Here is a 72,089-nt window from a genome sequence, read left to right on the forward strand (position 1 = left end):
TAACCTGTACCTTTGTAGGATTTCTGGCTCAGTTAGCTGGAATAGGGTGATCCTCTGCCTGTACACCTGCTCCTCCCTTCTCCAGACCCTCTCTCCTTCTGCCTGTAGCCGTAGCCGCCTCGCAATCACATAGAATGCCGCCATTCTGGTGAAACTGTTGCATTTTGGGCCCGTTTTTATAGCCTGCACCTGGTTACCACCTGATTTCAATCCATGGTAAATACCGACTCTTAAATACCGAATTTCATGCAAATTCGGTATTTAAGAGGTTACCTACATCTCAATAGTCATTTTGACCATTTCTTAATATACGATTCGGTAAATGTACCGATTCGGTAAATTTACCGAATCGGAAACTTCACATATTCGGTAAGTTTACCGATTCGGAAACTTTACAGATTCGGAAATGTTACCGATTCGGTAAATTTACTGATTCGGAATATTTACTGATTCGGAAACTTTACCGATTCCGTAAATTTACCGATTCCGTAAATTTACTGATTCGGATGTTTTTGTGTCCCCTACATCTCACAAGCCAAATACAGGTCGGTAACGGTCGAAATTCGGTATTTGCGGCCTTTACCGACCGGTATTTGGTTACCTACATCTGGCCCAAAGTGCATTTTAGAAAGGCTTCTTAAAGACTCATCAGGGTGTATTGACTTTAAAGCGTTCCAAACATCAATTTTATTTATTTATTTAATGCGATTTTCTATAGCGCGAACATTACCTGAAGGTGTCAGAGCGCTTTACAAAAGAACCAGTTGCGGTACATAAGGATTTAGGAGTACAAGAGTTACATAAAAGATACAAACAGGAAAAAAAATTGCAAATGTACAAGTTGTAAAATCACACAGGGAAGAGATACAAGTAGAAACAATTGCAAATGTACAAGTTGTAAAGTCACTCAAGGAAGAGATACAAATGGATAAACTCCAAGAATCACATAGGAATGGTAGTGAGTACAAAGGTCTACTACATATACTAGTGGTTAGAGTTACCTCTATATACATATATATATATTCACTGAAAAAACCATAGGTTATAGACCATATATAGTTAGGAATTTGCATTTACAAAACTGAAAATTCACTGAAAAAACCATAGGTTAGAGACCATATATAGTTAGCTGGACATTTTATTGATATAAAACCAATGAAATTCCATATATAGTTAGTTGCACTAACTATATATTTTGCGCATCCGCAATCTAATGCTGATGATGTCACATATTACATCATTCATGACATGGTCAGTGACATCACTGATGACATCACTGATGACATCTCAAATGACATCACTGATGACATCACTGATGACATCTCAAATGACATCACTGATGACATCACTGATGACATCTCAATTGACATCACTGATCACATCACTGATGACATCTCAAATGACATCACTGATGACATCTCAAATGACATCACTGATGACATCACTGATGACATCATCTAGTGTCTGTGTGTTTTTGTAAAGTTTAAATATGTTTTACATATTGAAGAATGAGTGGATGTATGGAAGACTGAGTGTGTGTGTGACTGGCTGGGAGGTGTGTATAAGAGAGTAAGGGCCCGATGTAGGTAAACGGGATTTTCCGATTTCAAAATACCGAGGCGGGCCGAATCGGTATTCTGAAATCGGAAAACGAGATGTAGGAAAAAAATACCGAATGAAAACCGATTCGGTCTGCATCGGTAATGAGATTCGGTACGTTCCGATTCAGCTCGGTCCGAATCGGAAATTACCGATTCGGCCAACAACGAATCGGAAAACACCGAATCGGCTACCACCGAATCGGATATTTCCGATTCGGCGAATACCGATTCGGTAAAAGCCGATTCGGTAAAAACCGAATCGGCAATCATAGACCCATGGCGAAAAAGCCCATAGGAATGCATTGCATGAACCGATTCGGCTTTTACCGAATCGGATAATACCGATTCGGTAAAATCCGATTCGGCAATAGGCGATTCAGCCAATGAGGTGGCTCCCCCTCCCCCACCCAAACAGGGAGTGGCAACCCTGGCAGGTGCAGCCAATTAAGAAGTTTCTAGAAGTTTCTGGAAAGCCTGCCTGAGCCCAACACACAGTTAGCAGCAGTGGGAGAAGGAGGTTGCAGACTGAGCAGGAGCAGGAGAAAATGGCAGATCAGGCAGGAAGCCAGAAGTCCTCCCAAAAGAGGAAGCCCAAATTCACCACCACAGAACTTCAGGTGCTGGTTGAGGAGGTGGTGAGGGTGCACCGCCAGCTCTTTGGCAAGCTGTCCCTCAACGTGCCAGACAGCACCAAGAGGAGATTGTGGGCCGACATCGCCCAGAAGGTCAATGCTGCTGGAGTCACCCCCAGGTCCATTGATGAACTTAAGAAAAGGTTTTACGACCTCCGCAGCCTCACCAAGAGGAAGCTGGCCGACCTCCAAAGGCAGGCTGGACACACCGGAGGAGGCAAGAACCCGGCGCCACCCCTCACCGAGCTGGAGGAAATTGTCTCCAGCACCATCGAGAGGGAGAGCATCGTAGGGATCGGGACCCTGGACAGCACTGCGATGGCCACAGCTACAGGTAAGAAGCATGCGCATCATGACACACCCTACCAGACACCTCCCCATTAGACACAATGCATAGGCAAACACCAGCACTGTACTGTCACCAACATACAAGAGACAAGCATCATGGTACATGTAGTCAGCAGAAGTTAGCCAAATATGTCAGTGCAGAATCACAAGACAGGAAACAGTGTGACACGGTGTAAGGAGATGCAAGGACATGTGGAATGCCATAATTGTACTGACTGTAATACATCGGCACTCAGTTTACAAATGCTTCTTTGTACCTAGGGGCACCATCAGGCGGCACCACTGTGGCAGCAGAGGGAGCTTCAACATCAAATACTGCAGTGGCAGGGCCGAGCACCAGCCAGCCTGGCCAGGAGGAGGAGGATGAGGATGAGGAAGGAGACACCCCAGGGCTTGGAATGGAGGGAGTCCTGGTGATTGATTACCAAGCAGTGCACTCCCCTGTACTGGCCAGCACACCCCCCTTGCAATTTTCACCTGATAACTCCCCTACAAGGCAGACCATTCCGCCGACAACAGCACCTGCCACAACCGTGGCCTTGCCACCCGTCCTACCTGTCCTGGGAGCAGGGGCTCCGGGACCGGCCAGCACCACACCCCCACCAGTGGCACCCATGCCCACTCAGCAGGCCGGAGGCAGCAGTGCCAGACGCCGTGCCACCACCACCACCACCACCACTGCTGCACCAGCACGGGAGGGCAGTGTGTTCCTGGGCCTGGAGGGCCAGATGGTCAAAATCCAGCGCCAACAGGCCAGATCCACCATGGCCTGCCAACGCCAGCTCCTGCAGCACAACCTGCAGATGGGGGAGTTGGTGAAGGGTTTCCAGGCTGTTGTGGACAGCAACAAGGAGGTGGCAGCAGGGTTGGGCAGGCTGACCACTGCCATCACCCACTCCTCTGCCAGGCAGGAGGAGCATGAGGTTGCGCGCAGGAGGGATGCCCGGGTGCTCAACCGGGCCATGGCCCGCCTTGCAGCGGCGACCGCACAGCTGTGCCATCGAAGCTCAAATCAGGAGTCGGTGCTCAGTCAGCATACGGCTGAGCTGACCAGGGGGATGGCCAGGATCACCACGGCCATGGAGGCCATGTTAATATCAAACGCCGCCTCCAATCCTGCCCTGGACCTGGGTGATGCTGGAGACAGCAGCAGCCGCAGCAGCCCGGCCAGCGCTGCATCCGAGCCAAGGAGGAGCACCAGGCGATCCGCTGATGCTGCAGGCCATTCGGAGGGGGCCGAGGGACACCCCAGTGGGTCTGGAAAGCGGGCCAAAAAATAGGCTGGCAAGGGGGGATGAGCAGACCAGAACCCTGGACTTTATTTGTTTTTACAGACTCCATTTTTTGATGCACTTCAGTGATGTAACTGTGGTGCATCACTATTAAAAATTTCATTTTCCAAGCAACATTTAGCTGTCTTTGCATCTGTACTCAGTCAGAAATAGTTCTCAGTGATCTCCTCACGTCTGTATCTGCCATCACATGGCGTACACACCCCAGCTGGCTGTGTCAGTGGCACAGCTTCGTCGTCGTCATAGTCCTCGTAGTCAGACAACTCCACCTCAGTGCCCTTCTTGACCGCAAGGTTGTGTAACATTGCACATACAGCTATGATCTTGCAGCAGGTGATGGAGGTATACTGCCTTGCACCTCCACTCTTGTGCAGGCATCTGAATCTACTTTTCCAGATGCCAAAGGTCCGTTCAACAACATTCCTGGTGCGTATGTGGGCCCGGTTATACCTCCTTTGGCTGGGTGTGGAGGGGTTGAGGTAGGGGGTGAGTATGAATGAGCGGAGGGCATATGCACTGTCGCCTGGAAGAGAAAGGGGTCACATTAGACACATGCATACATGTATTACACCTACCTACTATGTGTTATGGGGGTCTGATGATGTGGCTCACCTAGGAGGTATCCTTCTCCAAAATCGCCAGCCATCAGCCGTGCATATATGCCGCTCTGTTGGAATATATAGGAGTCATGGGTACTCCCTGGAAATTTTGCTACCAGGTCTGTGATGGTGCACTTGGCATTGCAGATCACCTGCACGTTGATGGTGTGTGTCGATTTCCGATTGCGGTATATGTATTCGGTGTCCGCTGGTGGGCAAATCGGAATATGCGTGCCATCTATGCAACCGATGATTTGGGGAAACTGCGCCATCTGGTAGAAGTCTGCTTTGGTTTGTAGCAGTTCTGCGTGGGTTGCAGGGAATGAGATGTATTGCTCCATCCTGTCTATCATGGCGTCAAGGAATATGTGGAAGAACCTTGACAGGCTGCTCTGGCTCACCCCTCCTGCTGCTGCTGCTCCACTTTGATAGCTACCAGACGCTACCAGGTGTAGGCTGCATAGCACCTGGACGTGCGCAGGGATGGCGTGTGCCCTTGGGGTGTGGTGGTCCAAGTATGGCTTAAGGTCCCTGATGAGCTCAAGTATGGTGTCAGAGTCCAGCCTGTATCTCTGTAGGATCTCAGCCTCAGTGAGCATGAACAGGGTTATCCTCTGTCTGTAGATCTGTTCATTTCGTAGCCATTCCCTCTGTTCTTCCTGCTGTAGCCGTAGCCGCCTCGCAATGACATAGAAAGCTGCCATCCTGCAAGTTGCAATGCATTTTGGGACTGTTTATATGGGTTGGAGTTGGTTACCACCTGATTGCAATCCATGGTAAATACCGAGTGAATTCTACCGATTTTGAGCCGATTTCGGTGTTTCTGTGCCTCCCTACATCTCCCCAACTGTCGGAATCGGGGAATTTCCCGATCGGAGATTCATACGAATCGGCATGTTTTCCGATTCGGATCATGTCCGAATCGGTATTTTTTCCGATTCGGTACATGGGCCGAATCGGTGATTTTCCGATTCGGTGTCACTTACGAATCGGTTCTTGGACCGAATCGGTGATTTTCCGATTCGGTGTCACTAACGAATCGGTACAAGGACCGATTCGGTGATTTTCCGATTCGGTGTCACTAACGAATCGGTACAAGGACCGATTCGGTGATTTTCCGATTCGGTGTCACTAACGAATCGGTACAAGGACCGATTCGGTCTTTGTAACCGATTCGGTGTTTTTCCGATTCGTTACATATCCGATTTTCGGTATGTACGTATCGGATTCTTTCCCATTCGGTACTCATTCCGAATCGGTTTTCTATCCGATTCGTTCTGTTTTTGGTTCCCTACATCTCGATGGCTGTTTACCGATCGGTAAGGGCCAAAAATCGGTATTTTCGGCCAATACCGATCGGTAAAGCCCTACCTACATCGGGCCCTTTGTGTGTTAGTATATGTGTGAAAAAATATGGGGTTCTGTGTTTAACTGTATAGATGAGGAAATCGAAGTGTGATTGATTCTTTACAGGACTGACTAGGTGTGTGAGTAACTCCATGGATGAGTGGCAGTGTGTGAGTGTCTGCATAGGTGTATGAGTGCATATGATAGTGTTGTAATGATGAGTGACTGTATGTACGAGTGATTGTATGGGTGAATGAGTGAATGTGTGTGTAGACGTAGGAATCAGTGAGTGCGTATGTAGTAAATGTTATTCGTGTGTCAATGGTTTCAAAAATGATACTCTGTATTTTACACTAGGTGTAACAGAGGTTATTTTAGAGTGTAAGGAGGTGCATTGTATTATCACATGAAGTATATCATCAGTGGTGTGATCATTGATGTTAAATGAGATGTCATCAGTGATGTCATCAGTGATGTCATTTGAGATGTCATCAGTGATGTCATCAGTGATGTCACTGACCATCTCATGAATGATGTAATATGTGACATCATCAGCATTGGATTGCGGATGCGCGAAATATATAGTTAGTGCAACCAACTATATATGGAATTTCATTGGTTTTATATCAATAAAATGTCCAGCTAACTATATATGGTCTCTAACCTATGGTTTTTTCAGTGAATTTTCAAGGTTTTGTAAATGCGAATTCCTAACTATATATGGTCTATAACCTATGGTTTTTTCAGTGAATTTCATTGGTTTTTTAAAAGCTAATATCTATAGCTGTAAAATATATTCTTTATTACGTGACGTATCACGTAGCCACGTGAGACGCCTCATGACGCGTCGCATAACCGTGACATATCGGCTCTGCAGCGCAAACAAAACCCGTAACGTAAGCGCGCCGGAGCAGGCTTACAGATATATATATTTTTTTTACCTTAATTAGACAAAATCCACACGTGCACATATCTTGAGGCCTTGCAAAGGCACATCAAACAAACAGTCCCTACAATTTTGCCAAGTTTGGTGGAAATCTATTCCCTTAAATTTAATTTTACTGTTTCTCTTGGTTTTCCCCTTGTTACGCTTACCGGAATGCTACCCGGTACGCGAACCGGACGCTCCAAAAACACAAGATGGCAGACTCCTGTTACGCTGGCGGTTAGCTGCCCGGTTTGCGTACCAGGAAGCGCCTCTACCGCGAAAAATCGCAACATTTTTTTTTTTGTTGCCCCGCAGGGCACTTTAATAGCCCCCTCATCAATTCTAGGGGGTCAGGAGGGGTCTACCTTACCCCTTACCTTCATTTACACCTTTTTTTCCCACCTCTTGTCTCTCGATCCTACCGAGAGACAAGATGGCTGCCGCTCCGGACTGTTTACAATGTTGACAGCCAATCAGCTTCTCCACAGACTCCCGTTACGCTGCCGGTTAGCTGCCCGGTTAGCTGCCCGGTTTGCGTACCGGGAAGCGCCTCTACCGCGAAAAATCACAAAATTTTTTTTTTGTTGCCCCGCGGGGCACTTTAACAGCCCCCTCATCAATCCTAGGGGGACAGGAGGGGTCTACCTTGCCCCCTGTCCTTCATTTCCCCCTTTGTTTTTCACCACCTCTTGTCTCTCGATCCTACCGAGAGACAAGATGGCGGCCGCCCCGGCTGTTTAGAATGTTGACAGACACCGGAGAGCCAATCAGCTTCGCTTCGCGAAGTTCCGTTACGCTTCCGGTACGCGAACCGGGGCGCTAACCGGAGCGCTGTCACAGATATATATATTTTTTAAAACGTTAATTTCTCAAAATCCACTGGAGCACATATATTGAGACATAGCAAAGGCACGTCGGGCAAACCATATCTACAATTTTGCCAAGTTTCGTGTAAATCCATTCAGCCGTTCGAGCTAAAAGTGAGACCAACCGCCCTATGGAAAAATGAATGGGAAAAACGCGTTTTGGGACCCCCCTTTTTTCTCGGCCCCCCCCTTGACGAAACCCCCCCAAATTTCCAGGGGCTGCTCAGAAACAAAATGTGCCATTTTCCTGAAATTTTCAGCCAATTCCGTCCACAAACGCCAAAGTTATTCGACATAGAATTTTCAGAAATCCCATAGGAAAAAAATCCTAACTATATATACCTACTGGCTATCGCCAGTAGGTAATATACAAATAGTAGATTTTCTCAGGATTCTATTTTACCAGCGATTCTGCTTGGACAAGTATATATCACATATTTACAGAGTGAAAAGAGAAATAAAAATTAAAATAAAAAGGGGTAGAGAGCGGTATGTGGGGGAGAAGAGTTGGAGGCTGACATTGGTGAGAGGAGAGAGGGGGACCTGAGGAGAGAAAGAGATAAGGCAGTCCAGCCTAAGTGAAATGTCTGAAGGTCAGCAGGATGGAATCCAAGGGACCAAAGGAAAGGAAAAGAATCCACAAAATGGCAGACCCGGGTCGTGGGCATCGATGGAAACCATTTCAACATGGCAAGATGCACCCAGGGCAAGAGCTACAACAGGAGAGGGTCCCAAAATGGTGGGGCACACACGAGTTCCAGTCCAAAAGTTACGAGGGCCAAGTCCAAAGAAAACCAGGGAGCCGACCCAACGGAGGAAGAACAAGAGGGGAAAAGGAGCCAGACAGTCAAAAGGAGGAGCATCTTCAGTATTTGCACCTCCTTTCACCACTGGTGCACACACATGATCCCTGGTCTAAATGCTCCCTTGATCCTGTACTTCTCCCACCCCTGTGCCAAACCAAGAATGAACACATCAAGAGCATTATATTTGCCCCCCAGCGTCCTGTGCAGGCAAAGTCACTCTGAGTCCTCTCTCTCTTTCCCTCGCCCACTGTTCCCGGACCACATACCAAGGACTCCAGCAATTCCCTTAATCCTCTCCCTATGCAGCCCAGATCCTATTCCCCTCCCAATATTCCTGACCCCAGGATACAACTCCTCCTTATGGATGCCACACCCACCAGTGCAAGGCACCGCAACCCAAAGCCTCCCCTGAAAGCTGTAAATCGACTCTGTCCCATCACCGAAATGCACCCCTTGAATCCCCCAGCACCCCCCCTCATATGCAGCCCCCTTTGTGCGCTCTTCCACTTTCCATTTAGCAGCCTCAATTATTTAAATCCACAAACCCTGTGTTTGCTTCGAACCCTTTCCTCGGCTGACATAGCAATAATAGGCAGGCATTTCAGAATCACAGAGACCCATCTTCTTCTGCTCTGAAGTAACAACCTGTTCCTAATCACCTCACTTCCCAGACGGCACATTAGTTCAGATATCTTTACCCACTGCTTTCCTAGTAACACCTTTCTCATATCCCCCCCACCCTCCTCCTCCTCATTTTCCCAACATGGCCACCACTCGAGTTAAGGCTGGAATTAATTGCTACAAAATAATATATCCTCCCGACCAGACTAAAGCTTCAGTAAAACGATTGAAGCATAACACTATTGAACGTTTCCCTGATTCCCTTTTTGTTGATCAATTTTACAATGGTCGTTTTGGGAGGCTCAAAAACTATTTCATTTTCTTCACTCATGACACCCCTTCTTGGTCCACCTGCTTATATAATTCCTTTAACGTCACCTCCTCCTCCTCTATCCCTCATGGGAAACAACAAAAAATGTCCCCCTCTCCATGTTTCAATGGCTCCCTCACTATCTCACTGTTAGAAGGGCGATCTCAGGGGAGGGCAGATTTTACACCTGACCACCCTGGCACCCACCTCTCCTAGGAACACAGCCGAGCACTGGTGGGAGACCCTCAGGGTGAGGATCCCGAATCTAGACTTGTACGCGCTGTACTAGCACCACTCAACAAAGAGACACCACACCGGAGTTTAAGAGAACGTATTCTTTATCTCTTCAAGTAAAAATGGATCTTTATGATCCGCAGTTTCTCAAGTACAGGCGAGCAAGGGCTCAAAGAGTCTTGGTAGGGGTAGGGTAGCGGGACAGTCTCAAAGGTTAAAATATCCGGCGCACAGCTCTCAATCCTTGAGCTGGGGGATACGGGGTGATCTTGGGTCCTACTGGACCAGAATAGTCTTCGAGCCGCCATCGAATCAGCAGGGCTCGAGCAAGGAGGTCGTAGTCTTACGGTCTTGGAGAGCCGCAATCAGATCAGCAGGGCTCAAGAATTCTCAAGGTAACAGGGGAGCCGCGACAGCTTCAGCAGGGCTCGGTGATCTTCTCGGTTGCAGAGGAGCCGCAACAGCGTCAGCAGGGCTCAGATCTTCTCGGTTGCAGAGGAGCTGCGAAAGCGTGAGCAGGGCTCAGATAATTCTTCAGATTGTAGGAGAGCCGCGACGAAGTCAGCAGGGCTCATTAGTCTCTTCGGTTGCAAAGGAGCCGTGACAAGGTCAGCAGGGCTCTCGTAGTCCAGGATACAATTGTCTGATCGTTCCAGAGCCACCCTTGATATAGGACTCCCTTCCTTTGATGTCCGGAGTCCTCGCAGGCGGAGGTCTTAGCACCTGGGGGCTGGTTGTTGGAGGTTCCGCCTCGGCGGCTCCTTTCATCCTTTCAAGTTGGGTTTGGAGGGATACCAGACACTCACAAGGTCCTGGAGCCAGCCCTCAGCGAGGCCGGATGGGTGATCGAAACTCATCTCTCGAGGGGAGGTGGAAGGTGTGACTAAGCTACTCCTCCCTCTCTCGCTCACAGGGAGCACTCTACCCCCTGGCTGGGGATGGCGCCGTCGGCCGAGGTCGGGCTGGAGCCGGGGCAGCCATCTTAGGTGCAGGGACATGGGCCTCAGCTTTGGTTACCAGGAAAATGGGGGACGAGGACGGGAAGCCCAGTGTCGGGGATGTATGTCATGGCGGTAAGGGTCGGGTGGTTCAGGGTCTTGGGGAGCTGCCTGGGTCAGGGGTGACCACGCCACGAGGCCGGGTCCAACATGCGTCCCCCCAGCTGAAGGTCGGGGAGATCTACCCATCCTCTTGAGGATTCTCCTCGCTGAGGCAGAAGAACCTGGAGAGGCCGTCAGCGTTGGCGTGGTCGGTACCAGGGCGGTGCTCTACTGTGAAGTCCATCCCCTGGAGGGAGATTGACCATCGCAGTACTTTGGGGTTCTCCCCTCTCATCTGCATGAGCCACCGTAAGGGTCGATGATCTGTCTGCACTCGGAAGTGGGTTCCGAATATGTAGGGTCGGAGTTTCTTGAGGGCCCAGACTACTGCGAACGCTTCTCGTTCGATGGTGCTCCATCTCTGTTCACGGGGCAGTAGCCTTCTGCTGATGAATGCTACGGGCTGATCTATGCCTTCCTCATTGAGCTGGGATAGTACGGCCCGATGCCATGTTCGTAGGCGTCGGTCTGGACCACAAACTCTTTGGAGTGGTCCGGGGCTCGGAGTATGGGGGCAGTACACAATGCGGTCTTCAAGGCGTCGAACGCCTTTTGGCAGGAGGGGGTCCAGTGCACGCGCTTGGGCTGCCTTTTGGATGTCAATTCTGTGAGGTGACCCAGTAGGCTGCCGTAATACTTTATGAACCTCCGGTAGTAGCCGGTGAGGCCCAGGAAGGCTCGGACCTCGGTTTGGGTGGTGGTTGGTTCCCAGGCCAAGATGGCATCGATCTTCGGTTGAAGAGGGGCGACCTGCCCGCTTCCGTCCTGGTGGCCTAGGTAGGTCACTGACCCCTGCCCAATCTGGCACTTGCTGGCTTTCACCGTCAAGCCCGCCTGGCGCAGGGCTAGCAACACCCTCCGGAGGTGCCGGAGGTGGTCACTCCATTGGGAACTGAACACCGCAATATCGTCCAGATATGCGGCGCTGAACTCTTCCAGCCCGGCCAGGACTCGGTTCACCAGTCTATGAAAGGTGGCCGGGGCGTTTTTCATCCCGAACGGCATCACTCGGAAGCGATAGTGCCCGTCCGGGGTGGAGAAGGCGGGCCGCTCCTTGGCTCCCTCTGTGAGCGCAATTTGCCAGTAGCCGCAGGTCAGGTCGAAGGTACTTAGGTAGCGAGCAGACCCCAGGCGGTCAATGAGCTCGTCCGCACGGGGAATGGGGTGGGCGTCTGCTCGGGTGACTGCGTTGAGCCCCCGGTAGTCCACGCAGAACCGAAGTTCGGGGACAGCTCCAGAGGCCGCGGCTTTCTGGACCAGCACCACGGGGCTGGCCCAGGGACTGTCGGAGGGCTCGACCACTCCTAGGGTGAGCATTTTTGAGACTTCGGCCTGGATGCAGGTCCGGACTCGGTCAGGTACTCGGTAGGCTCGGTGTACCACCGGCGGGCTGTCTCCGGAGTCCACGTCGTGGACACACCAGTCGGTGATTCTGGGAACTAAGGAGAACAAATCCGAGAACTGCCCCAAGAGCTGGCGGCAGTCCTCACGCTGCTGAGGAGTGAGGGAGGGAGAGAGGTTCACTCCGTTTTCGGAGCCATCTTTCTCTTTGGCACACAGGAGGTCAGGCAGAGGCTCCGTTTCCTCTTCTGCTCCGTCGTCGGTGGCCAAGAGCCAGCTCAACTCCGTCCGCACGAAGTGAGGCTTGAGGCGGTTTACGTGGAGGACCCGAAGGGGGTTCCGAGGGGACTGGACGTCCACCAAGTAGGTCACTTGGCTCTTCCTCTCCACAACCTTAAAGGGGCCTGTCCATTTGTCTTGGAGGGCGCAGGGTTTCACCAGGGACATCACCCAGACCTGCTGGCCCGGTTGAAACTCGACCAGAGTGGCATTCTGGTCGTACCAGCGCTTCATTTCCTCCTGACTTGCTTCGAGGTTGGCTTCGGCCAACTCTTGGAATTTCCGTGTCTGATTTCGGAGGGTGAGAATGTAGTGGAAGACATCGGGAGGAGGTTCCAGGGGGGCCGTTTCCCACCCCTCCTTGACCAGGCTAAGGGGCCCCCGGACGGGATGCCCATGCAGCAGCTCAAATGGGCTGAACCCCAGAGACTTCTGGGGGACCACTCGGTACGCGAACAAGAGGCAGGGAAGGAGGACATCCCATTTGCGCCGGAGGGGTTCTTCTAGGCCCATGATCATCCCCTTCAGTGTCCGGTTAAACCGTTCCACTAGGCCATTGCCTTGGGGATGATACGGGGTGGTGAATTTGTAGGACACTCCACATTGTTGCCACAGGGACATTGTATACTTTGAGAAGAAGTTTGTGCCGCGGTCACTCACGACCTCGCGGGGAAAGCCTACTCGGGAGAAAATTCCCATCAGCGCCGGCCCACTACGGGGGCCGTTACGGTGCGGAGGGGAATGGCTTCGGGGTACCGGGCGGCGTGATCTACCAGGACTAAGATGAATCGGTGACCTTGGGAGGTTCTAGGGTCTAGGGTCTAGGGGCCCTATTATGTCAATTCCGACCCTCTCAAAGGGGGTACTGATAACTGGGAAGGGTTGGAGGGGAGCCTTGCACGCACCTCCACTCTTTCCACTAGCCTGGCAAGTGGGGCAGTGTGAGACTTGGCCCTTTCCCCAGAAATTTTTCGCTTTTTATCCCCTGTTAATTTAGAATGCCCCTATTGAAACAACAGTGTGTAGGCCTTGTGTGGTGGAGAAGGGCCTGTGTAGTGTAAAACTAGTGTTAAAGTACAGGTACTTCCTACCCCTAACATGGCCGCCACAGACCACTGCTGCAGCAGCGTGGTTTAGAGGGCGCATTCTAGTAGCCAGGGGCTGGCTGGAACCCTCAGGCAATGTATCCATCTTAGCCTGCCAGCCTGTCCACAGGTAGAATGGTGGAACCTCCGGAAGCCTCTGGAACCTTCTGGGAGAGGTGAGGTGACACCAACTGACACCAACTGACACTACCAACTGTCAACTGGCACAATAAAAGGAAAGGGAGGGAACTTTCCTGAGGAGAGAAGCTGAGGGGAAGACCTGGGGAAGTACCTCCGCAGGAGGATAGGCAGTGGGGGTCAGGGCAGGGTCTTATGATGCTGGAATGACAGGGCCTAGTGTGCTGCTTTGCAAGTGTTGAGGTATCCTGTTCCCCCCCCACTGACCTAGCCCCGCGGCAGGGAACCCCCAGGGACCACTTGAGGGGATTGGCTGAGGAGCTCCAACACCAGCCACCAACTTAACCCCCTTCAAGGAATAAGAAACCAAAGGAAACAAGAAACCAACTGCTATTTACAAGGGCGCAAGAAACAGCTGCGCCAAGAAGAAATCAAGGAACCAGTAACCAAGAAACGTACAAAGGCGCAAGGAACATAAGGCGCCAAGAAGAGACGGAATCACAGCAGGACATTTGAAGAACCACCCAGGTATTGGCGCTGTGTTGCTCCCTGTGCCCCTGACGCCACCTGGGGTTCCTGCGCTATCCTACAACTGTTGGGTGGCCTGTCCAGTCTGATCTGATGTCCTGCTCCTAATTTAAAGGAACTGTCTGCTGGTTAAGCGCTTCCATCTTCTAAGCGCTAGCATCCTGAGCTACCTGTCCTGCAAGCGCTGCCTGAACTGCCTTATTTCTGGGACTGGCCCCTGGGAAGAGCGCTGAGGTAATGGAGAAGGTTGCTGCCGAGTTGAAGCGCTGGGAAGTTGAGAGACTGTTGCCTGAAAAAGCGCTATAACCTGCCCCTCATCAGCGCTGAGAACTGTGTGTCAAAAGCGCTGTGAAGTAACCTGCCAAGCGCTGTTAATTGCTCCACTGCTGACCCCTGAAAAGCGCTCTTATGTCGCTGTGCCGGTGAAGCGACCGGAAGGAGTGGAAGAGCGCCACTGATCGCCACCTTGCCAAGCGCCTACCTGTAGCGCCGTGCTTTGTCCCCAGGCGGCCCCCAGTGCCAGGAGAGGGCCGCCTCAGCGACCGGAGGCGTGAGGGAGAAAGGGCGCTGTGTCTCGGCGTGATCTGAGAGCCGTCGTCACCGCCGCAGCCCGGCCGTGGAGTGAGGAGTTTCCCCGGCGGCCCCCGGTATGAGGAGATGACGCCGGTACGATTAGGAAGGCCCGCTGCGGTCCCTGAAGCTGCAAGGGAGTCGGCACCCTTGTCACGTGACGGGGGCGCGCCGCGTCTAGAGCCGCGCCCCCGCCTGCTTGTCCGGCTCTTGGCTGCTGCCGCGCTGAGACGTGGGCCGGCCTTGCTGTCGGTTGGGCCGGACCACCCCCTCCCCGAGCAGCACAGAAGCCGGGAAGAGATCCCGGAGAGCTCCCTGAGGAGAGGGAGAGCCCTCCCTGAGCCCCGCCAGCGGACACCAGCCCCCCCGAGGCCCAGACGTTGCCGGAAACCTCCGCAAGGGGCCCGATCGGCCCGAAGGTTAAGGTAATCCTCGGGGAGGAGGGTGGGAGGCCACAGAAGGCCAGTGTCCGCCCCTCCCCGGGGAAAAGTTATTACTGGACCCCAGTGGCCCCGTTGAGCCCCCAGCACTACCTGAACTGGGCAGTGGCCCAGATTGACTGGTGGGCCCTTTAAGGTTAACCCCTGACTGGGGGACGTGACTGCTTGTTGCCTAAGGCCTGGGTTAACTTTGCCATAATGAAATGCTGGGATTGTTATTCTAAAATGTTTTCCCTTTCATGAGGAAATGCTGATCTATGAAAAAGGAAATGTTTAGTCCTGTTAGTTCTGCAATCCTGGAGGGCCTATTTGATGACATGTTAAACCCCTACAGCCAGGTATTAAAAGGTTCTGCCCCCAAACGTAGGATATGTATATTTCTGTCTAAGGCAGTGTTGTCTGAATGCTGTTAGCTGCCTCAGAAAGTGGTTATCCTTACCTAAGGAAAGGTGGTTACTTTACCCAATGGAATGCTTGTTCGTGCTCCATGGAAATGCCTATGCTGGTTCAGAGAGAGTAATTAACTGGGTGCCTTAGGTAATAGGGCGCTTAACTCTATGTGGTGAAATGTTCTGGGGTCACATGACATGTTTATTCCAGCCTAATGCAGGGGTTCCCATTGGCCTCTAGAGATATAAGGAAATGGTTACTCCCATTCGAGGAGAGGTTTATTCCTGATCAATAGGGATAATGCACTGCTATTCCAGCCTCAGGTGTTGTAGTAGTTTAACCCAGTTAAAAGAAAGGTTGATTCTTACCTGATGAAATGGGTAATGCTGGTTAAATGAAATGTTTTACATATTTAAGGAAATGCTGACCTACACTTTAGGAACCGTTTATTCCACCATAGGGCAACTGTTAATTAACTGCCTCATTATCTCATGTCTAATGAAATGTAGACTGAGTTTAAAAGGACAGGAACTGCCTAGGGTTGACTCCTGAAATGTTTATTCCTGGGTAAGAAACGGTTTACCCTTACCTACTGAAATACATTGCTCCAATCTAGGAAAGTGTTCACTCCTTCTGGGAATAACTCATAGAATGGTTTAACCTACACAAGAGGTCATTTATTTATAATGGAATGTTTTGCCTCTTGAGTGTTACTGGCCTGTTTGGTCAGGGAGGGTGGTGAGATGTTTGCTCATCAACCATGGAATGTTCCACCTTGGCTGGATGTTCTGATGTAATAAGGCCTAATGGCAAGTTAAGCCCTAAATAAGGAACTGTTTATATTTACCTAATGTGATGTTGCTTGATCTGTTAGGAAGTGTTCTACATTCCTGCCTAATGCCATGTTTAGTTAGAAATAATGGGATGTCTACATAATGAGGTGTTTACTTAAGGGGATGCCATCCTTATTGCATGAAATGCATATTCCTGATTGCTGAAATGTTTTACTCCTATTTAGTACTATATGGATTTAAAACCTACCGTTAGTTATCTGCATATTTATAGATGTGAAACGCTCAACCTTGTTTGGTGAGGAGTGGGTAAAATGCCCACAGAACCAATGAGACGCAATGCTATTTGGTTGTCTCTTTAATGTATTTCTTTCAGGTGCTGACTCAAAGCAAGGCGGTAGTCAGACCTGTGTTCTTCAAATATTTATTTATCTAATATTTAATATTTATTGCATATTCAAGATTCATTCATCTAGTATTTATTACAGAGAAATGCAACATATGTATTTGGAAAGGTAAACTGAAAAGCTAATGTTATAATGAATTTCTTCTACCCTGATCCTGCTCCATCTACCAGATTATCTATCTTAATAAAGTTAACTTGAGTTTTTACACAAACTCACTGGAGTGGTGTCACTAATTGCGTGCCCAGGTTTCTGACTCAGTGGTTGCGTGTGCTGCATGGTTGCTTTACACATAAGCTTTCTGATGCCTACCCGCTCGTGCCATGCTACCCTAGGGGACTGGTGACCCCAGTTCCAACATATTGGTGTCGAGCGGTGGGATCCAGGACTTGTGACCATGCAGCACCCTCCATTGGGACAGGGTGCACAGCAATTGGGCTGCACAATTATTGTGTGTAAGCCAAAGTAATTGACCCCTCCATTGTCTAGCCTGTAGAGTGTATCAAGATCTGTTAGACCTAATCCTGTCACCCACGTCCTGGTATCTTTTCCCAGATTTATCTGAGTCCCCACCTGGCATAATTGAGTTTTGTCAGGGGATGGGGGTGCCTGTTGGGCGGAGAACCAGAAAGAAGGAACTCCGTACCACTTTGGGGGCACGGGTAGGAGCCCACCCAGAGGGGAGAGGGGATGGGGAACAGGAGGGGCAGGTCACACCCAGGGAGGCGGGCACACCAGAAGACCCAGGCCTACTCAAAATTGCTGTGTCTGACAATGTGCTACCGGGAGGATGTTCTGGGGCAGGGAGTAGAGTAACTGGAGGTGTGCGTCGTCTAAGATGATAGAGCATGAGCGGGAGAGTGAGAGCCTTGCAATGGATGAGAGGAAGCTGGTGCACAGGCTTCAGCTAGAAGAGTTAGAGCTGAAGGCCTTGGAATTATGTGTACCAGGTGCTTCCATGGTGGCAGCGTACCCGAGGTTCGGGGTTTGGACCAGTCACAGGGTGTAGGACCTGGACTGGGGTTTCAGGATCAGGAATTGCCTGACCTGGAGGGTGGGGTACCGGTAACTAAGGACCCTACCAGAGTGACTCTCAGGGGTACTACTCCAGGTGGGAGGGTGCGGAACCCTGGGAGGGGGTGCAGAGGGAGGAAGGACTCTCCTCTGGCACCGGTCCAGCCACAGGGCGCAGATCCTGGGTTGGGTGGCTAGGTTCAGGGGTTGCCTGACCTGGCGGGAGGAATCTCTGTATTCAGAGTTCCTCCGGTTGTGACTTTCAGGGGTACTACTCCAGGTGGGAGGGTGCGGAACCCTGGAAGGGGGTGCAGAGGGAGGAAGGACTCTCCTCTGGCACCGGTCCAGCCACGGGGTTAAGATCCTGGGTTGGGTGGCCAGGTTCAGGGGTTGCCTGACCTGGCGGGAGGAATCTCTGTATTCAGAGTTCCCCCGGTTGTGACTCTCAGGGGTGTCCCGAGGTGCCCCAGCTGTGGTCACTGGGCCTGGAGTGTTCTTTAAGAGAACCCCAGGTTGGGAGACTAGGCTGTCCCGATGTGTCATCCAGGAGGGAGGGTGCGGAACCCTGGGAGGGGGTGCAGGGAGAGGTAGGTCTCGCCCCTGTCACCAATTCAACTTAAGGGTTTAGACCCTAGGTTGAGGAGGAGAGTGGAAAAAGGTACCACGGGCCTGGGGCGACTGCCCCCCACTCTGGGAGAGAGTAAGGGCCAGAGACCTCTGGATTGGAGGTCTGTCCTGGCCGCATCCCACTAGGAACACCAGTGGGGTGGTTGGATTAGCGAGGATGTCATGGTGGTATTGGGCCTGCGTCCACCTTTTTCCGCCCCAAGCAGGGAAGCCCGTCAAGGGAATGATCAGTCTACCCTGGCTTTTGGCTGGGGGGGAGATGTGTGAGACTTGGCCCTTTCCCCAGAAATGTTTCGCTTTTTATCCCCTGTTAATTTAGAATGCCCCTATTGAAACAACAGTGTGTAGGCCTTGTGTGGTGGAGAAGGGCCTGTGTAGTGTAAAACTAGTGTTAAAGTACAGGTACTTCCTACCCCTAACATGGCCGCCACAGACCACTGCTGCAGCAGCGTGGTTTAGAGGGCGCATTCTAGTAGCCAGGGGCTGGCTGGAACCCTCAGGCAATGTATCCATCTTAGCCTGCCAGCCTGTCCACAGGTAGAATGGTGGAACCTCCGGAAGCCTCTGGAACCTTCTGGGAGAGGTGAGGTGACACCAACTGACACCAACTGACACTACCAACTGTCAACTGGCACAATAAAAGGAAAGGGAGGGAACTTTCCTGAGGAGAGAAGCTGAGGGGAAGACCTGGGGAAGTACCTCCGCAGGAGGATAGGCAGTGGGGGTCAGGGCAGGGTCTTATGATGCTGGAATGACAGGGCCTAGTGTGCTGCTTTGCAAGTGTTGAGGTATCCTGTTCCCCCCCCCCACTGACCTAGCCCCGCGGCAGGGAACCCCCAGGGACCACTTGAGGGGATTGGCTGAGGAGATCCAACACCAGCCACCAACTTAACCCCCTTCAAGGAATAAGAAACCAAAGGAAACAAGAAACCAACTGCTATTTACAAGGGCGCAAGAAACAGCTGCGCCAAGAAGAAATCAAGGAACCAGTAACCAAGAAACGTACAAAGGCGCAAGGAACATAAGGCGCCAAGAAGAGACGGAATCACAGCAGGACATTTGAAGAACCACCCAGGTATTGGCGCTGTGTTGCTCCCTGTGCCCCTGACGCCACCTGGGGTTCCTGCGCTATCCTACAACTGTTGGGTGGCCTGTCCAGTCTGATCTGATGTCCTGCTCCTAATTTAAAGGAACTGTCTGCTGGTTAAGCGCTTCCATCTTCTAAGCGCTAGCATCCTGAGCTACCTGTCCTGCAAGCGCTGCCTGAACTGCCTTATTTCTGGGACTGGATCCTGGGAAGAGCGCTGAGGTAATGGAGAAGGTTGCTGCCGAGTTGAAGCGCTGGGAAGTTGAGAGACTGTTGCCTGAAAAAGCGCTATAACCTGCCCCTCATCAGCGCTGAGAACTGTGTGTCAAAAGCGCTGTGAAGTAACCTGCCAAGCGCTGTTAATTGCTCCACTGCTGACCCCTGAAAAGCGCTCTTATGTCGCTGTGCCGGTGAAGCGACCGGAAGGAGTGGAAGAGCGCCACTGATCGCCACCTCGCCAAGCGCCTACCTGTAGCGCCTAGTGAAGCGCCGTGCTTTGTCCCCAGGCGGCCCCCAGTGCCAGGAGAGGGCCGCCTCAGCGACCGGAGGCGTGAGGGAGAAAGGGCGCTGTGTCTCGGCGTGATCTGAGAGCCGTCGTCACCGCCGCAGCCCGGCCGTGGAGTGAGGAGTTTCCCCGGCGGCCCCCGGTATGAGGAGAGGACGCCGGTACGATTAGGAAGGCCCGCGGCGGTCCCTGAAGCTGCAAGGGAGTCGGCACCCTTGTCACGTGACGGAGGCGCGCCGCGTCTAGAGCCGCGCCCCCGCCTGCTTGTCCGGCTCTTGGCTGCTGCCGCGCTGAGACGTGGGCCGGCCTTGCTGTCGGTTGGGCCGGACCACCCCCTCCCCGAGCAGCACAGAAGCCGGGAAGAGATCCCGGAGAGCTCCCTGAGGAGAGGGAGAGCCCTCCCTGAGCCCCGCCAGCGGACACCAGCCCCCCCGAGGCCCAGACGTTGCCGGAAACCTCCGCAAGGGGCCCGATCGGCCCGAAGGTTAAGGTAATCCTCGGGGAGGAGGGCGGGAGGCCACAGAAGGCCAGTGTCCGCCCCTCCCCGGGGAAAAGTTGTTACTGGACCCCAGTGGCCCCGTTGAGCCCCCAGCACTACCTGAACTGGGCAGTGGCCCAGATTGACTGGTGGGCCCTTTAAGGTTAACCCCTGACTGTGGGACGTGACTGCTTGTTGCCTAAGGCCTGGGTTAACTTTGCCATAATGAAATGCTGGGATTGTTATTCTAAAATGTTTTCCCTTTCATGAGGAAATGCTGATCTATGAAAAAGGAAATGTTTAGTCCTGTTAGTTCTGCAATCCTGGAGGGCCTATTTGATGACATGTTAAACCCCTACAGCCAGGTATTAAAAGGTTCTGCCCCCAAACGTAGGATATGTATATTTCTGTCTAAGGCAGTGTTGTCTGAATGCTGTTAGCTGCCTCAGAAAGTGGTTATCCTTACCTAAGGAAAGGTGGTTACTTTACCCAATGGAATGCTTGTTCGTGCTCCATGGAAATGCCTATGCTGGTTCAGAGAGAGTAATTAACTGGGTGCCTTAGGTAATAGGGCGCTTAACCCTATGTGGTGAAATGTTCTGGGGTCACATGACATGTTTATTCCAGCCTAATGCAGGGGTTCCCATTGGCCTCTAGAGATATAAGGAAATGGTTACTCCCATTCGAGGAGAGGTTTATTCCTGATCAATAGGGATAATGCACTGCTATTCCAGCCTCAGGTGTTGTAGTAGTTTAACCCAGTTAAAAGAAAGGTTGATTCTTACCTGATGAAATGGGTAATGCTGGTTAAATGAAATGTTTTACATATTTAAGGAAATGCTGACCTACACTTTAGGAACCGTTTATTCCACCATAGGGCAACTGTTAATTAACTGCCTCGTTATCTCATGTCTAATGAAATGTAGACTGAGTTTAAAAGGACAGGAACTGCCTAGGGTTGACTCCTGAAATGTTTATTCCTGGGTAAGAAACGGTTTACCCTTACCTACTGAAATACATTGCTCCAATCTAGGAAAGTGTTCACTCCTTCTAGGAATAACTCATAGAATGGTTTAACCTACACAAGAGGTCATTTATTTATAATGGAATGTTTTGCCTCTTGAGTGTTACTGGCCTGTTTGGTCAGGGAGGGTGGTGAGATGTTTGCTCATCAACCATGGAATGTTCCACCTTGGCTGGATGTTCTGATGTAATAAGGCCTAATGGCAAGTTAAGCCCTAAATAAGGAACTGTTTATATTTACCTAATGTGATGTTGCTTGATCTGTTAGGAAGTGTTCTACATTCCTGCCTAATGCCATGTTTAGTTAGAACTAATGGGATGTCTACATAATGAGGTGTTTACTTAAGGGGATGCCATCCTTATTGCATGAAATGCATATTCCTGATTGCTGAAATGTTTTACTCCTATTTAGTACTATATGGATTTAAAACCTACCGTTAGTTATCTGCATATTTATAGATGTGAAACGCTCAACCTTGTTTGGTGAGGAGTGGGTAAAATGCCTACAGAACCAATGAGACGCAATGCTATTTGGTTGTCTCTTTAATGTATTTCTTTCAGGTGCTGACTCAAAGCAAGGCGGTAGTCAGACCTGTGTTCTTCAAATATTTATTTATCTAATATTTAATATTTATTGCATATTCAAGATTCATTCATCTAGTATTTATTACAGAGAAATGCAACATATGTATTTGGAAAGGTAAACTGAAAAGCTAATGTTATAATGAATTTCTTCTACCCTGATCCTGCTCCATCTACCAGATTATCTATCTTAATAAAGTTAACTTGAGTTTTTACACAAACTCACTGGAGTGGTGTCACTAATTGCGTGCCCAGGTTTCTGACTCAGTGGTTGCGTGTGCTGCATGGTTGCTTTACACATAAGCTTTCTGATGCCTACCCGCTCGTGCCATGCTACCCTAGTGGACTGGTGACCCCAGTTCCAACAGGCAGGACTTGCAGTGGGTCTCTACATTTGTTCGTATTTTGGGCCAATAAAAGTGAGTGACTAGGCGGTCGTAGGTCTTATCCTGGGCCAAGTGTCCCGCCAGGGGTACATCGTGGGCCAGATCCAGGAGAAAGTCTCGGAAGCGTAGGGGTACCACCAGCACCCGGGCCGACCCTAGCTCCGCAGACTTCTGCTCACTGTACAGGAGGCCATTCTCCCAGTATACGGAATGAGTTCCAGTCTGGGCGCCCGCAGCTTGGGCCGTGGCCTGCCGCCGGGGTCCGACTAGGGAAGGGCAAGTGGCTTGCTCCCGGCAGAACTCCTCTCGTGAGGGGCCCCCCTCGTAACGCCACTGCGCCAACTCGGGCAGATCATCCAATTCAGGGAGCTGTGCGGCCTCGGGATGTAAGGTCTCGTTGTCGGTGATGGGCTCTCCTCCTGGGTTAGAGGCCGGTGGGCTCAGCTCGGTCGTCCCTATCTTCTTCTACAGGGAGGTGGCTGGGAGGCTCGGTGTCGACAGCCCCAAGGGGGGGTAGTCGGGCGGACATGAAGCGGGTGGTGGCGCACACCCACTCGGGTAGGCCCATCATGCCCAGGTGGGTCTTGCGTTCCACCTGTCTCCACGGGGAACTTTCCAGGTCGTTGCCCAGGAGACCGTCTACAGGTTGGGAGGCCTGGACAGCGACTCGTAACTCTCCTGTCACTCCCCCCCATTCGAACGGTACTAGGGCCATCTTACATAAGCTCTCGGTGTTGTCAGCGGACAATACGGGGCATAGGACATTTGGAATGATCTGGTCCTCCCTGACTAGGGATACCTGTGATACTTGCCCCGGTGTCGCGAAGAGCCTCCACCCGGTGGCCGTTCACCGTCACCAGTTGTCGGTATTTCTTGGTATTATCTGGTAGGGGGGCCCCGGGGATCATCTCTCGGTCTCCTAGGGAGACTAGGGCTATTGCGGCGGGTTCCCACTCTTCGGTGTCCTCCATTTCCTCCCCAAGAGCTACGTTGGCTACCTGTCTGGTTGGGGGAGCTGTCATGGAGGGTCGCGGGGCCATGGGACATAGGGGGTCACTGGCGTAATGCCCGGTTTGTTGGCATTCGTAACAGGAAATAGTGACCCGGTTCCCACGGTTGCCCGGGGGAGCGGGGTTGGCTGGTGAGGAGGCTGGTACGGACTGGGTTTGGCCTCTTGGGGGACTACGCTGGGGTCCTGACTGGGAATCCCTCTTTCTACCTTGGTTCCCCCCACCCCTCTGGCGGGGAGATCCCTGCTTGTTCCTGGGGTAGTCTCCTACGGGGCCCCGGGGGACCCGGGTGTTGAGCCAGCGATCAGCCTCCACGGCCAGCTTCCTCGGGTCTGCAAGCTTGCTGTCGAGTAGATGTTGGCGGCGTTCAACAAAACAATTCATGGACAAATGTTCCCATAGCATGAGGTCAGTTAGCTCTTCCATGGTGGTCACTTTGCTGCCCTTGACCCACCCTTCGAATGCTCTGCTAAAAAAGTTTACGTACTCTACCCAGGTAGTGCCAGGAATCTTTTTGCAGTCCCGGAACCGCTGGCGGTACATTTCTGGAGTGAGGCCGTATCTCGTCAGGAGGGCCTCCTTCATGTGGCTGTAGGAAGTCTGCATGGAGGATGGTAGATCAAGCAGGGTGTCTCTCCTCTCGCTCAGGAATCGGCCCCACAACCCAGCTCCCCAATCCTTCTGCGGAAATCGGTGGGAGGTCATGGCGACTTCGTAGACCTTAAACCATTGCTGGATATCATCGTTCTTATAGTATTCCTTCACCACATCCTTGGGGATGTGAACCTTTGGTTCCATCGGGGGAACTGCTTATCGGCTCCCCAAGGTTCGGTTTTCTTCACTCCGTGCCTTGAGCTCGATCTCCTTCAGGCCGCGCTCGTGCTCCAGCTGGAGTCTTTTGTCTTCATGTTCCCGTTGGAGCTTCTTTTCCTCCGACTCTCCTTGTACTAGTAGTTGCTCTACCGCTAGTCTTCTTTCTGCTAGCTTCAATTCACACTCAATTTTGAGTTTTGCCAATTCAAGTTCATGATTGCGGTTTCTTTCTCTGTCCGCTAGTTCTCCGAGGGAGAGGTCCCCATCTGGGTTGCTGCCCCGTACCGGAGTGCTGCTGCCCCCTCTCGGATTGAGTTCGGGTCCGGTCGGCTGTTCTGTTCCTCCTCCTGATGGGGGAGGGTTCTCTTCGGACTCGACCCAAGTTTGTAGGGCTTTCTGCATATCTTCCTTCGTATTCAGGCCTGTGGTAGCGATTCCTCGTTCCTTGCTAAATTCTTTCAGTTCTCTGTGCGTGTAATCTTCTAACCGTTCCGGAAGGAACGTGGTACTTGCGTCAGTTTCAGTGGAACCCTTGGTATTTTTTTCCGCCATCTTTGTTCGGTAGTGCGTCAGCCGCTTACTGTACGATGTCTAGATTATGGACTCGGATCCCGTCGCTTGCCACCAATGTTAGAAGGGCGATCTCAGGGGAGGGCAGATTTTACACCTGACCACCCTGGGACCCACCTCTCCTAGGAACACAGCCGAGCACTGGCGGGAGACCCTCAGCGTGAGGATCCGGAATTTAGACTCGTACGCGCTGTACTAGCACCACTCAACAAAGAGACACCACACCGGAATTTAAGAGAACGTATTCTTTATCTCTTCAAGTAAAAATGGATCTTTATGATCTGCAGTTTCTCAAGTACAGGCGAGCAAGGGCTCAAAGAGTCTTGGTAGGGGTAGGGTAGCGGGACAGTCTCAAAGGTTAAAGTATCCGGCGCACAGCTCTCAATCCTCGATCTGGGGGATACGGGGTGATCTTGGGTCCAGCCGGACCAGAATAGTCTCCGAGCCGCGATCGAATCAGCAGGGCTCGAGCAAGAGGTCGTAGTCTTACGGTTTCGGAGAGCTGCGATCAGATCAGCAGGGCTCAAGAGGGCTCAAGAGCAGGGTAGCCGCGACAGCGTCAGCAGGGCTTGGTGATCTTCTCGGTTGCAGAGGAGCCGCGACAGCGTCAGCAGGGATCAGATCTTCTCAGTTGCAGAGGAGCTGCGACAGCGTCAGCAGGGCTCAGATCTTCTCAGTTGCAGAGGAGCCGCAACAGCGTCAGCAGGGCTCAGATAATTCTTCAGATTGTAGGAGAGCCGCGACAAAGTCAGCAGGGCTCGGTAGTCTCTTCAGTTGCAAAGGAGCCGCGACAAGGTCAGCAGGGCTCTCGTAGTCCAGGATACAACTGTCTGATCGTTCCAGAGCCACCCTTGATATAGGACTCCCTTCCTTTGATGTCCGGAGTCCTCGCAGGCGGAGGTCTTAGCACCTGGGGGCTGGTTGTTGGAGGTTCCACTTGGCGGCTCCTTTCATCCTTTCAAGTTGGGTCTGGAGGGATCCCAGACACTCAGCAGGCCTGGAGCCAGCCCTCATGGAGGCCGGATGGGTGATCAAAACTCATCTCTCGAGGGGAGGTGGAAGGTGTGACTAAGCTACTCCTCCCTCTCTCGCTCACAGGGAGCGGTCTACCCCCTGGCTGGGGATGGCGCCGTCGGCCGAGGTCGGGCTGGGGCCGGGGCGGCCATCTTAGGTGCAGGGACATGGGCCTCGGCTTTGGTTACCAGGAAAATGGGGGACGAGGACGGGAAGCCCAGTGTCGGGGATGTATGTCATGGCGGGAAGGGTCGGGTGGTTCAGGGTCTTGGGGAGCTGCCTGGGTCAGGGGTGACCACGCCACGAGGCCGGGTCCAACACTCACTCTATAACAACGGTACTGTCATGATCCAAGACAAAGACACCTGTCTCTCTCTCTCTCTCTTTGACCACCTCTTCCCCTCCCTACTCCCCTCCTCTGAGACCGGGTTATCCCATGACTCTTAATCTAGCTCCACCCATTACTCCCTTTCTCCTCCCCTGACCCCCCTACACTCCAACAGTCTGCACCTTGAGAAGCACAGGTCGGCCATCTTCCCTCCCCCTCCCCTGTGCCCTCCTCTCCCATTCCTCCCCCCCACAGTATATCCCCCTACATCACTTTAGCCTTACCTCTAGCTAATACGCCCCTCGTCCAATCTGCACCCTCCCGGAAAGCCAATCTCATCTCCTCCCCCCTATTCCTACCTGCCTACCGCCTTTGTAGTCCACCTCTCCTCCAACCTTCTCCCTCAGTTAACTTTCCTTACGCTCCCGTTAATCCTTCCTCTCCCCCTCTTCCCCTCGCTATTTACCCAGATTTCTCCACAAACCCAGTGCATCTCTCCCCTTCCCCCCACTCCTTCAGCAATGCTGTGCTACCCTGTTTCCCCCCTTGATAACCCTTTCCAATTCCCTCCCTCAGGCCTAGCAGGACCATTTCCTTTCTTTAACTTCCCTTTCTCCCAACCCCCCTGAACATGGAGGACTTAAGATTCATTTAGCTTGGTTTTTTTTGTTGCAGTTTGTTTATGACTTGTCTCAAAAATCAGATCGTCTGCTCATTTAGTCTTATGTTACCCCATTAAAAGAACCTATACGTGCTTGTCAACACGTTTGCGCTCCCAGTGAGTTGAAAGATGTCCATAAAAAGTGAGTGCGCTTTTTGAAGATGTCCACTGCAGTGCGACTCACTGCAAATTAATCACATTAATCTGCAGTGGTTTTAAACATAGAGGGACTGTCCCCTCTTCTGGCCATGTTTAAAAATTACTGCACAGTAGCGTATACCCCTCAGTGACCTTACATACTCTGCAGTAATTACTGCAGAATATGTAAGGGTGCCAAGGGGTATGCACTGCAAACTGTTATGCATTGGTTTCTTAAGTGTTGAAACCACTGCATACCACTCGTCGGCGGCGCCCTTACATACCCTGCAGTAGTCTGTGCAAAGTATGTGAGGCTGCAGATTGGTACTTAGCTGTTCTATTTCTTAGCGCAAAATGCGTCCTCATATCCTTTTTAGGTCTCATCCTCGAGACCTATTGCTGCCGAGATGTCTCTCAACGGAGACAGACCGGGGCACGAGCGTCGATTTCCCATTGTGTGCGCGCACGGCCAGCTCCCCCCCCCCCCCGCCCCCGAGCCGTGCACATCTCAGTCAGAGTCAGCCATGCCTCTCTGAGTTGCGCGCACACACACACACACACACAAACACACACACACTGCATACACACACGCTCACACACACACACCCCAACACCCCAACCTGCTCACGCGCACACACAGTCACACACGCACATCCACACACTCGAAGTGCCCATCTCCTGTCTCGCTAGCCTGATGCATCAAAAAACAGTCCCCCTACTCACTGGGCTGACTCAGGACTCCCCGCTGCTCTCCAGGCCGGTCTTTCCTCCTCAGGTGTGTAGGGTCAGCGACTCAGGCGGGGGTCTCCATGACCACGGGAGCCCCGCTAGCTCATTTCCGCAAATCTTCCGGCTGGTTTCACGGGCTTCTCGATGACGAGTTTTATTCCTATACGTCAGATGTGCACGCTCACGGCACGTGGAAACGAGCACAGCGTGACTTTGAGTGTGCGGCCTTCGTGTAGCGTCTCAGGAGCAGCAATCAAAAAACTGGTTGGTGCCCGATCGTGCAGCCTGCTTCTGTTGCGGAGGTTCTTTAGGTGCCAGTGTATTAAGGTAGGATTAATTTCGTTTTGAAATGTCCTCTTTTCCTCTTCTGCCGTTGTCACCTGCCCCGTCTCTTTCTGTCTCTCTCGCTGAAACGGTGCTTGTGAAATGGTTCCAAAAAAGAAAGAAAAAATGTTGTTGCACAAGTTTGCACCACAGGCAGACAACAGATGGAACAGATGAAGTAGGTAGGAAAAAAGTCTATACATGTATTCCACTGCCTGACATCCACCCATCTGTACCCATATGTTTCAAACTCTGCCCTTCTGATCATCTTATTTGCACTCTCAGGGTTCAAAATATGAAAAATAAATAACTAATGCATTACAGAGCGTTCACAAAGTGGCCAGATTAGTTTTATTAATACCCAAACACAGTAGTGCCACTTTACAGAGTTTGCCAGCAAAGCACTGCTTTTTGTTTTCTCCTCTTTCTTTGAACAGCATTGTTTTCCCTGGGTGATGAGGTGCACCATTCCTGGAGGTACTGCAATACCTGGTTGATGGGTGGAGTGGAAACCGAATAATGTGATCCTTATCCGCTTTTTTCCTTATTTTAGTTTATAAAATGCGTACCACGGATCTGTGTTTAGGAATGTAGTCTTTTTAAACCATACTGCTCACGGTTAATAGGATGTAAGCAATGGACCGTGATACTGGTCCCTCCAGTGATCTGTAGTATGGCTTAAAGTTTCAGTAAAAAACACTCTTGATTTCTGGATAATGAGTATAAAAGTCTTAAGGTAGCCATGTTGTTCTACTTACATTTCACATGCTTTACTTAATCTTGCATCCATATGAGGGTTTGCTTTTTCCAGGAAGGTACTTTTTTTTCCAGGCAGCATATCACTCTTGTGCATAATTTGAATTGAGCCGCATCCATGTATATATAGCAGGGCATAACTGGGATGTAGCTGAAGGCAGTGTGGGTGTCTCAGTGGGATAGTATGGTGTTTATTGGGGGATGTGGCACTACGCCAGAGCTGCCGAATGTGGTTCTGGGGAACCAGGTTCAGCCTTCATAAACAGTCCACCAGACCACTCTCCTGAGGGAGCACATTCCCATGGTAGACCTTAGAAGCCCCAGCTAAACCTTTAGAAGCCCAGGCCCAGCCCCACAGCACAGCCCGACGGCGGCACGTGACATGAGTGAGAGTCACGACGCCGCAGCCGCACTACAGTGAGTACAGTGAGTGAGTGAGATCAGCTGACTGACTGAGCCCGGACTCCGGCGGTACCTCTCCAAGACCTCCGGTAAGTGGGTCTGGGTTACGGACGGTCCCGGGTGGTATTAACTTAAAACTGCCCACCGATTCTCCCACCCTCAGCTGCCACTTGCCAGCCTGGCCTGTAGACGTTGCTGATTTTGCCTGTCTGGTGTCCTATCCATCTCCATTCACGTTATGTTTTTGCTCTTCTTGTGGTATTTGTGCTTGCTGTAGGGAGTGTTTGTGGTAATATCAATGAAATCCATAGCAATAGTTGGACCCATTACCCGTGATATTATTGTCCTGCCTCATGCCGTAATTGCCTGCTCCATCTGTCCATTAATACCCCTTCTGATACCTCATTACTGCCAACTTTGATGCCAGTGTTGCCCTCTCTATTGTTCTGTTAATGTCTCCTCTGAGGTCTCATTATTGCCACCTCGGATGCGTTTTTGCCCGCTCTATTCCCTGTTAATGCTCCCTCTGATGCATTCTAATTGCCCCCTCTGATGTAGTTATTGCCCTTTCTGAAGCCCTGTTATCGCCCCCTTCCCCTGCTCTGTCCCTAGTTTGTTTATTTTGAGGCCTTGAAGGAGGAGGGAGGGGGTCAAGAGAGCAGTAAGCGTTTTTTAAAGTTGTTAATGATGGTGGAGCGGTTAGCCGTTGCAATTAATGAAACAAAATATATTTTACATTTTATTTAAAAAATTAGATTAACCACAGTACTCTGGGACCTCATGCACACCAACTTTAGAAATCCTAAACTGTCCTTTGTTGGATTTGGTGATCTAATCTATGTATTACAATACATGGATGATTTGCTATTTTGTCCCATACACGTTTTCTTCCTAACTTCTCTTGATAAAATGTTTAAAGTGTCACATGATAGATGTAAATGCCACTCATAAGTAGAGTATACACACAAAAACGTCATTAATATGCATGCCAAAATCTTGGCAGCTATGCGCGTTAGTCCAACCACTGATGCGTGGTACTTGGCAGGGCTCGTGTAATTTATATTTATATGTTTCCCTCGTCTTCATTGCTTGATTATGCTCCGGAGAAAGTGTCACTCATAATTCTTTACATGTCACTCATAATTACACATAAATTATGAAAATGTCGCACATAGCAATCTGAAACCTTGGCAGCTATGGTACAGCTGAGGTGCATGCTCGCACGCTCATGACGTTATCCTTCGCTTGTTTTAGGACTTGTGCCCCGAGTAACATGAAATACGGAGACTACTCTGTGGTAATATAAATTTGGCCCAGGCTTACTTTAGAGATTCCAGTAATCGGGCAGGGACACCCATCCAGTTTCACTGCCTGCACTTTATAAAGAGTACATTTTATTAAGTTGTGCTCTGCTATGATCTTTGTGTTGTGCCCTTAACAAACTTGTAATCATCTTCTGAAGCATTCTCCAGTTTCAGTGGCACGAGCGTCAAGGGGGCACTCTCACGCTAGAAATAATTGACCTTTAGATAAAAAACAAACATGCTGCCCCCTTGGAAAGGCATCCAAACCCTCTGCCAAAATGTTCTATTGCGTCACACAAGCAACTGTGCGGGTCTTTTTTCGGCTTCCAGCAAAAACCCTGGAATTTCACATCTCAACCTGCTAGCGTGTGTTTTTTTAGGTCTCGCCTGTCGATGCGCATGCGCATCGAGCAAGGCGAGAGTATTGGCACTTATCCGCTCTTTATCCACACTGCAAGGAATCGTGGCGATTCCTTGCAGTGCACGAGAAATTTAAGCTCAATGCGCATGCGCATTGAGCTTAAATGCGCGTGCCACATGCCCCCAGCCGCCTGCCTTGCCTACTCTCTCTCACAGCCTCCCCCAGCTCCGCCCCCTCACTACTTGATTGCACGGCCGCTAGGCCGTGCCTCCCCTACTCTCCTCCCCCCTCCTCCTCTCCTCCCCTGCCTGCCTGCCGCTAGCCTTGTTAATAAGAGTCTCCATTCAATTACCACAGCAACATTTCCAATGTTGAATAATGAAAAATAACAACTTTTCGAACAATGTGTTCTGAACTCCCCAGGACGTTAGCAATAAAGATACATCCGGCGATGCGCAATAATCCCTCAGCAGCAAAACACTAAAAGCTGGTCCCAGCGCTTTCTATATCACACATCTACCAACAGATGAGGGCACTTAACACTGCCAGACTGATGTCACCACACATTTTAACCCAACAGAGAAATGAACAATAAACAAAGAATTCAGTTATAAACTGATGCGCAAAAAATAGCGCCATCCTCGCAATAAAGATCGATGTAACAAATCTAAACAGCGGTATATCAAAGTAAAATCCAGATTTTTAGAGTCAGAATTGGACATTTTCTAATGCAGTTCTCTGACTTAGCACTCTCAACTTAAAAACAGTTCAATGGGAAACACGGCTCCACTGCTGCTTCCTCCCTCTCCGCCCACAGATTTTTTTTTTCTTGACAAATGTCAACTTTATCGATGGACAGCTAAGCAAGAATCGTCTACCTCCAAGATGGCCGCCACGGATGCCACGGGCAGAGGGTGCGCGCGCTCGTACGCTAGCCCGTCATCTATTTACGTGGCCTTCGGTGAGGGCGCGCTCTGCGCACGCGCCTATTCCAACCGTGGGAGCGGGAAATGGCGGATTTAGGGTGAGTGAGGAAGTTGATGCCCGCGGAGTGCTGGGGCTTGCTGTCTAAGTGATGGGTTACGCACGGATCCGTCCACCTTTTGAAGTCTGTCTGCAATGCTCTTGTTGTGACCAGCGGATACATCGATTTCATGGCAGCTTTGCATTCTGGGACGTGTAGTTTTGTCAATTCAAGTTGAATAACTCTTTCTAGTTACAAATCTACTGGACGCTGTTTTCAGCCTTGGTCTTACCACCAGGAGGATATATAACCCGCTGTCCCCTCACCCTCACTCTCACTCATCCTCACTCACCCTCAACACCACACACTCACTCACCCTCACTCACCCTCAACACCTCACCCTCACTCACTCACCCTCAACACCTCACCCTCAACTCCTCACTCACCCTCACTCTCACTCATCCTCACTCAACCACCCTCAACTTCACTCACCCTCAACGCCTCACCCAACACCTCACCTTCACTCACCATCAACATCTCACCCTCACTCACCCACAAAACATCAGCCTCAACCCCTCACCCTCAATCACTCACCCTCAACCATTCACCCTCACTCACCCTCCCTCACCCTCAATTCCTCACCCACACCCTCAACACTTCACCCTAAACACCTCACTCATCCTCAACGCCTCCCCCTCCCCCTCACTCACCCTCACCCTCACTCACCCTCAACACCTCACCCTCACTAACTCTCAATCCCTCAATCACCCTTCCCCTCACTCACCCTCAATACCTCACCCTCACTAACACTGAAACCCTCAATATCCCTCACTCTTACTCTCACTCACACTCTACACCTCAGCCTCACCCTCACTCACTCACCCTCAACACCTCACCCTCACCCCCTCAACCCCTCACCCCCTCACCCTCACTCGCCCTCACCCTCAACCCCTCACCCTCAACACCTCACCCCCTCACCCTCAACTCCTCACCCTCAACACCTCACCCTCACTCACTCTCAACACCTCACCCTCACTCACTCACCCTCAACACCTCACCCTCACTCACTCACAATCAATCACCCTCAACCCCTCACCCTCAACAACTCACCCTCAACACCTCACCCTCAACACCTCACGCTCAACACCTCACCCTCAACACCTCACCCTCAACCCCTCACCCTCAACACCTCACCCTCACTCACTCTCACTCACCCTCACTCACCCTCACTCACACTCACTCACACTCACTCACACTCAGTCACCCTCACTCACCCTCACTCACCCTCACTCACCCTCAACCCCTCACTCACCCTCACTCATCCTCACTCACCCTCAACCCCTCACCCTCACCCTCACCCACCCTCAACCCCTCACCCTAACTCACAATCACCCTCACTCACCCTCACCCTCACTCACTCTCACTCTCACTCACCCTCAACCCCTCACTCACCCTCAACACCTCACTCACCCTCAACTCCTCACTCACCCTCACCCTCACTCACCCTCAACACCTCACCCTCACACAGTGCAATAGGTCTCAGAGGATTTTTAGTTAAAGCTTTTACAATTGTTTATGGCTTTTTTGATTTGTAATTCTTTAGCATTGGCTACAAAAAATAAAAATGCAAAAGATTTACAACAAAAAACCCATAAACAATTCTAAAAGCACTAACTCTAATGCTGCGAGACCTATTGCATTTCCAATGCTTGTTTTGTTTTGAAACCTCCCTGTTGTTAATCACCATCACCAAAGGGCCTCCTGTCTGTTGCAACATGCTGATTACTAGTTGGCCGTGGAGGTTCGGGCAGAAATTCTGGTTTCCTGTCACATGTGACTGGCGCGAGCTGTGGTTCGAGCCGTCAGTCCCTCTCAGGGTTGTTGGCAGCACGAAGCGCTGAGGACTGGCACGGCACCCACGGAAGACTCCTGGGAAGGGGCGATTGGTGCGGTCTGTTGAAATTCGGAGCCTTCACCGCGCGTGCCAGTTGAACGTGGTCACCCTCACGAAGAGCGCGCGCCGTGTAAGGCAGCCACGGAACGCGAGTTCGCACGCCTCCACCCAGGGCCTGCAGCTCCGATCCATTCCAGCGCACACTGCTCGACCAAATGCTCGCCACAGCACCTCCTGAGGCCTACAGCTTCTCTAACTGCCCACAGCATACCGCACTCCCCCCCCCCACCTATCCAGGATCTGCAGCTCAGTGACCCAGCGCCTACAGCTCTATACATTCAATGTACACAGCTCCATCTAGTGCTCAGAGCCCACAGGTCCACCCATTGCCCACAGCTCCAACCGGCGCCCACCTCCTCCACGAAGTGCTCGTAGCTCCTGCTCCATACGATAGACACAGCTCCACCCAGCACCCACAGCTCCACCCATGGCCGACTACAGCTCTACCACAACCTAGAGGTCACAGCTTCACCCAGTGCCCTCCAGGGCCCCACCAAGTACACAGGGGACTGCCCAGGACCCGCGGCTCTACTCTTTAAGTACCCATAGCTCCAGCTGGTCCACCCATGGGGCCCACCTACACCAACCCCTACACGAGCCAGGAGTGCCCCCGACCCCTTAAAAAAGAGACCAGAGTGCAGTGCGCGAGTTGCCTTTAGCACCAGTGAAACCTCCGATCACACTCGCACAAGCGCCCTGTTTACGACCAGTCACTGAGCGTTTTTCTGTTATTTCGTTTTTACAAAACACTAGTGCACTCGAGAATGCTTCATGGTGCTTCATGACATCTGTGTGTGCGCGCGCGCCTCTGTGTGATGTGTCTATTCAGTGCAGGTAATAATAACCCATAAGATAGCTCACTGAATTGAACCCTAGCTAAAATGATCTCAATGTATGTGTCCCTTAGGTTGTTGATCACAGTACGTCAAAAACGATGTTGGGGTCGATACTTATAAAACTGGATTTAAGAGCCGTAGGCGACTCCGATCATGAGATATGCTGCAGAATTGTTCAATGTAAGTATTGCAGTTCATTTTAATTTCAACACCTATTAGGAGCTCTCCGCCCCGAAGAGCAAAGGGGCCTTTTGCATCAGCGAAAGCCACATCACTAGAATTAACAATCAATAGGAAAGCAATAGAAGAAAGAAAAACATGGTAAATGAAGAGCACAGGATACGCGGTATCAAAGATAACATTTAATTAATTTTAAAAACTCGCGGGTGCTAGCAAGTGGCTGTTCTTAGCATGTGGTGATGCCTCTTTCACCCCGAAAATTAGGACACTTGTTCCATTTTAATTGGCTTTATTAAGTTGACATTGTCTATTAAACTCAACCTGACTTTGGCAATGGTCGGCAAAAAGCCATATCTTGCTTCCTATGCTCTTCTCGTGCGGCCCACTGGGGACGTGGACTGGGGTTGCAGCCTAATTGTAATCTGACACACACACCCACACACACACGCACATCACCACCTGCAATCTAGGTAGTTATATATGTGGGCGCTTTGCTGTGTAGTTAGCTACAATCAATCATCTAGAACTTGAATAAAGTCTTTATTGCTCGATTAACAAAATTCATTTCAATTAAAAAAAGACGTGTGTACTTGCCGAGATACCCGATTCAGACGGGAGATGGCCGAATTTTAAAGTCAAAACAGGTTAATTCAAGTCTTTCTCTCTCGTTAAATTGCCCCTTTTCAATACAAGTCAATAGGGTAAATATATCCTAATTTTTTAAATGTCCCTTATGCTGCTTTCCAAATGTTTGCATGTATGAAAAAGTCTTTGTCAATCTGCATTTTTCTTGTGCACGACAAGAGGACTGGAGTACGTGGTACACGAGTTCGTGCTTTTCCCGAAGACGTAAGGCCTTATACATTTGCCTTTTGACTTCTTTACTAGTTCTTTCTTCCGTTTGGTTTATTTATTGTGAACAAAAACTTGAAAGTAGGTGAACATAGCTGTTGTTTTCTTTAGACAGAACTAGATTTATAACTGGTCCTGTATGTTTTGGAAACAAATCATCTCCCCTTACTATTCATGATTTATTTTGTTTACTCCTACTTTAAACACGTAGTTCTTACCTGGCGCACCACTAGAAGTATTCGTTCTCAGTAGTATTACTCCACTCAGGACTTTAATCGGGGTGAAAATAGTGGCTGGGGTGGTCTTTAAATGGAGCGTGGTTTATGTAACTAGGAGCGTGGCTTAAACATGTAAACTACATTTCTATGATTTCCTTAGTGTTACATCTGAACAGTATTTTGGTGACTCTGACATTTTTGTTATTGCATCAGTTATGTAACACAACTGACAGACTAAAACCAGCCAGAACTTATGACCTTGCGATGATTTTGATGTAAATAACTAATATCGGAAATGTTTTAATTATGTGACTGAGTTGTTGAGTTCTGTGGAAGCGGCCTTCAAAGTGTCTAAATTACGCCCATTATATTCACTCAATTTTAGACATGTATGCTCTATTTCTCTCTGCGCCCTATAAATACACAAGTAAACCTTACCGGCTCTTGGAGCAGCGATATTGTATATGTTCTGTGTGTGTGTGCCTCTGTTCCCGGTTTTCGTGCCTCTGTTCCCGGTTTTTGTGACTCTGTTCCATGCTCGTGCCTCAGTTCCCTGCTTGTGCCTCTGTTCCCTGTGCCCCTGTTCCTGGTTTTCGTGCCTCTGTACCCTGCTTGTCATCCGGTGCTTGTACCTCTGTTCCCTGCTTGTGCGTCTGTTCCCTGCTCGTGCCTCTGTTCCCTGCTTGTGTCTCTGTTCCCTGCTCGTGCCTCTGTTCCCTGCTCGTGCCTCTGTTCCCTGCTTGTGATCCACTTTTTGTGCCTCTGTTCCCGGCTTGTGTGTGGCTCTGTATGACTCTGTCTGTGTGTGTGTGGCTCTGTGTGGCTCTGTGTGTGTGTGTGGGTGCGTGTGGCTCTGCGTGTGTGTGTGTGGGTGCAAATGCAATAGGTCTCCCATTTTCGAGAGATTAAGCTATTGGAATTGTAAATGACAATGCCATTTATTTATATGTTTTAAAAACAAAAATAATGTCATGAGCAATGCCAATAGCTCTAACTTCAACAAGGACGAGGTCATTGCATTGTAAATGCTTGTTTGGACACAAGGGTGCATTTTTCACAGAACATAGCGCCAAATGCCCATTACGCCCGTCATGGAATTTTGCGGCATCTCGCAGAATTTTAATGTAATTCTGCAGAGTTCCTTACAATCAAACTGCACCATTCCTGCCTACCCCTATTCCTATATCCAATAGACCAACCACTTCTGTTGATATTTCAAAATCTTCTTTGTCTAGTGGCATGGAGACATTCCGGAGATGCTGACAAGCGGCAGGACTTTCTGCACAAATTTTGTCAACTTATCGACAAAGTATGCTCAGTCTCAACTTACAAATAATATTGTTCATCTTGGAACAGATGTTCTAGCTGGTGCTTGGAGCGGGTTTTGGATCCTGTGGCAGCGGATATCATTTACATAGTTAATTTCTTGGCATCAGAACTATAAATTCTTACCATTCTGCAATTGTGACAGGACATCTTCCAATTGCCTGTCATCCTGTTGGGGAGCATCCTTTTGCCTTTAAGCTTCTACGAGATATTCAATTTACTTCTCCTCCTTATCCTAAATACTCTTCTGAATGGGATGTTTCTGTAGTTCTGAAATTTCTTCAATCTTGGCCTGCTAATAAGTTTCTTTCTAGTAAATAATTGTCAGTCAAAGTATTGATTCTTTTATGTTTAGCTTCTTGTAAAAGAGTTTCAGATATCAGAGCTCTGAATTTAAAAGATAGACATTTCTTCCAGGAAGGACTTATCTTTTTTTCATTTCAAGAAGAATGACATGTGCTACCAAACGGATTTCTTACCATGCTTTTCCAGGGGATAAGACATTATGTGTGGTTCACTGTTTAAAATATTATATATCTACACCCGCAGAGCTCAGAGCTTCCTTTTCAGGTCAATTGTTAATATCATTTGCATGCCCTTATGGTCCAGTCATCTCTCCAACTCTGGCGAGATGGATTAAATGGATTTTGTCAGAAGCAGGCATTGATGCTTCTTTCTTAAGGTGTGCATTCAGTCAGAAGTGCTATAGTTTCTAAATCCTTTAATGTTGGTGCACGTCTAGAAGACATTATTTGTATGGCTGATTGGTTATCAGAATTAATGTTTAAGGAACTCAATTATAAACCAGTAAGTAATCCTTTTTGCTTTAGAAATTGATCAGCTTTGAACTTGCATAATCTAAAGCCTCCCTTCCTGACATAGAATTGCAAATTTTATAGCACTTGTGAACAAGAATTTTCAATTCCATTAAGGACACGGAGGAGAAGACTATCCCACCTGTGTTTAAAGTATATTCTGACAATTCTATTTGAAATTTAAATGTATGGCTTTGTTATATTAACCCTCCCTGTAGTAAAGATTTTGGAGGTTATGTGTTACAACAATTTTCTTCACATTGTCAATGTACTTTTACTTTTCTTGTTTCAGATAACAAACAAATGAATCCAAGGATTTTAACTTTAGGATGACTTTAAATCTTACAGAAAAAAGAGAGAATTCAATGGGACATTATGACTTATATAATTGGCTGAATGCTGATTGGCTATACTACAGTGCCTTTATGAGTTTTGTCGTTTCTCTAGTCATAGATTTTGTAGTTTTCACATGAGTACATTTGTTTCTTTCAAGTTTTTTATTGGCTGCTGAAAAATAAAGGCTAAGAAGAGACTGTATAATCTTTGTCTCTGTGTCCTTAATAGAATTGAAAATTCATGTTCATGAATGCTTAAAATTTTCGATTACCTTTTCGTGCAGATTTGGAAGTCAACTGGCCGCATACCGTTGCATTACATGCCGGGCACTGGAGCTGCTTGCCAGGACTACTTTGGAGTTGGGGAGGCGCTCCTGTCATCCTTTGTGTTGTGGTCACACCTGAGTGCAGCTTTTGCTGTGAAAGGTGCATTATCTTTTGGAAGTCTTTGCAGAGCCACTGTGTGAGCCAATGAAAGAAGTGTGTGCCAAGATCAGATGACATGTTCAAAGCAACACAAGTGTAAACGTTAGTGCTTGTGTACACTGTGTGCATTTCAGCGTCCTGTTTTGATTGGAAGTAGTATATCACGTGACGCATCATGTGATTAAGTGATATCACCCCGTTACATGTGGCAGCCATCTTGAATTGGGAGCATTTGCCATTAAGGCCTATGGAGATTTACAACAAAGTTCACATTTAAATGTCATCATTTCGTGTTACTCGCAGTAGCAATTAGTCGGTAGCTCATCAAGTTAGAACTTGCTGGTCTCCTGGTTGAGGTCTGATGAAAACCTTTGATCTAGTATGTAATAACATTTTTAATTGGAGAAACATTAGATTACACTTAGAAGTACTTTTGAAAGCCTGATTGAAACACTGAAGTCTGCACAATTTTAACATGTAATCATCACAATATTTAGTTCAAATTGTCCCTTTTCTTGCACAACCAGGGGAGCCAACAGTAGTGTAGAAAGTATTGCTTTGTTCCTTTGAGAATTATTTGGTGGCAACAGACACAGAAAAGTGTGAGGCAAAAAGGAAAGCCACTCTTCTTTTTATACATTTGGGACAAGACAGTCAACACATCTTTGATAATTGGCCTGAAGTTGGTCCAACAAAAGGTGATTTTACAAACTGGAATGAGTATATGGATCTGTCACCAGCTTTCTAATAGATGTATGAACAACCAAGCTTTTTACTAGAAAGATTTTAAGTTTTTCAAATGAAAGCAGAATCAGGAGGAAACAGTTGAAGAGTACATTTCTGTGTTATGATACTGAGCTGTAACGTGTAACTTTGGAACATCTCTGGATGTGAACATCAGTGGCCAGTCTGTTTACTGTAGTCATTTAAAAAAAGTTCAGGAAAGTGTATTAAGCTGCAGGGCCTCACCTTTAGGGTGTAGATATAGCAAAAAGTATTTACCATACAATAGTTTCCAGCAAATGAGTATACCTTTGCGTCTATTCATTTGGTGCAAAGTTCTGAGTAAATAAATGCCCTCTCTCTAAAAGACAGGCCAACCAAACATTTTAAGAGAAAGATTGGTACAGTGTGTTTTAAATGTGGTTCTATGTCACACTTAAGCAACAACCCTGACTTGTTCAGCCCTCTGAAAACTGTAAACTGTAAAAAGTGTATAGACAGACCAAATCGATTTCATGAGCGGTTTGGAGCCTTAACAAAGGGCATCAGTGATTGGTGGGTCTTGCCATCGGTTTTTATTATTGCGGACCACACGAAGTAGAAGATTTGGAACCTTGGGGGGAAACCAAATACCTCTTGGATACAATTTTCACTATTACGAATTGGGCGGTGAGATTTTACATCCGCCTTTTCATCCTCTGTAATTTGTGGAGAAACAAGCAAAAACTTTGGGTAACTGGAGGAAATAGGTCCCCGTTTAGACAACTAATTCTACCAGTCTTTGATAAAAGTGCTGTGAGATATTTAATAATTAAGCCTGAAGAAGGTGGTTGGACCTACTTATACCACCGAAACACGTTGCTTCTTGGTTTTTAGAACTACCTAACCACAGAGGATCCTACAGACAAAACATTAAATTAATTTTACCATTTGTTGAACCTGCCATGATCATTGGCTGGGTGGTTGTATATATTCACTTGCACTTTTAGATTCTATATTTTGTATGATATGAAAAAAACTGCAGCTAATATATGGTGTTAGCATTGACTGTATTGTTTATTTTGCATATTTTAATCATTTTAACTTCATTCAATAGATCTATTAAATAAAATATTTGTACATATTTTTTGGACTACAGCTACACTTGTTGGTGATTGGGTGACAGTTTGATTGTGGTGTGTGAATATTATGGTACGCTTTTTAGGAATCCCAAAGAGAATCTGTTTCTGACTTAAAGACATTATTTAAACCAAAAGGCTTCACTTTAAGCTGAAATTGCCCCTCAGGAGTGGAGAATGCCAACCTCTCCTTAGCCCTTTCAGGACAAACTGCCGGTACCCTGATGTCAAATCAAAAGTACTGAGGAACTTGGCAGCCCTCAACCTATCAATAAGCTCAGTGAGCTCATCAACTCTGTAGATGGAGTGAGTATTAGCCTTGGTGACTGAATGGAGACTAATATAGTCCACATAAAACTGCAGTTTTGGGGAGGCATCTGGTGATGCAGCCTTGTGTACCAGTACCACTGGACTAGACCAGGGACTATAGGAAGGCTCACTGAGCCCCAACGTTAGCGTCTTAGACACCTCATCTTTAATGTTGGCCCTCCCGATGTCTGACAGGCTGTAAATTCTGGTTGCTTTTGACAGGCAGGCTTTCAATGTCATAAGTACTCCAGTCGATGAGCCCAGGGGTAAAGAAGAAAGGAGAGGAAAACTAAAGCGTAACAAATGCCCGACTGGAGTGGCTGCAAGATGGCAGAGCTGCACAGGCCCCAAAGTACCTGACAGCAGTTTCTGTGCTGCCAGTGTAGGGGAGAGGAGAACTAATTCCACTGACCCATCCTGCTCCTTGGACAACAGGAGGTCTGGGAGGGGTTCACTCTCCTCCTCCTCACCACCATCTGTCACCAAGAGCAGAGTCACATTAGACCTCTGATAGTGGGGCTTGAGGGGATCTACATTTTTTACCCTTAAGGAGGTCCACCAGATAGGTGATTTCCCCTTCCCTCTCTTTGTTCTCATAGGGCCGGTCCACCAATCCTGCAAGGCTCAGGGCTCCACATACTGCATCACTCACACTTTTTGGCCATATTGGTAGTCTACCAGGATGGCTTTCTGGTCATACCACTGCGTCATCACGGTAACTAGCAGCATACAAAATGCCAGCCAGTCAAAAGAGCTCCCTCGCAATCCATTGGGGGCCTGCAGGTGAAAAAGTCAGCCCTCCCTGCTGTCTGTGATGGCTACTGTCAGTCAGTCAGTCAATCACTTTTATTCGATTAATAAAAATCACAAAAAGACACAAGATACAGATCATCAAAAACAATAAAATACAACGATAAAATACATACAATTATGATAAACAAAAAATGTGGATAAAATTTCACGTTTAAAATGAACATATTTCATAAGTTCAGTAAAACAATATATATAATTATTTCTTTCATCGTTAAAAATTTCCCTGTGACAATTTATTACATGATTCTTAAAAAAGAAGCACTGGCACTTACTAAAGTAATTCAGTTATAATATGTCCGTGCCGTGCATTGATGCGCTTCTTGTTTATACGAACTCCTGCCACTAAAAAACTTGCTACATGAAAAGTTATGCATGCACTAGACAAAAGTTGTAGAAACAGGAGCGCTGGCCTGACCTGTAAGAAGCCAGCCTCGCGGAGAATTGGTAACAAATATTTTTTTCTGATTTGTGCATAGTGTTCGCAAAACATGGTGAAGTGTAATGTGTCCTGTAGTGAAAAATGATCGCAATCACAGGGTTTTGCGTTAACAGGAGTGTCCCACGTAGCATAGGAGCTCAACAAAAAGTGTATCAAATTTAAACGAAATCTAGTTAAAATAAAACGGTGAAATGGTCTGGTTACAAAAACTAGGTAGGGTTCAAGGCCTGAAGCGGTGATAAGGGCATAATTTCTTCTAACAAGCGGTTTTTTCATCTCTATCTCCTCCCGTTCTGCCATAAATAAGTTTATCAATGTAGATTTTATCACCGTGACATCCTCTTTTTGATGAGATCAGGAGAGTAAAAAAGCTCTATGCGCCCCACAAGTGACAGCATTGATTTTACAAAAGCCAGCCATGGGATTCTATGAGCTCTATCCAGGGCTAAACAGTCTTTGAGGATCAGATGGTTTAAAGAGATTTCCTGATTAAGCCAAGTTTTTAACCAACAGATAACAGGGGCAGATTTTATTTGGTCTGTAACAAACCCAATGCCTAGCTCTGAGTGTATGGTAAAAGTGGGAGTGGACTGGGGAACTGAGAGCAGCGATCTAAGAAATTTGTTTTCCGCCTTCTGGATAGTATCAGGTTTTGTATATCCCCAGATTGAAGACCCATAGGTGGCTATAGCCAAACATTTGGCTTTGTACACTTTAAGGATAGCCGCCATTGGTCGTGCCCCCATTCTTTTAACAAAACTCAGAAGGGCTGCAGCAGATCTTACGACTGCATTCGTTTTTGACTTGTGTTGGACGCCCCAAGTTCCTCTGTCATCTAAAATCACGCCCAAGTAAGTGAAGGAAGAGACCCTTAGAACTTCTTTCCCTGTACAAGAGAATGTTATAGGTTTCTTATTTCTACCAGTTAGTCCCACAATCATGACCTGGGATTTTCGGGTATTTATTTTCAAGTCTAAAGAGGTCATGAAATCACCGAAAGAGGCCAGTAGTCTATTGAGGGCCACACCTGTATGAGCCAAAAGAACCGCGTGATCCGCGTACAGGAGGACCGGGATGTTGGTCTCCCCTGCACGCGGGACGTCAGCCGCAGAGGTGGTGAGAGCTGGCTCAAGAGCGTTTATGTATAGAGTGAAGAGGAGGGGGGCAAGGATACACCCTTGCCGCACCCCCCTCTCAGATTAAAAGAAACTAGTACATCTTCCCTCCCGGGTAACTCTGACAGAGGGCTGTAGTCCACGGTGGAGGTCAGCTAAGAAGCCAACCAGCGCCGGCTCAATACCCATGTCCAAAAGGACCCCCCACAGCCTCGACCTGTTTACCAGATCGAAGGCTGAGGAGAGGTCCATAAAGGCCATATACAAGGCCCCCTCTTTCACTATGGTGCATTTACTGATGATCAGGTGCAGATTTAAACATTGATCCAGTGTGCTCCTTTTGGCCCTAAAACCGTACTGGGCATTCAATATGGTTCCTCTGCCTTCTAGCCATGTTGTCATCCTGCCTAGAACGACTCTGCCAAGATTTTAACAGCAGAGTCTATTAGGGAAATAGGACTATAGCAGGCGGGATCACCCCTTTGGCCCTTTTTAAAGATTGGAATAATTATGGACCTAGCCCAGGACTCAGGAAAGTTATTTTCTCTTGCAGCATTGAAAACATTGGTCAGAATCTTGGCCCAGAATTTTGGTGCAGACTTATATAAGTCTGCGGGAACCCCATCAGGGCCCGGGGCCTTATTCTTGAGTGTTTTGTTTATAGCTTTTTCCACATCTTCCTCCCTGAAGGCTAGAATTGGCTCTAAACGAGGGTGGGGAAAAAGCTCCTGTGTGTAACCAGAAGTAGACTGACTATAAATGTTACCAAAGTGGGCGAGCCACTGCTCATCCGGGATGACACATTCCACACCATGATTCTCCACCTCCGAAAAATAAGGCTGATTAATCACCTACCAAATTTAGAGCTATCCCGCAGAACTTCATCTGATTGCAGGTCATTCCAGGCTTGTTCTTTAATCTGATTTTTACGAGCATGGATAGCGTGTTTGTATTTCTTCCTAAGAAGCGCTATATGTGTTCTATTTCTGGGTGTTTCCTTTAATCCTTTTAAGAGGGCGGAGTGCGCCTTGGTGCAGTTTGTGTCAAACCACTGTTTTCCTCTCTGCCCACCTGATTTTGCTTTGAGCATTAAGTCAGTATTCACTTGTTGACATATTATATTGAAAGCCTTAACTATCCTGGTGTTAGGGGCAACAGGGTCTAAGTAAATACCAACCTCCTCTTCTACCTTTGCTAAAACCTCTTTTAAAAAAGTGACCGGGGTCACTTTAGACCATTTCAACCTTCTGCCCTGATCTTTAGTTATCAGATCAGTCGCGCATTGCGCCTGAGAGTCTTTAAAATTTAGTAACCCCCCCTGAGCAGCCTCTAATATCATGGGGTTATGGTCGCTAAAAATAGAGTCTTCTACCCTATAGCTTAAGATAAATGACAAAACAAAAGATGATAAGAAAATATAATCTATGACTGAACCTGTGTCTTTCCCTTTGAACGTTGGCGGTCTAGGGCCTACTGGACAGCAACTTGATTCATAAAGATTAAAGGAGGCCAAAAGGTTCTCCAAGGCTTCCCCATGTTTAGTGTGTTCGAGGTGCGTGGGAAGCAAAAAGGGTGGCCCTCCTTTGTCTTCCAAGATGCAATCCGAGCAGCAGGGGAGTATATTAAAATCGCCCATGAGGATGACCTCAAAACTATTGTGTATGGTTCTATATTTATCTAAAAATTCCTCAAGGGATTCTAGATGTTGGTTTATACTGACATTTTCAGGAGAGTTATAAAAATTAATAAGTAAAATAGCAGGGGAATTCACGACTAGCAATTCTACTGCTAGGCAGTGGGGGGAGGCTGTCTCTAGCTGTTTGGCTGTCCCTTTCAAGTTAAGTGAGATTAATAAGGATAGACCTCCCTTTGCCCTCCCTGCCACACTTGGTTTAGCAGGGATGCTAAAGTGGGCATACCCATCTAAGGCAAATCTGTTAGCTGTATCCCAAGTTTCTTGGAGAGAAATTATATCAAATGATGAAACAAAGCCCTCCCATTTCTCACCTTGGATCTTAGATCTAGAACCGGCAATGTTCCAACTAAGGATTCTACATATATTTTTTTAATTAGATTCGGAGGGGACGTGTGATTAATGTCACAGGGTTTATGTAGTCAATCGGAATTCCCTAGATGTGACAAAGGTGTAAAACGATTCGACAATGGCAAGCCCCCAGTCTGTATATCTTCAATAATCTGTGTGGGTATCAAGATTGAGGGCAAGATTGAGGGGGGCGCTGGGGAGGGGGAGCAGAAACAGCACTCTTGGGGTGCATAACAAAGTCACAGGGTCCTAAGGTAGGTATATCTCTATTTTCTGTTATCGGGAACGTGGCTTCTTATTCCCCCACGGAGGATAGAAATAACCTAGAGGAAGTGGTCTAATGTCGGTATTTTCAATGGGAGACCCATCCCAGAATAGTCTTTCGGCGACATCTCTCCCACAAAAATTTACAACAATACAGTCTCTAGTAATGTTCTTCGCCCCATGTCCTACCCACCCCACCCTTCTAGCCATGATGATAGAGGGGGATATATCACACTCCCCACTTGAGAGGTGTCTGCACCATTCCCTGGTTTTGTCCAGGAGGTCCCTGGTAGACTCTCTCTCATTTTGTTCTAAGAGTGGGACCCCAGTTAATACTGCCACAAAGGGGAGAGCATCTGGTGGAAGGTGCAACCTAGGGCTACTGGGGTTAGAAATAATACGAGGGGAGTTAGGACATACAGCATTATTCTCATGTGTGTTCATTGTTGCTGAGATAGGATTTGATTGTATTGTGAGATTTCTAATGCCGGAACTGCCTACTTTTGGGATTGGGATTGGTAACACATGTTTAAATGAAACAGATGGGCGTGAATTCCCAGGGAGGTCTTTCACCCCTGAGCATGCCATGGGCTCTGTATCTTTGTTCTCGACAGACTTGCAGTCAATTACCGAGTGACGCTATAGAGTACGAAATTCGTTAATAAAAGAGTCTATTTTTTCACACCTCTTTAGTAAACCAGCCAAACAAGTGTTCAAGCAGTCAACAATGTCTTTGCCGATTTCCTCCAGAATTGGCTCTAATCGGGCATTAATCAATTCTTCCAATTTACCCCCCAGAAGTGAGCAAATGTCATGAACATGATCCTGATTGAGAGACACATGATTAACTTTCCCCCCACATGTTTTGGGCTTCTGTTTAACCGCAGTTGGAGGTACCTTTGAACTGTGACTCTCTACGAGTTGTGGCGGAGAGTTATGGGGCACAGGTTCGTGGCTGGGTGGCGCCTCAGTCAATATACATTCGGTCGTTACCTCTGTAGGTACAGGTGGGTGATCTGGTTCATTAGCCTTTCCCATTTCAAGCTCTTTTTCGGCATTAGCGATTTTTTTGATAAATAGCACCAACCGCTGAAGTTAAGTTTGAAATGATTGTGTCCGCCTTACAAGGGACCTTAGCGTCTTTGGCCCCTTGCCCCTCATTTCCCAAATGTTTGCGCTTACCCATTGATGTAGCTAAGGGGGGTGGCCCTGCCTGGCCTCCTCTGGCCCCTGATGGCCACAGATGGCCCGCGCTCTGCCCGGGCTCCGCCCAGCGCTGCCCGCGCGCGTCCGCGACGCGGAGGAAGCTGTCGGGATTTAAGCGCCTCCAGGCGCGCTGTGCAGGAAGTGGGTGGTGTTGTCCACCCAAGGCAGGCTGGGAGCTGTAGTTTCCACCCCGCTCCGCAGCCGAGCAATGTCACCAGCTCAGCGGCAGGGGCAACCACAGCGTCAGGGACCCAGCGATGGTGTGCTGCCTAGCAGAGATCCGGGGTAGCAGGTGAGGTTTGGGGCCCCCTTCTGTGCGCCCGCTCAGATTTGATTCGGTCCCCGCTCCTTAGTGGAAGCTGTCGGGATTTAAGCGCCTCCAGGCGCGCTGTGCAGGAAGTGGGCGGTGTTCTCCTCCCAAGGCAGGCTGGGAGCTGTAGTTTCCACCCCGCTCCGCGGCCGAGCGATGTCACCAGCTCGGCGGCGGGGGCAACCACAGCGTCAGGGACCCAGCGATGGTGTGCTGCCTAGCAGAGATCCGGGGTAGAAGGTGAGGTTTGGGGCCCCCTTCTGTGCGCCCGCTCAGGTTCGATTCGGTTGGCTACTGATTGGGAGAAGGCCCCAGCCACCATTGGTGGACAGCCATAGCGGCTGGAGTGGCTGCATGAAGGCAGAGCTGCGCAGGCCCCAAGGTAGAGGTTGCACAATGCAGGAATCCGGCTGCCTTCATGGAACAACATGGATTCACCTCTCTAGACTGAAATATCATCTATTAGTATGCACTGGGAGAGGCGGTTGTCAGATACTGTATGCCTGTGAGCTAAGGCAGACGAGGCAAGGCCATTCACTGGTGTGCTGGGCACGGCCGGGAGGGCCCCGCTTTGCGACTGCTGCGTTGAGTTCCCTAGACTTGAAGTAAACCCCAGGAACTGAGGTCCATCGCCCATAATTATCCCAATGCAAGAATTGGTGAGAACTGAGAGGGCCCCCTGGACAGAAGCTCATCAGGCGAGTGGCGTAGCAATTAATAGTACTAGTAAAACTATGGGATAGAAGTGGACTACTATACTGCCACCGAGATTTGGCACAGGAGTGGTGTCATACCCTTCCAGTGTCTGAAAGAGTCACATGTGCTGTCAACTGAAGAGACTACCTTCTTCACACTGACTGACTGAGGGGAGCGACACTGGAGGACGGTTGCATTTCCTATTATTAGTACAGAGCTGGGCATGCCCAACACCAGAAGATGACCTGTAACATTGACATTTAACATACCTGGGAGACTGCTCACCACAATGGTCCCCAGTAGACTTGAGAGGGGCAATACACATTGCAATCTCTCCTTCCCTATCAACTGTAGATAAGGATGGGCAGGAGCAGATCAGTGACAGATGTGAGTGGGGGGTCAAAAGTCAGGGTTAGGAAGCACACCACCACACATGGAGGACCTGTCAGCAACCCAGGACATACCTGGAACTTGAGGACTGAGCTTGACAGACAACCTATACAGAATTTATTCTTATAGCGCTTACTACCCCTGACGAGGCGGCGAAACATTTATCGGCGTGTAACAAACTACTCCGGAACCCAAAAAGGATTAGTGGTGGATTAGTATAGGGAGATATGAAATTAATTTGAGCAGTGAATATGCAAGTTTGTTATTTGGATTGAAAAATAATAGAGGAAGGACAGAAAAGAGAAGGGTTCACATTTAAATAGCACTTGCTACTACTGAGGAGGCATCAATGCACTTTTGGGCCCGCTACTCCGGAGGCCAAACAATATTAGTGGGGAATGAGTATAGTGAAATACTAAATTAGTTTGAGTGGTGGACATGTGAGTCTGTTAGTTGGATTGGATAAGATACTGGAGGGATAAAAGAGGGAAGGGTCTAGGAAGTGTTTTTTGGAGATCATAGCCATAGGAGGAGGTGTGGGATAAGTAAAGGGGAGATGGAGGCTGGGAAGATGCAGAGTGAAGGGTATAGAACGGCTTGTTTTGAAGATCTGAATAGTAAAAGAGGTTTGAGATGATGCATGGAGGGCTAGAGGAGGGAAGAGTCTAGAAAGGGTTATTTTGTGGATCATAGTAGTACAATGGGGTTTGGGATGAGTCAGAGAGTGGAAGTGGAGGATATATTGAGAGAGGAATTGGAAGTAAAGTAATAAATATAAAGATACTTATGTACATGGAAGGTATATATGTATAAGGAAGTTAATATATCTAGATTTAAGTTGTATTTAATAAACGCAGACTTTCTAGTTAATGTTAATGTTAATGGGAATTTATAGAGCCCGCTGACACCGGGCGGCTTCATGGCGCTAGAAAGGCTTAGTATGCTACCAGGATAATCTATTTGTACGCTTGCAGAAACAGCCAGGTCTTGAGTAGGTTTCTAAATTGCAAAATGGCAGTGCTGGACCGGATTTCCAAAGGGAACGAGTTCCAGAGTTTAGGAGCGAGGACCGCAAATTTGCAGCCTCCTTGTCGTACTCGCTTGAAGGTTGGAATGGTGAGCAGTGAGAGATGGGCCGAGCGGAGATTACGTGTCAGGGTGTGTCTGAGTATCAGGCTGCTGAATAAATGAATGCGGGGCATGTAAGGCTTTAAAGACAAGACAGCCCGTTTTAAAAGCACAGCACTGAGAAATGGGGAGCCAATGTAGTTTCTTTAGCACGGGCATGGGCATGACTGATTGCCATCTAGGTTGTCGAAGGACCAGCCGTGCTGGCTGGTTTTGAACCAGCTGCAGCCGTTTGAACAGATAGAGAGGCATTCCCAGGTATACCAAGTTGGCATAATCTAATGTGACAGAACGGTGGCAATTATAATCTGGATCAGAGCATCATGGGTAAAAAAACATTGTATCTTCCTGATCTTGCGCAGCTGGAAGAAGCACTTAGTGATCACTGTGCCAACCTGGGACGTCAGTGTAAGTTCGTTGTTAAGGGAGACTCCCAGTGTTTTGGCCGAGATAGAGGGGGAAGGTGGGGGGCCCAGTGCTGGAAGCCAGTAGTGTGGGCCCCAGAACTTATGGCTATTCCCAGTCAGAACAAGCTTAGTCTTTCCTGGGTTTAATTTAAGGTGGTTATGGTCCATCCACTGTTGTATGTATAACATAGTGGACTGAAAATCCACAACAGAGCTGTCAGAGCCATCTATCTTAAAGATCAACTGTAAATCGTCTGCATAATTGAAGACTGTCACATTTCTTTCCTTAAGGACATTTTGAATCAGAGGGGAGATGTAGATATTAAATGGATGAGGGGAAAGTGCTGAGCCCTGTGGAACTCCACCTGTGATTTTGCGTGGGGGAGACAAGAAGGGCCCTTGGCGGACCGCCTGAGACCTATCATCCAGAAATGAGGTGAGCCAACAGGCAGTTTGACACGGTCGACCAAAATAGCTTGGTCGACCGTGTTGAAGGCCACAGATAGATCCAGTAGTACCAGTGCTTGCGGGGAGCCCTTATCAGCACGGTCCCGGAGAGTGTCCAGGACTGCCAATATGACAGTTTCAGAAGAATGGGCCAGCCGGAACCCTGCCTGGTAAGGATAAAGGTATTTGGATTCTTCCAGGAATTTAGAGAGACTATTAGCTACATGGGCCTCCAATATCTTAGCAAGAAACGGGAGCAGGGATATCGGACGGTAATTGGATAGAAGTGTGGGATCAGCTCCTGGTTTCTTTAGCAGAGGTACCACTATGGCTTTCTTAAAATCCATGGGAACTTGGCCTGATGAAAGAGAATCATTCAGGAGGGTGAGTACAAGGCCAGGAAGAGCTGTGAGACATTCTTTGAGTACGTGGGGGGGGAATTGGGGGGGGGGGCAGCAGTCAGAAGGGGCGCCCGATTTAACCTTTGAGAGAATTTTTTGGAAGGTTTCAGTATTAATACTAGGAAAGTGGCTTATCGGATTATTGTTTTTGGGCAGGGCAGAGTTCCTGGGAGTGAGAGGATGATTGGGGATGTTGGCCCTAATGGTGGTGATTTTGTCAATGAAGTAGTCATTGAGGGAGTTACACAGTGCTTGAGAAGGTAAGGCCTTCAGTAGAATTCTCTCTGGGTTAGAGAGTTAATTAACTATGATAAATATTTCTTTGGAATGTTTTTTGGTGTTGACAACGCGTGAAGAGAAGTGGCTAGCTTTGGCTGTCAGGATGCATTTCTTATATTCTTTCCTGGCAGCAATATAAGTGAGTTTTTTATCCAGGCAGTATTTCGATCGCCACTGTCTCTCCAGTTGGTGCAGCGTCAATTTCTGTTTTTTTAGCTCAGAGGAGAACCATCTTGGTGCGTCGGTACGACTGGCTGATTTTAGCCTAGTGAGGGGAGCATGCTTATCACTGGCGTTTAGTAGCCATTTGAATACATTCGCTTCTGTAACCTCAATGTCTGTCCCCTGGTACGGGGCAGTGTCAGATAGCGTACAGAGGAAGTCTTCTTTATTCGCAGTGTTCCATTTTCTAGCAAGGCCACCTTTGTCGTGCTTAGTTTCTCAATGGACGGGAATCTGAGTATAACTTTCAGTAGGTGGTGATTAGACCAAATACATGGTGTAATTATAGCAGTGGAGGTGGTCATACTATTGGTCCAGACTTGGTCCAAAGTGTGCCCTTTATGGTGGGTAGGGGACAGGACCTGTTGAGTGAAGTTAAGATTAATAAGAAGGTCCGTCATTTCTGCCGAGTGAGGGTCTTCATGGAGGGTCTTTATACCAGTAATTGAAGTCTCCCACAAGCAGGACTTTAGCGTGATCAATTACGAGTTTAGCCACCTGATTGCTAAGTGCTAAACGAAAAGAGGGCATATTGTTGGGAGGCCTATAAAGTAGCACACAGGCAAAGGAGTTATGGAGAGATTCAAGCTTTAATACAATGTTCTCAGTATCTTTGAGAGAGAGGCTAGGCAGGGAGCAAAACCTATAGTCGGTATGAATAATGGCTGCCACACCCCCTCCTTGTTTGCCTGATGAGCGATTCACGTGGATAATGCAGTAGTTGTTAGGGATGGCCGCCAGCATATCAGGGCCGGAGTCATCAGTGAGCCATGTCTCAGTTAACAGCAGAATGCTGGGTTTATCCGAGTTCAACAAGGAGAGAATGTCCAACTGATGTTTAACAAAGGATCGGATATTAAGACAGTAGATAGTTAGTGGCGTGGTTCCTGACTTGACCTGATTCTGAGGAGAACTCTCATGGGCTGTGAACATCTGTATTTCTGGGAAGGAAGTCCGAATAGTCAGGATTTCATGGTCGGAGAGAAGTGACAAAGTGTCCCTAAGGGGATGCAGATGAGTAGAATGCAGGCTTATAAGAGTTTCCGAGGTGTAAGTGGGGAAATGGGCATTATGGCTGGCCCCTGGGCACGACCGAGCACGGACAGGAGCAGACGGGCTTGCCTTTGGTGCGCTGCTAGCGCCCGCTGCGCTCCCGCGCGGCGTGCTGCATTTAGGGCCGATTCCCCGCCCTCAGCTCCGCCCTATCGCAGTGTGATTGGCTGTTACTGGGGGAGTCTCCAGGGGCAGCGAGGGACCCGGAACCAAGCAAGAGGATCGAATTAAAGTTGATGGCAGTCAAGTAAGATTCGAGTTTCTTTTTAAAAAGCAGTAATTCCCATTTAAAAACAATTTCAAGAAGTGCAAACAGTGATTCTAGCAGCAGCACAGCCTAGTGTTGCAGTACTTTAAGCTAATGTATTTGTTTTCATAATTTCTTATAATTTTCTTTTTTGTAATTCAATAGTGAAGCAATTGTAGACAAATAGTTATGATACAATTGTACTTATTTATGCAGTGACCTATATACAAGTTAAACATAGAATAATATAACCATAAGTAATATGTACACCTGCCCAACGAATATCCATCCATTCATAAACACAACTATCATACACATATAAACAAAGGAATACACTTTTTTAGGCACACACATACAGTCCAAATAAATGCTCACATACACAGGGATATGCTGCACATCTCTAACTGAGAATGGTGGTTATGTGGGGAAGAGCTAACTCTTGAGTAGTTCTGAAGGTAAGGTAGTTTTCTGTGGATCTTATGTTTGGGGGTAAAGAGTTCCATAGTTTAGCTGCTTGAACAGAGAAGGATGTGCCACCTATGTTTTTTTCCTTGTACAGTGGGATTTTGCGGCGAGGTGCCAATCTAGAGCAGAGTTCCTTTGTTTAATGTATTTGGTGACTTTATTCCTCATGAAGAGTGGTCTTGTTCCATGCATCACTTTGTGGGTGATACAAAGTAGCTTGAATGTGGATCTTCTGGCAAACGTTAACCAATGTGGGGCCTTCAAGGCGGGGAGATGTGGGCTTGTGGCTTAATATGTAAGAGTAGTCTGGAATCTGAATTCTGAATCCTTTGTAGTAATTTCTTTGTTGTTAAAGGTGATCCTTGGTAGAGGCTATTGGCGTAATCGCGTTAGACAGACGTGGCATTCATTCATAGCTTGGAGTACACAGTAATTCTGAGGTTTCTTACTTCCTTAGATACTTTGGGTGGTGTTCCCATATTGTCAGGCCAGGCTGAGAGTGGGACATAATTTTTCCAATCGCCACATGTGAATATTTCTGTTTTGGAACCATTCAATTTGAGATGGCTCCATGGCATCAATTGCTCAACGCTGATGGTGGTCCCGGAAGCCATAATTGATAAAGTTACAAATGATTGTGGTCTACCAAGAGATGGCTATAAAGGACTGGCTGATAAAGTCAGAAATACTGGCTGATGAAACCGCAGGAAGAGAAACTGGGAGAGGTGTGCTTTTTAGTGAACACTTTGAAGAAACAAATGTCAGTCCTTTCTGAAAGGATGACATTTCTGGACCAAAGGGCTGAGGATGTAGAGGGTCAAAAAAGGAGGAACAACATCTGAGTATTGGGCCTCCGGAAGGGGTTTGAGTCTGACATGATTGCATATTTAGAAAAATGGATTTCTGAGAAGCTGGCCTCCTAGGGCCATGGGCTACCTACCTTTAGGATGACTACACCCCCTATATGACCACCTCATGTGAGGAGTGGGCATAATCCTGACCCATAATCCTGACCCAGAAGTCCCTATTGCACCATAAACAGGATGGTGAAACTCTTCTCTGGTTGTTCACGTCAGGCAGCCCACCTTAGAGGTGTTGCTGGCCCGTGGGTAAAACATACCTTCTGAATATCTAATTTCACTCCTGCTCTGGTGCCAAATGGACCCAAGGGCAGGGGGGCATTCCCCAGATCTTAGGGGAAGCCTGGTTTGCATGTCAACAGCGCCAGAGGCTTTGAAGTCTCTGGCCATGGTATGCTTTATTGATAGCCATCCTGGAGGAGGTGAGAACACCTTCTGCTGTGCAAGCTTTGTTCCTGGCCTCTGAGAGCATGGGATTTCCCTTGCAGTGGGCCAGAAACCTATCTGTGAAGGCCGGTTGGAAGATAACAGTCAGCCAACACACGAATAGACTAGTAGGGCTACAGGGGGCACCTCTAAAGTGCCCTCTGGGTACATGCCCTAACACATCTGATACTGGCATCAATACAGATGTATTAAGATTAGGTGTTTGATACCAAACACCAGTACTTTCAGGTAAGCCATCATGTAGCTGGGTAACTTGTAATGACCAGTGCATGTCCTCAGAAGGGCTTACTGAACACTTCCAATGACTAGGCCTGTTGTAGTGATGACTTACATATTGTTGAGATCCCACTCACCTGAAAACCAGGAGCTGAGGAAACGGAGATAGTCCCCCCTCTCACCTCCAGACCAACCCTCCAAGCTGATCAAGCAGCATGGGCAATTTGTCCCAAGGCAGGAAACATAAAAAGGGAACATTCAGCTGGGGAGAAGACTTCAGCACAGCGGGCCACAGGTCTCCCTTTAAGAAGACTAGGACACGGGATGGGGTCGTTCTCTCTTTTTTTGGATTTTAGGTATCGCCACACTCTGGAAAACACAACCACACAAGAAAAGGGTGAGTGGCAGGAAACCATGTAACGTAGGAGAAATCTGTTTCACTCTCTGATAACCCTAACACTCTCCCCCTTTTCCCTTGTTTCTATAATACTACTCACTACATTCAAAAAGGGAAAACGGTGAACACAACCACCAAGAATGCATCCAGGGAAGTTGATTGATGAACATGGACAAATGTCTCTATTACCAGTCATAGGGGATAGGTGTCCGATGATGGCAGCAAGGAAAGAAGGAATAAGCTCAGAGGGAGACCAGAAAGAACCTAATGTTGGTCCCCAATTAGCTCGCAAGAGAACAAAAAACGCCCCCAAACGGGACAATAAGCCTAAAAGTCCAATAGGACAGTGCACTGATCCAAAATATGCTGTAAAAAAGGACATGCAATTTGAAGATGACTATAATCAGATAGGGAAGTAAAAAGGTGAGTAGAAAGGATAAAGATTATCCCAGAGTCATGCACTCTAACCTGTTTTCTGAAGATCCAAGGAGAGACATCAGTTGTGTGTGCGGTGAACCGCTGAGCACATATGTGAGGCAATGAGTATCTGCACCCACAGTTCCTGAAGGAAAAGAAAAGGAGGCGGGCGCCGTAATAAGTCGAGCATGCTTGTACTGTAAAGGAGGAGCTGCGCCCTCAGTTCCAATCATGAGGGGGCGTGTGCGGTGGAAGGCAGATCTCGAATGCACATTTCAGGAAACACTGCTCCAGCGGTCCTCCTTAACACCTTAAGTGCTGCGCCTATTCCAACGGCCGACGGCACCACTACCTCGGGATTGCTGCCGTCGGCCGTTGGACGTTCCAACTGCACCTGCGCAATGGAACGTTCAGCACTGGAGCTGGACGTTCCATAGCTGCTAAGGTGTTAAGCAGAGAGGTGTGCATGGCGTAATGCCGAGCGCACAAATAATATCCAGCGAGGAACTGCACCTGCGGTCCTCTTCAGGCAGAGAGGTGTGTGCGGCAGAATGCCAATCACATAAGTAGTATCCAGAGAGGATCTGCTCCAGCGGTCCTCTAGAAGCAGTGAGTTGTGCGCGCGGAATGCTAGCACAGAGTGACACAGGGGCAAATGCAAGAAATCCTTTTCCCATAAAACCGGAAGTAAAACTTAAAACCAAGCTGCTTAGCACTGGCCCACATGCCTTCTTATAAGTACACCTCCCCCCATGTCACAGGGGGGCGTGTTCAAATATTGGTTTGCCATACTCTCGCGAGAGTACGAGATCCAGCATTGAGAACAGGCAGGGAAGAGAAGAGAAATGCCAACAGATGACACCGAAGAGGAAACAAGGGTGAGTACGCCATTCATACCGGACCTAGATGTGGGACACCATGTAAGGAAGATGACAGGAGGGTAATAGTGACTTTCAGAATAGATATGTTCCCTGTAAGCCCCTTGGACATGCAGTCCGGGGGTAACACATATAGTACATGCTGTGAATATGGGCATTACACACAGGGAGAGGGCAATATTGTGTTTTCGAAATGGCATGCACCATTTCACACATCCTGCAATGGCAGTCTGCGTGCAGTATGAGTATGGCTCCCATTGGGTGGCATAATACATGCTGCAGTCTTAGGGACCCTTTTTAGTACACTTGCCCTGAATACCAGGGGTCCTATTTAGCAGGGTCTTATAAGGGTGCTAAAGTCTTTGCCAAATGGGTTACATTAACATTTGTGTGGATTTTAGGGAATGAGTACTGGGGACTGGTTAGGAGAAATCCAGTGCACTTCCAATCAAAAGCATCAGTATTAGTGAGCAAAAAGTAGGGATGACCATGTCTAAAAGATTAGTAAACAATACCTAGTAAGGATATCTATACAGTATTATCCTAAAGAGATCAAGGAGTCAGTTATTTTGTTCATAGTCGTGCTGAAAAGCATCATTTTATAATTCAAAAAATTAAGTAAGAAAGAGGACAGATAAATACAAATGGTTACAGCACTGTGTGAACAATTAAACAAATAACAAATAACAAATATCAGCCCGAAGGGTTGTACAAGGTGCACGAGTGCAGTGGGTTGTGACACTACGGCAGCGCAAGTGACAAAGGGTACAGCGTGAACGGCGCAAGGTGCAAGGTGCAAATATATACAGTAAAAAAATGGATTCCAATACAGTAATGGTGTCTTAGTTCAATATTCGTAGGGAGAACCACTGTGAAGGGGCGCCTAGAGTCTGGCTGTTTAGTCGACGGCGTTTCGATCCGTATAACTGAGGATCATCTTCAGGACATGGTGGGCTGGGTGCAGTGCGTGGTTCAGTAAATATTTGACCAGTAGGAGAGGGTTCAGTTGGAGTCAAGCCAGTAGTGGTCCTGATCCGGGTCGCACGTGGAGAACAGTAGATTCCTGTGGTAGCGAGTAGTCCAGGCAGGACAAAGGCCGTTTAGGTGGCGTGAAAATGTCCACTTCGGCGTAGAGGGGATCAATAATCTTCAAGCTGTTGTGGGAATCAAACGTAGGAGGAATGAATCGTCTTCAATTCGATCGAGTGCTGCCATTCATTGTATTGCCTGAATTGAAGACGATTCATTCCTCCTACGTTTGATTCCCACAACAGCTTGAAGAGTATTGATCCCCTCTACGCCGAAGTGGACGTTTTCACGCCACCTAAACGGCCTTTTTACTGTATATATTTGCACCTTGCACCTTGCGCCGTTCACGCTGTACCCTTTGTCACTTGCGCTGCCGTAGTGTCACAACCCACTGCACTCGTGCACCTTGTACAACCCTTCGGGATGATATTTGTTATTTGTTTAATTGTTCACACAGTGCTGTACCCATTTGTATTTATCTGTCCCCCTTTCTTACTTAATTTTTTGAATTATAAAATGATGCTTTTCAGCACGACTATGAACAAAATAACTGACTACTTGATCTCTTTAGGATAATACTGTATAGATATCCTTACTAGGTATTGTTTACTAATCTGTTCAATTATACCCTTTGGGATATTGTTCTGTATACACATCCTTATACCCCAATCCCAATAGGTTGATGGGTTGATACTCCTGTTTCTTCATATATACATGTCTAAAAGAGGCACTTTCCTACACAACCCCCCTCAAACAAAAGAGAATGAGACTAACCTTTCCCAAGGGAGTCTTTATCTTCTAAGTTGAAAACCCTGGAAAGGCCATCTGCATTGGAATGATCAGTCCCAGATCTATCTTCCAATGTAAAGTCAATTTGCTATAGGGAGATGGACCACCCCAACAGTTTGAAGTTTTCATCTTTCATCTGCATTAACCACCTGATAGATCTGTGGTCAGTCTGAACAACAAAGTGAGTACCAAAGAGGTATGTCTCAGCTTCTTCAGTGACCAGACCACAGCAATGGCTTCCCTCTCTATGGCACTCCAACACTGTTCTCTGTGGAATTACCTCCTGCTAATAAAACCAACAGGCTGGCCCTGGCCTTCATCAATGGTCTTGGATAATATTGCCTCTCTCTCATGCTCAGAAGCATCAGTCTGCACAATGAACTGCTTAGAGCAACTGGGAGCTTTGAGTATGGGTGTTGAGCACGTTGCTCCTTTCAGAGTGTCAAAAGCCTTTTGACAGCTCACTGTCCAGTTAGCATTCTTTGGTTGTTTCTTGGAGATCAATTCTGTGAGGGTTGCCACAATAGTGCCATTCCCCTTAAAAAAACTCTTGTAGTACACAGACAAGCCAAGGAATGCCCTGACTTGAGTCTGGAATGTTGGAGCCACCCAGTGCAGGTAGTCTGGATCTTGGGTTGTAAGGGTAGAACTTGTCCTCCACTCACAAGGACCCCCAAGTATACAACTGATCCCTGCCCTATCTGGCACTTGCTGGCCTTCATAGTGTAACGTGCTCCCTGCAGAGATCAAGGATCTTCCTAAGATGGATCAGGTTATCTACCAAGTGGAGCTACAGACAACAATATCACCTGGATATGCTGCACTAAAAGACTCAAACCGAGCCAGGACTTTGTTCACCAAAGGAAGGTTGCAGGGGCATTCTGTAGACCAGATGGCATTGCAGTAAACTGGTAATCTCAATTTGGGATCTGGAATGCTGACGTTCCTTTGGCTCCAGGGGTGAGACCAATTTGCCAGTACCCTGATATTAAGTCAAAGGTACATTGAAACTTTGCTGTACCTAGTCTGTCAATAAGCTCATCTGCCTTTGGAATAGGGTACGCATTAATCTTTGTGACTTCACTGAGGCCCCTGTAGTACACAAAAAACCTCAGCTCTGGCTTACCTCACTTGGAATGAGGTTTGGGGACTAAGACCACTCTAACCCCAGCCTCTTACTGACCTCAGCCCTGGCCGTTTCCTTAACTTGATCAGACTGCCTGTACATTTTATTTTTGACAGGATGGCTGTCCCCAGTGTCCACATCATGTGTTCACCAGGGTGTCTGACCAGCTGCTAGGGAAAAGAGCTCAGCATGCTGCCCCAGGACTTCCTTTCAGTCAGTTTGCTGTTGTGGAATGAGGGTGTTTGAAAAAACAATTTCCTCAACAGACCCGTTTTTAGGGTTGTTAGAGAGGAAATCAGGGAGAGGTTCACTCTTTTCTTCCTGTCCCTCATCAGTGATCATGAGCATAGTCACATCAACTCTGTCATAAAAGGGTTTCAGGTGATTCAAATGGATGACCCTCTGGGGACTCCTGGGATTGCCACGGTCCAGCAAGAAGGTGACCGCCCCTTTTCTTTCAAGGATAGGGTAGGGCCCACCAATTTGTCCTGAAGGGCCCTATGTGCTGCAGGGTCCAATAGCCACACCTTTTGCCCTGGTTGAAAGTCAACCAGTACAGCTTTTTGGTCAAACCATTGCTTCTAAAGTTCTTGGCTTGCCTCAAGATTGTGGTTTGCTTTTTCAATGTTCTCAGCCATCCTGGAACGAAGGCTAAGTATGTAGATCACTGAGTCCAGTTTAGTGTCTTTGAGATGGTTCTCCCAGGCTTCCCTCACCAGAATAAGAGGACCCCTAACTGGACGGCCAAACAAAAGCTCAAAGGGACTAAAGCCCATTCATTTCACAGTAGGCAAAAAGCAGACATGGTAACAGGACATTCCATCTCGGGGGCGTGGCTTGGACGCCGATCGGGATGGCGGCGTGAGCTTGCAGCTCCGCGCAGGGTCCCGCTAATTCTCCTGAAATCAGCACCCGGAGCGACCCCTGGCCGGTTTGACTGGCCTACGAAGAGTTGGGGAGCCACTGAGAGCGGCGGAAAGTGCCTTTGGGGTTCGCTGGCCCCGTGGAGACCTTGTAAGACGACGGCGGAGGTGTTGCCCGGAGTGTGAAGAAGATGGCGGCGGCGCGGACCGATGGCCTCGGAAACCGAAACTGAGCGGAATTGGCTTCGACTGGCGGGGTGGTCCGCACCTACGAGATCGGAGCTGTGGGACCTGTGGATGTGGTCCTGAAGGTGGGGAGATTGGTGTCCAGCATCTGTTCTTACAACTTGAGGAGATCGAAAAATTAGAATCTGAAATTAAAACGAATCCTCTGATCCAGGATTGTAAGGCCTTACTTGAGAGAGTAGATAAAGAAATATTGGAATTTAAAGATTTTACTGTCCAACAGAAAGACAACAACTTTGTAAGAGACAAACGCAATTTCACATTTGAGAAAACTTATCCGTATTTACAGCAAGAATTTTATTCGAGACCAGAAGCAAGACGCTTCCTGAACGACAACCAAGGGAGATCCCGCTCTAAATTTCTCACATTTTCAGATACATCCTCCTCGGGAGGTAGGTAGTGACTCTGATCAAGGAGGTTCCCGCCCGCGATTCAATCAAAGAGGTGGATATCAGAGGAACTATCAGCAACAATATCAGCAGAATTATCAACCCAATTTTCAAAATCAACAGCAACAACAGCCTTTTTTAGGACAGGACGCACAAAAACCGCGGGGAAAAACCAGATACAATCAGCCATGGGAAATGTCAACGCGAAGACAAAACTACAAGAACTAACATCTTCCAAAAAATCTTCTATTTTTAATCTTTCAAACACGATATTAACATCATCAGAAATCAGCGTCCTCGAGAAGGGACTCACATTTGTACCTTCTAGGTTCACGGACTTTGTGAGATTAAAACTTGAATTTATTGAATTTTGTCGTAAAATCAGATTGACCACTTTTTTTGCTGATAAAGAAACTCCCCTCCAAGTAGAGACCACTGGTTTTAAGAAGAGATCAAGCTTCTGTCCTCCAGCACATAAAGTGCCCAAAGAGGTTACCTATTTTGAAAAAACGATACTCTCAGCCTTAGCCTTACAGGAGAAAAAAAGAAACGGATATGTCAAACGAAATTTGTCTCAAGAACAGAAGTTGGCTTTACAAACTATCAAACAGAATGACAACATCATAGTGAAGCAAGCCGACAAAGGCGGATCAATAGTTGTATGGGGAACATCAAATTACATCCAAGAAGCAGTTAGACAACTATCAGATTCTACTTGCTATCGTAAGATCAATAAGGACCCAACATCGGAATTACAAAAAGAATTAGGATTGATCCTAAAAACCGGACTTGAACAAGGCTTTCTTGGAAAAAATGAATTCAACTTTTTGTCTAATAAACACCCACGTATCCCATTATTTTATGTGTTACCCAAGGTGCACAAAAATGCAGATACCCCTCCAGGCAGACCCATCATCTCTGGATGTGATTCATTATTTGAACCGGTCTCCAAATTTATTGATTTTTTCCTGAAACCTTTTACCCTCACGGTTAAATCCTTTATTTTGGACACCACTGATTTTTTGTCGAAACTAGAACAAATTCCATTCACTGAAAATCAAGACATGTTAGTCAGCATGGACATAGTCTCGCTTTACACCCAAATCCCTCAGGATCAGGCTTTGGAGGTCCTAGAGATTTATTTGAACAAGCGAGAGAGCCCTATGAGAATTCCTACGGAATTCATATTACAACTGGCGAAATTGGCCCTCACAAAGAATTTCTTTAAGTTTGGCGAGGACTTTTATTTTCAAACAAGAGGAGTAGCCATGGGCTGTCCATTTGCCCCGGAATTGGCAATTCTCTATATGAGCCAATATGAAGAGATGTTCATCCATAACAATAACCCATTCCTCCAATGGATAGGGGGATGGGTAAGATATATAGATGATATCTTTTTCACATGGTCAGGATCACAAGAACAACTGGATCAATTTCACACCTGGATCAATGACAGGACAAATGATATCAAATTCACACTACAGACTTCTAAAACAAGAATGTCGTTTTTGGACGTGGAAGTATACTGTGTAGATGGACGACTAGTTACCACCCTTTTCAAAAAAGAGACGGACCGCAATAAAGCGTTAGATTTTTCCAGCAACCATCCAAGAAGTCTCAAACAAAACCTTCCGATAGGTCAGTTTCTGCGTATCCGCAGAAACTGTACATTCAAAGACGAATTCATGGATCATGCCAATATTTTAAAAGATAAACTCCAAGACCGAGGTTATCCTGTTAAACTATTGAATCAATCAATCAAACGAGCATGGTGGACACCTAGAGAAGAATTGTTAATTAGGAGACAGAAACAACAACAACAAAGGATCGTTTGCGTGTCAACATACTGTCCTTCATCGAATTTGTTGAAAAGACTGATCTATCAGAATTGGCACTTGATCAAAGATCTAAACACTCAAGTCTTGCAACATCCTTTATTTGCTTTCAAAAAGGATAAAAGTATCGCGAACTATATTGTCAGGGCAGCAATTCCTAAACCAAAACCAGTGACAGTAAGAGACTATGTCAACCTGCCACCCATTAAAGGCCATCACAAATGTGGCACATGCCTATGCTGCGCTTCCACTCAGGAAGGTGATCTATTCCAGCATACAGGAATATCCTGGAAGCATGAACAGTTTACAAATTGTAAATCAAAAAATGTGGTGTACGGGATCCTATGTCCATGCGATAAGCTGTACATAGGCAAAACCAATCAGGAAATAAGACAAAGATTGTCCCAACATAAATCACGGATAAGGAAGAAGGTTGTCACTGCCCCACTAGTGCAACACTGGATTGACCGGCTCCATGGTGAGCATGACCTAAAATGGACTGTTATCTCGAAGATTGAGCCTGACCCGAGAGGCGGAGACGTAGAGGCCAAATTGCGACAACGTGAAGCCATGCTAATTTTGAAATTTAATACTACCACACAAGGCTTAAACGAAATGTCGGAATTATATAGTCTGTAAATTTAACATGAGTAATACAGACATAGACAACTGCCACCATCGTCCTTACCAGGGTACCTCAATCCTGCATCTCACATATGACTGTAAAAAACCGGAGGGCTCTCCGGCAGATCTGAACTACATATCCCATGATTCCCCCCGTGCAAACCGGAAATGATTCTAAGTAAATAGAGGCTTTTCCGCCCCATTGGTATCGTGTTTTCTAGCCGACCGCGAACCAAATTGGAGGAGAAAGACGGAGCCTCAGGTAAGCAGAGCCCGTGATGTAGCGAGTTCCCCCGAGCGGAGTTGCACGCGACGACGGTGCTCTCCGGCTCACGTAGCAGGTAGCTCAATCCACATAGCGGAATAATTGCATCCGCTATGTTTTCACCTTTTCAGATTTACTTCACGAGGCGAGCCCGCCCCTACTTCGGAATCAGCTAAAGCTAACCATTGGCACACTCATTGAAAGGGGATTTTCACAATACCACCCTGTGAGTACCGATAAAATCTCATTGTTACACGATCAATCTGTATGCTTAATTTCTAAAACATAGTGTTTCACTTCTCCACAGCATTCTCCACGTCTATAAACACAGTCAGTAAAGTGACAGGTAATATACTGAGAGTGGATGGATGTAGAGTGTGAGTGAGAGTCTTTCTATAGTTTTCACTGACAGAGCTTTTATTATTTGTTTTTCACAGATTGAGTTTGTTTGGTCCTGAAGATAATCCTACACATCAATGTAGGATTTGAAACGCGTCGACCTATTGAGGTGGTAGTGTACTGTTGGCGCCACTAGAGTGGCGGTTTTGTCTAAAATCAAGGCCAATTGTAGGCGCTAAATGATTTGAATTGTGTCAAGCTTCATTACAATGTGGATTTTTTCATTTAATGACAAAATAGATAGCCACAGTTTTTCATTTGTTTTGAGGTAAACCCCCAGGATACCTTGAATATAGGACGAAAAAACATCGTTGCCTATTTGTAAATAGCTGTAAATATCGCCAACAACCTCTACCAACCCCAATTTTTTGTGTACTACCTAAGGTTTTTGTCGTCTATTGTCTAATTGTACGTCTAATGTCTAAATGTTGTCTAAAATATTCCGTGTACTTTCCCTTGGCCCATTCAATTGCTTTTCCTCCTAACTAATTGTGTATTGTTGTATATATTGTATGATTCTTTGAAAAAATATTTTTGAAAAACATAAAGCCAAAAACAAAAGTTTGAATAAACAGAAAAAAGTGAAGTTTATATTCAATAAACAACCACCTTGTGGGAACCCTTTTGTTTCTAATTTCTCTGACTGAAAAAGTGGTCATCTTGAGAGAGCGATTGATAGCTCTCCAAATGTAAAGTGTAGCCATTCGTTTCACAGTACTGGCAAATTGTTTTGTTTAATTTCAGCATCTGTTCAGGGCAACTGGGGGCGACTACTCGTCTCTACTCCTTTCCCCCTTCCCCCACCCTCCGGTCCTGGTGACTGAGGTGCACGGCGCCGGTCCTCCAGCTCCCTGGAGAGCGGGCATTGTGGTGGTACTCTGTCGCGCTCATTGCTGAAGCACGTCCCACTGGACAGCGGTTGTTGGGACTTGGGCTTGGCGAGGCCCTCTGCCCGTGCGAAGACGACGGAGCAACCTAAGATGGCGGCTGCTGGGGGAGCGACCACCACGGAGCAGGGCCAGGAGGAGATGGCCGCTCTGACCCGGGTCGAAGAGGGCCCCCCGCCGATGGTGGATCAGGAGCAGGGGCTCCACCGACGCTTGGATGCCATACTGGATGCTATCACCTCGACCAAGGAGGCATTGCAGAAGGACATTGCGCAGGTCGCTACGGGGCTGGGGCTCCTGCGAGCGGATCGCGCTAAGTTGGCGGATAAGGTGAAGGACCATGAACAGCTCTTATTGGACCTGAAACCAGCGGTGGTGACCGCGGAACATAAGATAACAGATATCCTGACCCGGCTGGACGTGCTGGAACGACGGGCGGAGGATGCCGAAAGCCGCAACAGAAGGAACAACGTGCGGGTCGTAGGCCTGCCGGAACGGATTGAGGGGGAGGATGCGGTGGCCTACATGGAGGAATGGTTCCGGACGGTGGTGGCGCCGGAGGGACTCACTCCCTTCTTTACGCTGGAACGAGCTCACAGGGTTCCGGCTCGCCCGCCAGCGCTTGGCCGCCCCCCCCGACCGATGGTGGTGAGGCTCCTTCATTATAAAGACCAGGACCTCCTAATCCAGAGAGCTCGGGCTTCGGGCCCCTACGAGATGGAAAACAGCAGGGTCACGATCTTCCCGGACTACACTCAGGCGGTCCAGAAGAATAGGGCGTCATTTCTGGCAGTGAAGAAGGAACTGAGGGAGGAGGGCATCCAGTACTCCCTACTCTTCCCGGCCAAGCTGCGGATAATCCTGGACGGGGCCACGCACTTTTTTCAGACCCCGGATGAAGCATGGCTGTGGTTGGAATCATACAGAGCTGGCACGGACAGGAATCACAAAAGTCGACGAGATCAGCCTAAACCGCCTCAGGTCCGGCAGTCCCAAAGGATCCGCTCCCGCAATAGGCGCCAGCGAGAGAAGCGGGAGGCCCGCGGACAAGAGAGAGGCGCTTGCAGCGACGGCGGCCATTATGAGATTGCAGCCGGAGTGTGAACTGGCAGCGACGGACTCTGGCGACGACGGCGGCAGGACCGGTGAGGAACTTTCGGATGCGGAAAGCTCGAAGGGGCCGGTGGTCACCCCCCAAACATCTGATGAGATTTTTCATGGCTGATTTTTCATTGGGACTTGGACACGATTTTTGGTAGGGTGGCATCCTGTTGGACTTGGGTGGGTTGCGGGGCAGGGTGCAGCGTTGGCATAGCGGGATGGGGAGCGCGGGGCGCGGGCTCCGCTTGCCGGGGTCGGCGATAACTCACCCCCCCAGGGCCCTTAAGGCCTTCTGTGGTGGCGACCACAGGCTAGTCTGATGTGTGTTTGGTTTCAGGTTTGGATCGGGGCTGACACCGGGTTTGTGGGCTCTGTCCTGGGGAGTGGGGTTTGGGGAGTTTTCTTTTCAATGGTTTGTTCTGGGGGGGGGGGCAACTGCTATGGTGTGGGTATTGACTGGCTGCATTTGAACTGGATCGCTCTGTGCTGGTATAGGGACGTTACCTAACTTGAAATGCCTGACGTGGAACATCCGAGGGCTACGAACTATGGTCAAACGCCGCAAGGTGCATGCGTATTTGGTGAGGAGGGGGGTTCAGGTCGCCATGTTGCAGGAGACTCATTTAACGAAACAGGAATGCACCGCACTACAGAAGAGATGGCGGGGTCAGGTTTTTGGCACCACTTACTCAGCGTTCGCTAGAGGGGTACTGATATGGGTGAGGGCGGGGATACCGTTTCAAGTGCTGAATCAAGTGGTGGATCCCGAGGGCAGATATGTGGCGGTGGAGGGGAGGTTATATGGTCGAGATGTGGTTCTCTGCTGTGTATATGCTCCAAATGTTGATCAGGCCCGCTTTTTCGATGGTTTGTCGGGTCCTTGGCCTCCTTCATAGCGAGCCCTGTGATATTGGGGGGGGGGACTTTAATTCGATCACGGATGTGGCCTTAGATAGATCCCACCCTCCCTTGGTTGACTCCCCGGTACGCAAGCTAGCCATGCATAGGAAGGATTGGCAGGATAGGTGGGGGCTGTTGGATGTGTGGCGGGAACAACACAGGGATGTTAGGGACTACTCCTTTTTCTCAGCACTCCATGCTCTCCATGTTAGAATTGATTCGGTACTGTGTGGCGGGTCCCTAGCAGCAGCGGTGCGTCCATTGGGGCGTAGGGGCGTAGCCCCACCAGCCACCATGGACCCGCATCGCAGCCGTCCGTATCTTCTAAACAGGTGAAATAGCATTGCAACTGCAATCGGCCGCCAGCGGGAATTGCGTAGGGGGGTGGCCTGCTGCAGCTTGAGTGACAGTCCACACTCAGGCTGCAGCAGACCGTCCCACTGGGGAACTTACAGTGCGCATGCTTGGGAAAGTTGTTAACTTTCTCAAGCATGCGCACTGTAAGTTCCCCAGCGGGACCCAGGGGTGTTTGTTTGCTGCCAAAGCCCGGGTTTCAAAAGGGCGACAGGGCGAGCAGCAAATGTGCCCCCCTAGCGCTGCTCCAGTGCCAGGATTGGCTCGTCCACCGGCGCAGCATCCCATTGGATGCTGTGCGTGGGGGTGACAGCGCGCAAGAGCTTGGCACGAACGGCGGAGCGGGAAGGCTTGGAGGCGAGTGACAAGAGTTGATAGGTGTTTACTTAGAAAGGTCCAGACCTGACCTTGGCAAGGCACACGGCACCGGGAAGGTCTTCATTATAAAAGCCTGCGCTGATCTAGAAACGGAGGTGAGTTGAGGCGTATTTTAAAAAAAAGCAACCTGCGGCATGAGAGAATTGGGCGAGCTGGCTGCACTTTCTCCCCTTTCACTGTTTGCAGCTTTATTCTCTCCTCCATGAAATTTCACTGTCTCTCCGCTTAGTCATAATAGACACGGCCTTGTTAATGGTCATGCGTGGAAAGCAGTCGGTCATGCATGTGATTATCACACAGCCGGGGGCGACGGTCGCCTGATAAACTGCAGATTTAAACTGCAAAATCGCCTATCGAGAGGAATGTTTTTAATTTTGCATTTTGAAAGACCTTGTGATGGCGCAGAAAAGACACACGCGTTGTCTTAATCATTGTCCCGAACTGCAGAGGGTCACAAGGGTTAAAAGGGTAAGTGAATGGCGTCTAGATGTAGAGTTGAAGTGACTCGGAAAATGAGGAATCTGGTTCCTCCTCGCCCGGGGCAGCCACTCTGCCATGACGGCTTCAGGAGACATCACTCATGTGTGGCTTGGAGTGTTCATTTATCTCTGGAGCACGTTTACAAAGTGAAAAGCACACAGGGGAAAAGGGAATGCCTGGAGTGATAAACACAAAAGTGTCTCGGACATGACAGGGAGACATACACAACTTTATTTTTATTAGGAATGTGAGCCCTGGTTTCTTTTAGCATCAGTCAGAAGAGCACAAGCTGGTAAACCATTTCATTGTGCACACTTTATCAAGATGTATATTTATAAACCGTTGCATAGAGATTGTAGAGATGATGTTGGCTTTTTACGGAAGGATGCTTAGGGTGCTCTAGAGGAGATTTGACAGATTTGGTTATTACAAGTAGGCAGAGAGACCCCAGCACATCTTTCGGGGGTTTGTGGGTACTTTGAGAGTGGATAGGAATGTCAGACCAGTGTAAATGCGGAGGAAACCGTCGTCTGTGTATCCGGTGACAAAGACAACTGTACTAAAGCTGGATGAAATGTCGCAATTTTTTTCTCATGTAATTTCATCATTTTGGATGTTGGAATAGTGGCCCTCGCCCTGAGCACTAGTCTCTGTTCGGGGAGGAGGCAGAGGGTGTTGATTGAAAGTGTCAGACTGTCAGAAGATAAACTGCCCGAATGTGCTCCTTCGAACGGGCCGATCTGTATCTTGACTGCGGGGACAGCAAGCATAGCACAAAATAAGTAAATATAGCACACAAACACAATAGAAATGTGGAAAGCCTCTGCGAGCCAGCAGCCTCTCCACTCCAGCTGGCACAGGAACCACCTGCCATGTCCGAGAAAGTGACCATCTGAGAAAGTGACCATCTGAGAAAGTGACTGGGGATGTTTCAATGAGACGGGCATTTCTTAGCCAATGAAATGACTATAACATGCAATGTTCCATTTGAGAGAGAATGACCCTATTTTGTCGGCAGTAGCGGTGATGTTAGGCGTGTTTGACGTTTTCCTGAGGTTTGCCTGCTCCCGGCCCGGCCTGTTGGCACATACAGTTCTCCCTTATTCTGGAACACATTCTGTGCCCGGGCGCCCTTGCACGCTGGCATGTGCCATGTACGCAAGATGTGTAAGGCGACAGCCGCAGCACCTGTCAGCAGGGCGCACACAGCACATGGAGCCGGTCCTGAGTCACCCGTAACCGCGACCCACGGTCACAGCTCGGCCTCAAACCACTGGTGATGTCACTAATAAACAAGGCACCTTTACATTGTGTTATTATTAGACTTGTTTTGAAACATGCACAAAACGGCAACAACAATAATTATACATTCCTCTCATTCTTCTAAGGTCGATACACCGAGACCTGTTAAAAATGGGTAACAGCAGAACACCTGTTATTTAGAGCGCCGAGAACAAAAACACCTGCGGTGAGGGCTTATGTGAAAAAACAGGTTGCATTTGTAAGTAAATATGTTGTTACCCTTAAAGGAGCAGAACAATAAACTGAATGATATATTATCATACATATATCTATTTCTTTTATCTCCCTCGGCTTCGCAGATAAATGTAGGTCGATGTGTACTGGTGACTTCTTTGCTTTACACTCAAAAAAAACCTGGTGACCTTCCGTGCTTCCTCATTTGACCCTCTGGTGTGAACTTGGCCAAATCACTTTAAATCCCTGGGGTCAATGTTGTTTATGATGTATTTTGTTAATCCAGTGACGCTTTCTATTGACCTCCATACAAAGCGTAGCTAATTGATACAAAAGGGCAAAGGCCGATGAATATTCACATTAGGAACAGCTGCTGAGTACAGAAATGGAAAGTTGGCAGTGGAGGCCTCTCAAAGATGGATTTCGGAGAGGCCTGGCACGCACACAGTGTAGGATGAGAACCTACAACAGATAGGGGGGTTCTCTAGTTTAAGAGCTACAAGGGACAGATTATTTGTTTTGGGAGGAGGCAGAGCAACGTGATTGTGTGATGCTAAACAAAGCGGAGAGCGAGAGGACAGACATGGTTGAGGGAGGGGGCCTGGGTGCATTTGAGCACAAGACAAATTGGAAGCAAGGATGATGAAAAGGAGAGATCCTGCCGCTCCATTATGAATTCAGTACTCCAGGCTCCTTTCTTGGTTTGTCGATTTTCCCTAAAAGACAAATCTACAATTTCACATGGTGGCGTTTCAATTTACATAAAGCGCGACCTAGGCTCATTAAGCTCAGAATAGTGATGAAACACAAACATTTCCCTCACTACAGGCACTGCTGTATTGCAGGTTTCTTGAATACCCAGGGATGCATATTAAGGGCAGTATCTGCCTTTGATTTATGAAGTGAGTTGATGACAGCATTCCTTTCAATGTGGCATGCAGACCGGCCAGGTTTATCATTTATATCAATTTTGTCATGTTAGATGTTGTATTTACTACAGGTTGTGATTCCTACATAATTGATTAGTGACATATTGGTCTTGCTGAGGATGGAGCAATGGAGATTGGGCAAAAGATGATGGCTATGATAGCAAGTGTCCTATTATTTAATTTTAGCAATTCACCTTTGCATTTAGATCTCCACATGCTTTTGGATGTATGAATGATGCAGCGATTGACAACGCATATCTAATTGTCAAAAGACAAGGGCTACATAAAGGGGAATTTAGAGACACCTTCACAGATCCATTCTGCAATGGTTTTTTAGGATATACTTGACATAACTTTCATATTGTTCATATTCAACTTCTTACTGAAGTGCATATTGCTCCAAACTGTCATCTCTTTCTGGTCCATGGCTATGCACACACACAAATTAGAAGATGTAACACACTAGTCTAGCAATCAACAGTGAGGGAATAGCAATTTAAGAAATCAGCATGTTTTCCATTCATTGGAGTTATGGTAGAGTCATTTACATGTTCAAGACTGCTATACAATCAGCCAGTCTCTGTAAATGTAAATGTAGTTGAGCTTATATAGCGCACAGCTACCCGCAGTGGGTTTCCCGGCGCTTGCTTAGGGAACCCGTCCTGGTATTCCCCTGTGTGATAGCGGGTATCCACAAGGTGAAAGTCAGGCATCCCGCCGCGAGGGGCCGTTGTGGAGATTAAGCAAGCTATTGCCCAGAGTCGCAGAGTGTGAACCCGTGAGTCGAGAAGGCACCGGGGCGAGAATTATCGAGTCTGTGGAATTTTTAGCCCAAGACCCGCCGAGGCGGGGAATTGAACCCTGGTCCAGGACCGATCTCAGCTTCCGGGTCTGCAGCGTCTAACCCCTGAGCCACACTTCTCTGATTCCTGTATCTAGCAGAAAGGGTATGAAACCAGCCAGCATGAAAACAGGGTACACATTACATTACCAAGGGTTCATTCCCTGCCCGTAAAGGCACATTGCCTGATCAGTCAATGTGTTTACTGTTACTGATCATCTGTGTTCCTCTCCATATTGTTGTGATGTTAATGCTATTGTTTTTACTGGAAATTGTGTTGTATTTACAGAAGTGATATAGTTGAAGTAAACGCCACTTTACGCCAACCCCACCCACTGGGAAATAAAAAAAAAAACATGAAAATGAGATATGGACTAGCAGGAAATGGAGCCTCTCCTGGGTATTGCTGGGGTGAAAGCTTCATTTACTGGGATATAAAGTAACAGGATCCTTCATTTGCCATGAACAGATTTTCCATGGGTTGCGGAAGCTAATTAGCAGACTGGGAGCATTGCTTTTATTTTCCTTTAGTGTAATAGGCTGGCTGGTGAAGTGCACTTCCCATAGTGTGCAGTCACTTCAATTTGCCTTTAGGTGACTACCTGGCTTGATGGTGGTTTTCTATTTGATTTCATGTAACTCCTTGTCTTGATGAGTGCATTGGTTTTAGTTTGTTTGAGGTAACTGCTTCACATGCTGGTTTCATCACACAGCTGATACCCACCCTGAGAAAGCCAGAGCTGCCCTGTTAGTGGTATCAACACCAGTGCGCTTAGGTTCCTTACAGCTCCTTCACTTGAAGTGGATTACCACCTACCCGTTACTTTTTGTATCCTGCTCGTACCAAGTCAGATCCAGACCCAGACCAGTCCCCACAGTTGCTCCGGATTAAGGGACATTGTCATGTCATCTCAGGCGCAATGTAAAGACTCCCAGTGAGCTGAGGACTCTTTTGGCTCAAGAACCAACTAGCTGGAGACCCTTGTGGTTGTTTAAAGATTTAAGATCAGCCTGTAACTCAGTCTTGAGCTGGGTGGGTGACCTCAATTACAAAGTGGCTGTGCCAGATGTCCCATTATGACCCCTTTTGCCTGTCTCCCCTTCAGACGCAGAGGGCATAAAACTGGGGGGGTGCTCAACCCTGCCAAAAAACTGAGGGGTGACCCTAAGAGCACAGCTGCCATCCAATCAGGGGTGGGATGCTTTGGTGTGCTGGTCT

Source organism: Lissotriton vulgaris, unplaced genomic scaffold, assembly GCF_964263255.1.
Source record: "Lissotriton vulgaris unplaced genomic scaffold, aLisVul1.2 SCAFFOLD_1167, whole genome shotgun sequence".
In the NCBI taxonomy this organism is placed as follows: Eukaryota; Metazoa; Chordata; class Amphibia; order Caudata; family Salamandridae; genus Lissotriton; species Lissotriton vulgaris.